At 34.2% G+C, this 72,089-nt stretch overlaps 3 protein-coding genes and 1 long non-coding RNA gene across 7 annotated transcripts; 2 read left to right on the plus strand and 2 right to left on the minus strand.

Annotated features, from left to right (window-relative positions):
- Positions 1-7,010: 7,010 nt before the first annotated feature.
- Positions 7,011-8,153, plus strand: LOC141717124 (mitogen-activated protein kinase kinase kinase 20-like). Its single transcript, XM_074519234.1, has one exon. It carries the CDS (start codon positions 7,030-7,032, stop codon positions 8,032-8,034), a length of 1,005 nt encoding a protein of 334 aa, XP_074375335.1. The 5' UTR covers positions 7,011-7,029; the 3' UTR covers positions 8,035-8,153.
- A 2,793-nt stretch (positions 8,154-10,946) lies between these two features.
- On the plus strand, positions 10,947-11,846 carry LOC141720931 (uncharacterized). Its single transcript, XR_012574607.1, has 2 exons — positions 10,947-11,105; positions 11,320-11,846. It is a non-coding gene; the product is annotated as an uncharacterized LOC141720931 (long non-coding RNA).
- Positions 11,847-11,941: 95 nt separating this feature from the next.
- Positions 11,942-25,951, minus strand: LOC141720930 (uncharacterized). 4 transcript variants are annotated; one of them, XM_074523631.1, is made up of 16 exons: positions 25,865-25,951; positions 23,738-23,888; positions 23,261-23,358; positions 22,430-22,491; positions 22,238-22,329; positions 22,025-22,148; positions 21,111-21,197; positions 20,098-20,191; positions 19,739-19,846; positions 18,919-19,019; positions 17,664-17,693; positions 17,449-17,514; positions 16,294-16,381; positions 15,929-15,989; positions 12,951-13,014; positions 11,942-12,219 (listed from the first exon to the last, which is right to left on the minus strand). In XM_074523631.1, the coding sequence occupies exons 2-16, from the start codon at positions 23,839-23,841 to the stop codon at positions 12,088-12,090; spliced, it is 1,311 nt and encodes a 436-aa protein (XP_074379732.1). In that variant the 5' UTR covers positions 23,842-23,888; positions 25,865-25,951; the 3' UTR covers positions 11,942-12,087. The 4 variants fall into 4 exon arrangements, with proteins under 4 accessions (XP_074379732.1, XP_074379730.1, XP_074379731.1 ...); XM_074523629.1 differs by lacking the exon at positions 25,865-25,951 and adding an exon at positions 25,691-25,858; XM_074523630.1 differs by lacking the exons at positions 17,664-17,693; positions 25,865-25,951 and adding an exon at positions 25,691-25,858.
- Positions 25,952-57,742: 31,791 nt separating this feature from the next.
- On the minus strand, positions 57,743-68,419 carry LOC141720932 (protein MODIFIED TRANSPORT TO THE VACUOLE 1-like). Its single transcript, XM_074523633.1, has 5 exons — positions 68,061-68,419; positions 66,773-67,519; positions 66,406-66,561; positions 58,635-59,561; positions 57,743-58,025 (listed from the first exon to the last, which is right to left on the minus strand). Exons 1-5 carry the CDS (start codon positions 68,265-68,267, stop codon positions 57,984-57,986), a joined length of 2,079 nt encoding a protein of 692 aa, XP_074379734.1. The 5' UTR covers positions 68,268-68,419; the 3' UTR covers positions 57,743-57,983.
- Between the last annotated feature and the right edge of the window lie 3,670 nt (positions 68,420-72,089).

The following is a 72,089-nucleotide window of genomic DNA, read 5'->3' on the forward strand; positions in this document are numbered from 1 at the left end:
TTGTGGATATACCAATTAAATTTGGTGGCTTTTAATGAAATCTAAAGGTCATGCCCATTTTTCCTAAAAAAATTGTGTTGCAGTAGAGGGTAAAATGGTTGCCATAGACTTCATATTTATCAATAAAATATGTTGCAATTAACTCAAAATATGTTGCAATTAACTCGAAATATGTTGCTAAAGTTCATGTAATGCAACACTTGTCATAAAAAAAAGGTTGCAAAACAATGTTGCGATAGGAAGCGTCATGTATTGCAATGCTATTATATACGTTGCTATAAATGTAAGAACGTTGCTATAAACCGAATTTGTAACTTCTTTACTCTGTTGCAATATGGTCCCAAATTCGTTACCATAAGCCCTTATGGCAACGAGACCAAATGTTACGCCTAATTTTTCAAAATACGTTGCCATAAACCCTATTGTAATGGATTTGTGCCATATAGCAACACTTTTTTAGGGTTGCTATAGGCAATCTATGGTATAGTGAAGGTTTTCACTAAATTCCTAAAGATTGGATGTTGCGTAAGAGGCTATCGAGGCTAGTTCAGCTAAATAAGAGGCTAGCGGGGCTAGTCGAATATTAGAGGTCAATATAGCGCCCAGGTACCTTATGACCGGAATAGAGGTGAGTACGGGCTGATCACCCGCATTATCTTTTAAAGATGGATATTCCAATCGAAGATACTAATGTTATTAAAATTGAAAATAAAGGTTTATTCGTGCTCTAATCACTATTTCTATATCGCATCTTGATTTGAAGTATTAAAACAAGTAAGTTTGAAGCTTTCCAAAATTTTAATAAAACCAATTCGCAAAATGGTTGCTCGTTTAAATAATGAACCATTCAGAACCATAACCTTGATCCCTTGAAACCCTGTTACAGAGATATATTTTATTATTGTTAAGTTACTACTACGTTTGATATCTAGAACTATTTTATTAGTTACTTGCTGAGCCCTATAGCTCATATTATTTGTGTTGATCTAACCTTGGCAGTTAAGTAAGAAGATGGCTAGACTTAGATGCACTGCTCGTCAGAGTGTTCCTAGCGGTCTCTTTTGCGCTGTTAGATCCATGTGCCAGATCAGGTAGAAGTTGGTGTAAGGAATCGTCAGTTGACTTTTGGAAATGTAATATTTTGTGATCAAATTTAACTGGGTTATCTGACAATTCCACGTCAAAGTTGTAAATTTTAATATTTTATAAAGGGTTGTATAATATTTATTATTTTAGTTGGTAGATGTAATCTTGTATCATACTTTATCTTGTGTCAGTACTTGTAGCTTTTCAGGGTTTATTTTATTGATAATATTGTACTTGAGTTCTTATAACGGTGTTGTGAGTTCTAATTCCTAACCCCGAGTTTGAGGGTTTCACAGTAACCGTAACCGTTAGTTCAAAACCATAGGGTTAGATGGTTTTCGTTTAAACTATTAGGATAAATATGTGCATATATGTATCAGGTAAAAAATTTAATAAATTAATAAATCATCAATTAAAGAAGTTAATTATGTAATAATTTGGAGTTTTAACTCTAATATTTAACATCCAAGTGTACTTAACATAATATGAATTTAACTACTTATAAATATCAATAATTCATGTAATATATGTATCCTTAAAATATATTATTAAAAAATTTTAGTATATTCAGTTGGTTTAAATATAACGAGTGGTATAAAAGATAAATTCGAACCAAACCGTTATTTTTTGGGTTATGGAAAAACGAAATCATAACCGATCTAAATCATTACAAAATATAAAATTTCGGTTTGGACGGTATGGAACAGTTGGTTTGGGCGGTTATGGAAATTTTTGCTCACCCCTACTCTGATGTGTGGATTCTTGACTCTGGAGCGTTGTGCCATATATGTCCGCACAGGGAGTGGTTCACAAGCTACGAGCAGTAGAAGGTGGAAAATTTTTTATGGCCAACAATTTTGTTTGTGAGACGGTTGGAATAAGCTCGGTTAAACTTCAAACACATTATAGTAATTTCTGCACATTGAATGATGTTAGGCATATCCCACTTATGATGAAGAAGCTGATATCTCTGTGTATGTTAGAAAACAAGGTTTTCTGCTTTAAAGGTGAATGTGGAGTTCTACATGTTTACAAGGGTTCTGATGTGGTTCAGAAAGTTGTTAAATGTGGTACCTTGTATCTTCTTCAAGTATCCACGTTAGCAGGTTTTGTTGTTGTTGCGTCCTAGAAGATTGAAAAGGAAAACATGACAAGGTTGTGGCACATGAGACTCAGTCATAGGAGTGAAAGGGGGATGCAAATCCTGTCAAAAACTAATCTTCTTTATGGTCATAAGGTCTCAGGTCTTGAGTTTTGTGAATATCATATTTGTGGAAAGTTACATCGCAACAAGTTTCCTAAAGCAACACACAGAACAAAATGCACACTTGATTACATCGATTCTGATTGTTGGGGTCCTTCCCGGGTGGGTCTTTAGGGGGTCACATATATTTTGTATCAATGATTGATGTTTTCTCACGAATGAATTGGGTGTTAATCATAAAGCATAAAAGTGAAGACTTTAAGATTTTTAGGCAGTGGAAGATGCTAGTGGAGAATCAAACAGGGAAGAAGATTAAGAGGTTGAGAACAAATAATGGCCTATAATTTTACTCGTCTAAGTTTATTGAATTTTGAAAAAATGGGGGGATTTCTAGGCATCATACAATCACGGATACATCGCAACAAAATGATGTAGCAGAATGTATTGTTAGAAGAAATTGATGATATAAGTATTTAAACTATCATAGTTTATTGATCATCATTTGATATCAGTATTTGACAATAATGATGTCATCAACATTTACCATCAGTATTTTCTGATTAACTTTTGTCATCAGGATTTTTGTATATCAGTATATGTCGAGCTGGAAATCAGGAGATATCAAAGGAGTATATATTTGCAGAATATATGTCGGCGTAGGACTTTATGTTATTCCCTAACAATACGATAAGAATTACAGAAGGGGGGGTTGAATGTAATTCTGGCTTCTTTTCTTGATTTTAAAAATGTTCTAATTTAATACATATAACAGTGTGTGATTTGCTAAAATGCGGAATAGAAAGATAATTGAAATCAAAATACTAAGTAATAAAACACAAGGCTTTAAAACTTTCTGGTGGATTTGAATGTATATATATATATATATATATATATATATATCAGAATGAGAACTCTGTGAAGCTTTGAATAGCTCACAGCTACTTTACAAGTTGAACAAACAAACTACAGAGAAATTCTTGCAGAATACAGCTTGATATGTTTCTCTGAAAATAAATTTGCTTAGTTGTTAATTGTTCAACTTGATACTCTTGGTTTATATATCACCATTTTACATGATAGTAAGACAAGATAATAAAATAAAATATATCTAGCCTAACTCCATGCTAGTTCAGTACTCTATTCCAGCATCCTTGAATATCTTCACATTTGCATGTAAATGGTAATGCTTCTTTGTTCTCAAAATCTTGCTTAACAGGCTGCCATATTCCTTTTGCGAACACACAATACATATGACTGTGTTGTCACTGTCAACAACTATTTTGAATTTGATCATCCGTCGGGACTATGTTGGTCATCCGTCGGGACTATGTTGGTCATCCGTTGAGACTATGTTGGTCATCCGTCGGGAGTCTTGTAGATCATCTGTCAGGAGTCTATCTGCCCCTTGACTCTATTTCACTTATACAGAATTACAAGACATCTCATATTTATAATTAGTCAACCTATTCTGCATATCAATCTAGTAGTCAACATGACTAAGAGAACCCTACACAATCTACCAGACTAAAACATGTTGTTTGCAGAAATGAGCTACAATACTTATTTGTTACATAAGCTACACTCTCGATGGATGTCAAATTGTCATCCGTCGGGACTATAAAGTTCATCCATCGGGACTATATTAGATCATCCGTCGAGAGTTACAAATTTCACTAAGTTAAATCTACTAAGGTGTTTTGTTTAACTTATCATCAAGTTCACAACATATTCCTAACAATCTCCCCCAATTTATGTCTACTGGAATTGTAACCATAAATTAAGAGAAACTGGATGATAACAAAACACCCTAAAATACAGATCAAAATGTAGTATATAAAACTGATAAGTGCTACATATTTATTGAAAATTGAACAAAGCAAAGTGTACAAAGAGTTGTGCTATTAAAAAAAGTGTTGGTGAAAAAAGTATGATTGTTTGATAATATTTTTACTTTGTATATTTTCTGATGTAAAAAATTATAAAATATAATGCTTTTGATGAGGTTTGATGGTAAAATCAGCATATGCTTCGTGTAAAAACTGAAAAACAGTTTTTTCAAAAGCATGGGGCTTTACTTTTCTAACAGCAGCTTTACACCAAAAACACTTTAACAGCTTTTTAATTTTCACCAAACAAATTTTTAGTTGATTATTAACAAAAAGTTGTTATTGCTGAACACATTCGAAGAAATAAGTGTAGAGTATTCGTATATATATCATTATAAGATAAATACTAGTATTTGATTATGATGTAAATTTTAACACTAAAATTTATACTTGAAAGTTGGTCAAGTAAAATATATATGCAAATAAACTTTATGTTTAGTTATTAAACTCATCTTTTCTCAATTCATTTTTTAAGAATTTAAGCTCAATATGATCCAGACAAAACTGGACTCGATTTGTTGGACGTTTGTTGCTCTAGCTCCTCGGAAATCGTAAGATAAGCACACATGACCTATATAATATACACAATATTTTTATGAGCTAAATTATATAATGACATTTACACAACTATTTCTCCTCATAAAAAAAGTGAGAAAAATAAATTTTCTAAAAAAATATTTGTAATTATTTCAATTCCTTGAAATTTATTGTAAAATATCATTTGCAATTAAATAGTATTGTCTTACTGGGATAAATCTATTTTTCCTCATTTAAGAATTTTTAATTATAGCAAAAGAACTATATTATTAAAAAATAAAATAAAAATTCTCAAAAATATTATTATAACATTTTTTACTTATATTATTATTATTATTATGATTATTATTATTATTATTATTATTATTATTATTATTATTATTATCATCATCATCATCATCAAAAGAGCAATTTTTCTGAAAATTTTGTCATATCACTAATATATACAGGTTTGACATCCGTACAGTTGGATCATTCATTAATATTTTTAAAAAAATAGAAACATCGTAATGGGACTAAACATTGGTAAGAATTACTAGTCAAATCACTGGTTGACCATTCAAATAGCAAACAATAAATTTATTTTTTTCATGAAAATTTTGTCATATCACTAATATATGGAGGTCTTGACATCCGAAGAAATAAGTGTAGTCGTATGTATATCATTAAAATAAATACTACTATTTGATTATGATGTAAATTTTAACACTATAATTTATACTTGAAAGTTGGTCAAGTAAAATATATATGCAAATTAACTTTATGTTTAGTTATTAAACTCATCTTTCCTCCATTCATTTTTTAAGAATTTAAGCTCAATATGATCCAAAAGAACTTGACTCGATTTGTTGGCTGTTTGCCGCTATAACTCCTCGTAAATTGTAAGATAAGCACACATGACCTATATAATATACACAATATTTTTATGAGCTAAATTATATAATGACATTTGCACGACTATTTCTGCATATAAAAAAAGTGAGAAAAATATATTTTCTAAAAAAAATATTTGTAGTTATTCCAATTCCTTGAAAATTATTGTAAAATATCATTTGCAATTAAACAGTATTGTCTTACTAGGATAAATCTATTTTTCCTCATTTAAGAATTTTTAATTATAGCAAAAGAACTATATTATTAAAAAATAAAATAAAAATTCTCAAAAATATTATTATAACATTTTTTACTTATATTATTATTATTATTATGATTATTATTATTATTATTATTATTATTATTATTATTATTATTATTATCATCATCATCATCAAAAGAGCAATTTTTCTGAAAATTTTGTCATATCACTAATATATACAGGTTTGACATCCGTACAGTTGGATCATTCATTAATATTTTTAAAAAAATAGAAACATCGTAATGGGACTAAACATTGGTAAGAATTACTAGTCAAATCACTGGTTGACCATTCAAATAGCAAACAATAAATTTATTTTTTTTATGAAAATTTTGTCATATCACTAATATATGGAGGTCTTGACATCCGAAGAAATAAGTGTAGTCGTATGTATATCATTAAAATAAATACTACTATTTGATTATGATGTAAATTTTAACACTATAATTTATACTTGAAAGTTGGTCAAGTAAAATATATATGCAAATTAACTTTATGTTTAGTTATTAAACTCATCTTTCCTCCATTCATTTTTTAAGAATTTAAGCTCAATATGATCCAAAAGAACTTGACTCGATTTGTTGGCTGTTTGCCGCTATAACTCCTCGTAAATTGTAAGATAAGCACACATGACCTATATAATATACACAATATTTTTATGAGCTAAATTATATAATGACATTTGCACGACTATTTCTGCATATAAAAAAAGTGAGAAAAATATATTTTCTAAAAAAAATATTTGTAGTTATTCCAATTCCTTGAAAATTATTGTAAAATATCATTTGCAATTAAACAGTATTGTCTTACTAGGATAAATCTATTTTTCCTCATTTAAGAATTTTTAATTATAGCAAAAGAACTATATTATTAAAAAGTAAAAAATATATTTCTCAAAAATATTATGATAACATTTTTTACTTATATTATTATTATTATTATTATTATTATTATTATTATTATTATTATTGCTATTGTTATTATCAAAAGAGCAACAAACATAGACCTCTCAAAGATTTTTTACTCCTGATGAATGAGGGACTCGGATTCTCGGAACATTCATAAAAACTTGGTGCCAAAGTAATTAACATACCCTATGCCCTATACTATATAAGAAACTCAAAGTTTACCATAAAAAAACTATTCCTCTCTCAACAAACAACATACAGTATCGGATCATTATGGCATCAAAGTGGGTTCGAACTAAGTTCTTGGGACAAGGATCATACGGCTCCGTCTTCCGAGCAGAATGTGCATCACCGTCTCTAGGTTACGCTTATTATTTACCTAAAACTGTGGCTATAAAATCTGCTCCTGAAACTTGTTCGTGGTCTCTGCGGATGGAGAAAGCTATCTTGCATGAACTTAGAGGATGTAAAGAGATCGTTGGTTGTTTTGCGGATGAGGATTTCAAGACTACTAGTGCAGATGGTAATAAGTGTTACAATCTTGTATTGGAGTATGCTGACAGAGGAACCTTGGAACAGCTGATCAAGTCAAAAGGCGGATGGATCCCGGAATACGAAGCTAGTTCGTATGCATTGATGTTGCTGAGGGGACTCTCTTGGGTACATGGACAAGGCTACGTTCACTGTGATATGAAGCCTGCTAACGTTCTTGTTTTTAATGTTCCTTCTGATGAATGTAAGGGGGTTGTTAAGTACAATCTTAAAATAGCGGATTTTGGATTGGCCAAAAAGCGTGGAGAAAAAAGTTCTGGGGCAGGGCAGGAGTACAAGTATCGAGGAACTTTGCCGTATAATTCCCCCGAATCTGTAGTGTTTGGGGTGCATGAAGCACCAATGGACATATGGTCAGTTGGTTGCATTGTGTTGGAGATGCTTTTAGGAGAGGGGGGCTTATGGAAAAATTATCTTGATGAGGATGCACAATCTTTAGCGGAGATGATTGCTAATTACGAAGATGACAGATTAAAATATTTGTTGCCGGAGCTGGACAACTTGTCAGTTTTTGCAAAGGATTTTGTGAAAAGATGTTTAACAAAAAGGGTTGAAGACAGATGGACTGCAGATGAACTTGTGACGCACCCCTTCATTACACACAATCAGAGTCTGCTGAAGAAGTTTGAAGCGCAGTTGGCCTACAAGAAATTGATGCAGTTTCGAGCTAATACTCCTTTCAATCCTTCATTCGGACCATCCCAGGTCTCTTTGGGAGTTTATTAGTTCAGTGTTAGCAGAACTAGTTACTTAATTTACTTTACTTGATATTTGTCTGCACTAATGTTGTTCTTGTTCTAATTTGCAAGTTAATGTTAGAACTTGTGTTATTGTAAACCTTTAAGTTTTCTGCTAATACAATGTACTCATGTTATGGTTATGATTTCAGTTCAAGAATATAATAGTTGAGTTTACGTATTGATACATGGTCAGCATAGTTTACCTATTTTACTCTAAAAATTGAACTATGCGATCTTAAAATGCTTCAAGTCGGCTTTTTTTTCAAAACTTTATCCAGATTGATTCTATGTAATTAATGTCGAGCGAGACAGGCCGTGATTACGAAATAATAAGCATGAAAACTTTGGTTCCAAATACTAAGCACAAAACATTTATGTTATCGGTGTTCAAAAATTGAAAAAATGCTTGATATTATTACAAACATGCCCATGAAACCTGATATGGAGAAGTATCCTTGATGCCTGTTCCAAGAAAAATGGAGGTCTAGAGCTAAGTGAAGAAGTGGCAAGGCAGATATTTCAATCTAAACGTGTTGATTGTAGTTGTGCATATGTGCTTCTTTCAAGTGTCTATGCAGTAGCTAATTGGTGGAATGAGGTTCTTTTGATAAGAAACTGGATGACTGATTAGGGAATCAAGAAAGAGCCTGGTTGTTGCTCAATACAGATGTATGGTGTTTCATACGAGTTCTTTGTTGGAGACACATCTCACATAGGTACTAAAGAAATATACAAATTGCTTGATATCATAGACAAAGGAGCGGAGGCAATAGGGTATGCCCTGATGTTTCACAAGCACCAATGATAGATGAAGAGGAATTGAAGAAGAATTTGTCGATGACAAAATAAGACTAGCCATTGCTTATGGGCTCTTAAAATTGTCACCAAAAGTGCCAATACGTGTGTTTAAGAAGCTTAGAGTCTGCAATGATTGTCACAACATAACCAAGCTAATTTCTAAAAGTTATAACTAATGTGGATATAATTGTCAGAGAGCGTGCTCGATTTCATCATTTTAGAGATGGATCATTCCCATGTACGGACTATTGGTGATGAACTGTAGTTCTATGTTGCAGTTATCAAAACTTGTCGCTTGTAGCTGAATTAGAGGTAAGCCTAAACTAATAATAATTACAAGCAGGAGATTGAGGTCACCAACCAACTAAACAAAGTGACAAGTACTACACTTTTGTTCAAAATGCAACAAGAAACATACAAAGCTATTACCGTTATTTGATCTTTTAGCGTTCGTCATTGGAAGTTATTATCTTGTACATCGAAAAAGATTAGCAGATGAAAGCCTCTGAACATCATCCTCCTTTTTCAGTGGGGAGGAGTAGCCTGCTGTAAATTGTAGAGGACAAGGCTTCCACTCGTCTTAAAACAAGTTATTGGGAGAGATGGTGACTATTAGATGGATGGTAAACAACATTTTTGCCCGGAGTTAGTAGTCAAAGTTCTCTGGAGATATATATAGCTGAAGCCAGTGGTTGATTAGCAACTTAATGTTAGAAGTTGTTCTTGTTATAATTCCAACTTAATTTTAGAACTTGTGTAACTGTAAACCTTTAAGTTTTCTGCTATTGCAATGTACTCATGTTATGGTTATGATTTGTGAGCCAATGAATGTTCATGGTGAGATCTGTTACAATTTTGTCTATGTTTTATTAAGTATGAAAGTTGACATGTCCGAATAGTATGTTTGTTATAACTAATGTGGATATGTGGTTGTTTCAAGAGTCTATGCAGTAGCTAGTGGGTGGAATGAGGTTGGTTTGATAAGAAAATGGATGACTGATAAGGGAGTCAAGAAAGAGCCTGGTTGTTACTCAATAGAGATGTATGATGTTTTACACGAGTTCTTTGCTGGAAACACATCTCACTCAAGTACTAAAGAAATATACAAACTTCTTGATGTCATAGCCAAACGACTGGAGGCAATAGGGTTTTTATAACTGTGATTTGCATCTTTAATTTAATTTTCTTATGTCCCTGATGTTTCACAAGCACCAATGGTAGATGAAGAGGAACTTGTAGATGCCAAAAGACATTCACTTAGGCTGCACAGTAAAAGACTAGCTATTGCTTATAATTTTGACACAAAAATACTAATTCTAGCCTAATGCACCTCTTAGATTAAGAAATCCTCTTAATACTTCAGCTTAGTTTAAGGCACAACATTACACGAAAAAATAATCTCAAGTATTTAATAAAATCTTGATAAGCATGAAAGCTCACAACAAAATTCAGAGTCACATTATCCGTGCAAAAAATTCAGGAACCATGATAACGAGTTTGTAAACTGAGTTATTTGTGATTAAGAATTCGTAAACAACATTTTTGAGTTATTTGAGCCATAGTTCGTGAGTTGTTTGTGAACATTTTCAAGAATAACATTTTTCTTAATGTGTCAATACATGTACAAAAATTTTGACTAGCTAAAAGTTCGAACCGGAGTTCGAGTTCGATATATTTTTAACAAGCTGAAACATGAGCACTTAAGAGTTCAACTCGGTTCGGCTCATTATCTATTTAAACAAGTCCAGATTAGAGTAATTTCTTTGTTTCAAATTAACATTTATCCAAAAGAATTTTACCAAACAAAGACAAGTAATTTAAAATCCAGAAATTTATAATAATATTTTCCCCTGTTGTAATCATTATAGTTATCATTTATTATTAAATTTATGTGATTTTTCTTCTTAATTTTTTTGTCCTGCTAGTTTGTTCAATTTTTAGTAGAGACATAAAAAATAGCATTAGAAAGACAGACAGAAATGATGGGGGGAACAAGTTACCGTTGAAGCTGTGGGTCCACATCATTCCGTTTAGTCGTTTGCTAGCTCTCTTGTCTATACTAATACTACTGTCTTGAATATAAATAGTTAGTTAAATAAACACACATATTTATCAATCTCAGTAAAGAAAAAACAAGGAAGAGGCTCCTTCATCTGTGCAGGAAATGTTGGATTTAGATGGCGAAGCAAACGAGGATGATGTTCTTTATCAGCAGCTGCCGTCTTCTTCTCTTTCTCGCATCCCGCATGTTGATTACAGGTTCATTACACACTCGCAACTATTTATGTCTTGTTAGTTTCAATGTAACTAAATTTAAGTTGGAGTATAGCGGATTTCTCTCTCGTTTTCTTTTCAAAACAAAAATTCTACTTGTTCTTTTTAAACCGAAACTGATCACTCGTATCAAACTTGCTTTCTTGCTTATTTTTAAATTGTACTGAAGAATCACATTATCGCGTTTTTGTATATGCAGCTGTGGTTCTTGTGGATACGAACTAAACCTTAATTCTTGCAATCGCAATGCTTCCATCACTGGATCTCAATACGCAAAGTCAATCAAAAGACGCACCATTTCATTCTATTCAGTTGACGAGAGTAAATTCATACAGATCGATCAGCTTCGTTGCAAGCCTTACTTGACATCCAAGCGTTCATGGGGCTTGTTTCGACGAAGAACCAAACTGCTTTGCGGGAAATGCAGAAAGTTGATTGGAGTTTCGTACAATGAAAATGGTAAGAGTCCTGGAAGCTCATTAAGATCATACGATTCAACACCCTGGGATGGGATGTCTGGTAATACAACATACGACATTAAAATAACTTCCTTGCAACCTTCAAAATTGTTCGAGAAATCTGCCTCAGCTTCTTTTGTTTGACAAATCTCATTAATTTCAAATACATACAAATAAATGAACTATGGTTTGAAACTTGAAAGCATTGTTTTTTTGTAGTCATTGAATCTTTGTAATGAAAGTGTTACGTTCTGAATATTATTCTGTATATTTCTCTAAAAGCTTTACTATAAACTTAGTTGTTTTTTATTATGGAATATATATGGCTTCTGCTGGTTTAATCCTTCTCTCATGGTAGCGTCATTACGCAAGAGTTCATTTTGCATTATTGCAGCAGTAATCAACACTAAAACTTTTAGCAAATTGTTACAAACCCCTAGAATCAAACATACAAGATGATTTGCTAAATTTCTCATCACAATAAGGCATTACTAATAAGTCAACATTATTTACATATGACTACCCCTAGTTGGTCGGCACACATGATTTCTTTTCCGAGCATGATCATCGCTATGGTGCTGTGTCCGACAAGCGTATCCGTACCAGCAATTTTCTCTTTGAGATGCCTCTGGTGGAAGTTGCTACGGTACGCAGAAGCTAGGAATTAGTTGTAAACAAAAGTCTTTTTCTAACAGGAAAAAAAATCATAAAAATGAGTATCTAACCATTACATTCCTAGTTGGACATTAAAAAAAAAGGTGAAGCCTAATAAATAACCAGGGACTGCTGCCACCCAGACTTCAATCAACAATCTAAAGCAAATACATTGTCCTCATTTTCCGTAAAGTATTCGTGAAAGAAAAAAATCAGACATCGAACAGAGACAAATACACCATAATATATAACATGTCCAAGGGACAAGGTCTCGACAAAGTATTTGATGAAAACCATGTAAAACGCTTTATATCTTTCTCAGACGAAGGGTTCCCAAAATACCTCTATTTTTCATTGGTACCAATAAATCAATATTATAAAAAAAGGATGAAATAAAAACCAGCACATTACAAGAGCAGCAGGGTTCTCCCGCATGCTACTTTAGTTTTAAGTACATACATGATAATCAAGTTTGGTGAGCCCACTCATTTTCGGCATTTATTCTTACTCTGGTTTGGTACTTGGACAAAATTACTAAGAAAAGAGCAACAGGTGCCTAGAGCCTGACATTTTCATATAAGCTCATACACATGCTACATTATGAAATATCTACTCCAGCAAAAAGATTAGTGATTAGCATGTAAAAGTAGCAGAACAGTAATCTAACTACACTTATATACATTTCAGTTTAAACAGAAGTTAATGGTGGGGTACGTACATATTTTGGTATCGAGATCCGGAACCAATACAAAAGGAATGAGACTAGCTTGTCATAGCAATCACTGCAGTTAGAGAAAGCGAGGTTCAGGGGTTTCTTCTTCGAGGGAGAAAGACGTAAAGAGAAATGATAAAAGTTAATGGCAAGCATTACTAACAAACAAAAATCAGAATAAACATAAAAATTCTTTCACCAAATAAAGTCTGTACTCTGTATATCAATGGAAAATTATAGAGAAGTTATAACAAGGCACGAACTCATCCCAAGAATCATTTACTTTCATTCACACTTGTTAAGCTTAAAACTACTCCGTTGTCTACTTTTAATGTGATGAGGTTTTGCTTAATAGATTTTCTTTTAGGGAGAACTGGAGAACATGAAGTAAATAGCCAAAAAATTTAGTCCGGGAAGAGAAACCATGCTACTTTATAGCTTTATATTTTAGGATATATAAAAATATAAATTTCTGCTCAAAGTCAAATTAAAAACTTACAAACACTCCTCTATGAGACTACAAACTCTGGAATCTACCACTAATATACTAATATCATACCGGTACATATGAACTCATCTGCAGTGGGCACATGCTGTTGAGACTTTGCTATGAGGAAAGGTCTCCACATCTTTGAAGTCTATTTCAATGTCATTTGTGATATGTTGATTATGACAATTTTAGCACCAAACTCCTAGCTTGATCTTCAAACCATGAGAATCTTAACAGAACTCTTTTCGTGGTAACAGTGTTATGGGGGATCCTTTCCTAGTTTTTTAACTGCGCTAAAATATTTTTCTCTATGAATTAGCATATATCTATAAACTTCGTAACATTCTCATTTCAGATTACTTGTACTTTTTGCCGAGTTAAATGCATTTTGTGTGCCTCAAGTATGCACGATCTGCAATTTATGTATCTCTAGTATCAATTGTGCATTTTGTGTACCTAAACTTTGTAAAAATAATTAATCTGTGTACTCTGACTCTATATCGTGCACTTTATGTACCTGAACTTTATATGAATGTACAAAATTTATATTTTGAATAATTTTTATGAAAGTTATTATTCGATATATAAATATTAATTTTACATTAATATATTAGGTGAGATTAAAAAATAAAACACAAACACTAAAAATATTCTTTATTTACTTTAGTTGTAACTAAATTTAAAACATTATTGATTGTAATTATATAAGGATAATAATAATTTTCATAAATGTTGTATATAAATATTTTGAAAATATTCAAGTCAAAATAGTATTAGTATATAGTATTTTTAAACTATTTATTTGTATTATATAAGTGTTTTTATTAAAAAAATTGTAGTACTTAGTATTTGTTATTTAATACTACATTTAAGACGTATAAAACTAAATATATGAGAAACAAATTCTACATCAATTATTTTAGTAAACTTCAAGTTCATCAATTTTAATAGTTAAGAATTAAGATACACAAAATGCACAATTTGAGTAAACAAACAACGTGAGTACACAACTTATTCGTTTTTGCATACTTCAAGTACAAAAAGTGCACACTTGATAGCTCAAGTACCCAAAGTGTAGAAGTCACATAGTTTCAAAAAACAAAATGCTATTTACTCTACTTTTGACAAAAATCAATTGTTTTCTTTAGCAACTTTATCACAAACACTCTTGTATCCCGTCAAGATTCCAGCACAGACACACTTAGGAGTTTAGAGTCACTCTTATTCAATCATCTTTACATATGTAATATTTGTCTTAAAGGGATACACATTAAGAAACGCTGTCCAGTAACTTCTTCACTGTAGAAGGGAGTGCGGGGAAATAATAGAAGGCACATACATATTTTTTGAATGAAGCTAAATTAAACTTCTAAATTGACATTACTAAAAATATTCCAAATATGGTAGCTTATTATGCTAAGAGCATCTCCAATAGAGGGACCCTTTGGGAGTGCCAAATGCCAATACATTAAAAACAATACTCCCTCCGTCCCTTTCAATTGTTTACATTTTTCAGAGAGTGTCCGGCACGCATGCATTTGAAGGTGTATATAAAGTATAGTTCTGTAATTTTTTTTTATAATTTTTTTTTTCTGAATAAAAATTAAAACATTCAACTTTTATTCAGAAAAAGAAAATTATAAAAATAAGTTACATAACTATACTTTTTATGCACCTTAAAATGCGTGTCGGACACTTGCTCAGAAATGTAAATAATTGGAAGGGACTGAGGGAGTAATAGTTAAATTTTACTTCATGCATATCATATTTGGCACCCTCCTAGCTCCAACAGTAAGCAATTCATACAAGGTGCCACAATGGTCCCCCGTATGAATAATTACTTATGTTTATGTGACAAATAAATAAAGAAAAATTAAAGAAAAAAATAGCAATGTTACTCGGACTCTTCATTTTACCTTTGAGTACCCGTGTCGGACACTTGACACTCGGACATGGACACTCGGACTTGGACACTTATTTTAGGCTATAAACATGCACATTTTTAAAAATTTTGCCGCACCCGATACTTGGACAAGTATTTATGTCCGACACTTCTAGTCGAGTCCGGGTAACATAGCAGAATAGGCATTTGTATATTTTCCAAATTGAGTGGGTGCCGAAAGTTGACAACTTCTCTTGGAACCCTTTGAGCATCCTTGCACTCCAATAGGATGCACCCAAGAACAAGAGTGCCATGCCACATAGATATTGGCACCCATATTGAAGATGCTCTAACCACTTTCCTGGGAGGGACTTTTATGACACTGATCTAACCAACGCTTATCAATAATTCTTGAAGTTAGAGAATGTGTTGGGGACTCGCTTCCTTATTCTTAACCGGATAAAAGCATGAAGGGATCTTTCTATATGAGTAGCTCATAAGATTGCGGTATAGATAACTCTTAAGTGTTTTAATCAAGTAGTTTGACAGAAAATATTAATTAATCAAGTACATATGTAACATTTTACTTAATATATAATAAAATGATCTTACTTGCAAACATGGGTTCCAGCTGTAATCATCTCAGCATGCTTTAATGGCATCCTTGTGCGATCTGCAGCAATAAATGATAAGTTCTTAATAAAGAGTCTGATATAAAGTAACATGATAGTTCTCTGCTTTAAGCAGTTACAAAAGTCAAAATATGTAAATGATACGTTATTAGTAATAAATGTCAAGATGAAAATGTGTTTTTGTGTCATGCGCCGTGTGCTATAGAGGACTTGTCTGCTGATTCTATGACCCTAAATAAGAAATCATTATATAGTCCAGTAACATGTCTAACTTCCACCAAATTCTAACAGCAAGTACAAAAGCTTCAAAGTTAAGGAATATATAAGGGAGTTATATAAAAGCACCTATTTCTCTGTTGTTCAACTTTGTGATATACTCACGAATAACGGACTGCAGTGTGCTCCCCGTCTGCTGGATGCATCTTTCAGTGATCTATAATATGTAAAATACGAGCATTCATGATTAAATCTATCAGAATCCAAGCTTGTGATTCAGAAAGAGTCGATATATAATACAATTACACGAGGAAAAGACTGTTTTGGGCACTAGCAAGGACCTGTTGCAGCCTTCAATATACTCGAGGCATATTTTTGTTCAGTGATCTTTTTTCTTGACAAATTGTTAAGTTGGACTACAATTTTTTTATGGATATTAAGTTGGGTTACATAGACTACATAAGAACAGTGAAACAATAAGGAGCTCCAACACCAAAAAAATGTGGGTGGACTTCCTCTGTAATCTGGTTTCAGAATCCCAACCAAAATGGTCCACTCCTAAAAAAATTGACACAAGGGGTATGCTGTTGCATAATAAGAGTAAAGATAAACCTAGTTTTAGAATATAGTTAAAAGAACTAAAAACCTAAAATAACAGCTACACTGCCAAGCTTCTCTATCTTGTGAAACACTTGAAGTAACCACTGTGGCTACCAACATTTGGCATCTTATTTAGCATAGGAAAGACATGAGTAATTTATTAGATGCGCAATCCTTATTGCTTATGTGACAACAAGAAACAAATCTTGTGAAACACCCGCAGTTAAAGTAGCAACTGAATTTGATATCTTCTTTAACACAGGAAAGGCAGAAGTCAATGATTGATGCAATCCAAATTTTTATTCTACACGTGAAAGGAAAAAAACAATGCAGGTTTGCTATTTAAATTTTAACATATGTACAGACAGTGCTTGCGTATAACTTTTATCAGAAAAAAATTAAAGAATGCAGCAAGACTTATGTAAAATCGTGCTACGCCTAGCAGACTCAGTATGATGTATTTTTACCATCTTAATCACCACCAGCCATTAAACACTTCAACGGATGTAATTTTAATGGTACACTACTTAGTGAAAAATGAGCTCTACTAAATCTGCCATGAATGCCCGTAGCTAAGTTATTGCATGAACACCATTATCCATGTTAAGTTATTGCATGAACAACATTATCCATGTTACAATCTCAAACATCTTAGAAACAAATAAATCGAGAGAAATTGCATACATCTTGTTCATGCCTATTTCTGTCATGAGCTAAAGTTGGGATTCTGGTGACAGTATGTTCAGAAATCTGCAATAATAAAGCCAGATGTTTAGACACAGCATAATAACCATTAAGTTCAAACACAAACTATATAATCATATATGAGAATTGGTGCTTCCTATCACAAGCTAGTAAGAGGTAACTACTTCACTGCTTGGTGAGAGATATTGACTGACTTTGAACAAACCATGATTACAGAGCTGTCCCTGTATAATGTATTTACTTTAATGTATCAGACTAAACGCAGATATGTGATTACAGAGTGATAAAAAGCTAACGTGAATGGTGAAATGAAGATTAATGCATGTGGATCACAAAAGGTGCCAGCGAATAAATCCATGAGTAGATGTGTGATTAATAATACTTAATAAAGGGTGAGAACAAAGTAGTTGATCATTTCGAGATAATTGGTTTGACCTATATCCCCTGTGGCTTTGTATGTGTGCAAGATAGAAGTGGAGGAAACTATAAATTAAAATGATGATAACTGATGCTTAGTATGCGTATTACCACCACGGTCATAGCCATGTGCTAAATTTCCCTGTTTTTAAGCTTTCTCATATGATATAATAGTAGATGTAAAACCAGTCGTTACAGCTAGAGATTAAAGTGGAAGACACAGATAGTATTATATTAACATGAAGATGTTATATCTTCGGGAGATCCTTGGCACACCTGCAGACCTTTTTATATATGCAGACATTTCCTAGCAGAAGTGCAAACCTCAGAATTAACAATAGGTTAATAATGGAGAAAGCCCACTTTTTTGGAAATTTGAACAATCACGTCTTTTAACCACAGTAAAACTGTGGAGAGTGATTTAGATGGATGAGTTGCTAACGAAGAAAACTCACTTCGTTTCAACAGCGAACAGAATTCGCATTCAAGAAAACCAAAGGCATATTACAACTCTAGATGGCCAAAATCAGGTTCCATAATGTGCACTTCGAACTTTACAGCTCTTAATTGTAAAAATTTTATATTTTGCAACTACTAAACATTTAGAGGGTGTTTTGGGTGCGAAGAGGAGAGATAGTCTTTTAAGAATGTGGAGAACTCCGGCTTTCTTTCATTTCACATTGCCGAGTTAAATATATTTGCGTGTGGCAGGCAGCACAAGCTTTCTATGGCAGTCAGGTTATACAATTAGCTTATTTCATTAGTCTATGCAGTACTGTAATTGATGATAATTGCCTCTTTACTATTCCAAATCCTTCAGCTGTTTTTATTAAAATCCTATTTACTATTCCAAATCCTTCAGCTGTTTTTCTTAACATGTATCTAGACAACTTTTGCTCTTTAATGCTTTTAGTGGATACAGGCATGACCATTTACCTGTATATCTAGACCCCGACACCTTCATACATGTATATGTTTTTCAACTTCGATAGAGCAGGACGAACGACAAAAAGAACAAAAGCAACGGCTTACCGGTTTGAGCGTCTCTTGGCCGCATACTGGATGAGAAGCAATTCCATTGACTCCTTGTGAATGCCAATAGGCCCCACAAAAAGCTCGGTCACATCCTATACCTAAAAAAAGGGAAAATGTGATGCTTGCTTGTTGAATCATTTAAAGTTTTATAAGGAATGAGAAATGGGTAATTCTAAAATCATCTCAAAAGAAGGGTCGAGTAGGTGGGGAGGAGGGAGTGAAGGGAGAAATACTAATATAAAGAAGAAACAGAAATTGATGAAAGGCATAATATACTACACAGAGAGAAGAAAAATGAACAATGTAAAACATGAAATATAGTTATGAATCAAAGAGAGTGGATTACTAGCATGCTTCCATGACATTCTAACTAGATAAAAGTTTGAATGACATTGTTCCGCTGCTATCATTTGACAAGGATATTCCTAAAAAGGCTGACATAATAAAACTCACAGAAACAATAGACCCAAAAACTATTCTTCATAAAGAAGCATGCAGACTTTAGTGCAAGGAAAAGGAATTAATGTAAGATATTTAATCCTATGCAGCTTCATTTTTCCAAAAGTAAGATTGATTGACTTACTATATTTGGAAATTTTTAAGTAAATTATCCAATTATTTTTCACAGTACTAAAGTGAGGAAACTCTATTACAGCTATAATTGTTTCTAAGAACAGATTAAACTATACTTCTGTAAACAAGAGTTAGCATAAGAAAGCCAAGCCACCAAAACAGGCACAAGTTACATTTTACCTAACAAACTATTTTAGATTATAATAAGAATAAACTATAAACTAGGGAGTGAGGGAGAATATACAGTGCTGTGGTACACTTGAATTAGGCCTAGAAGGCATCATCCCACCACATGCATGACATTGCAGATGCATTGTGTTCGAGTTGCATTGGAATCCTGAGTATTGAGTGCCTGAGCAACAGGTTGGAGTCAGTTGAATTACATGCAGCATGAATTAATAATAAACCTCGAGAGTTCAGGCCATTTATCACATGAAATCCAGATAGACCGCTAAAACAGCCCAGAAAATTGACAAGAAAATAAGTAAAATTCTGTGAGAGCAAGTCAAAGTTGGAAATGAGAGGCATACAAGGCAAAACATTCTGGATTACACTACATCGATTTAAAAAAGGACAAGGACTTTGCATAGTTAGCATACATACCACATTGCGGGCATGGATGATCGGCGGCATTACTTTCTATACTGGGTAGTGAAAGATCCCTCTTACGTTTGGTCTTTCTTTCGACATTAATAACCTGATTCCATATAAAGCATGATTTGGTTGATATTCCCGAAGTCGGGCAAGTATAGACAGTATAACTTTAAAGATCTTGTTAATAAAGAATTAAAGAAACTATTTTCCCACAACGTCATGTGCATGCGAACAATGGGGAAGGTGAGGCAGGGTTTACTCAGACTAGTGTCCTCCTTTAAAGGTCAGTAGGGCAGAAGAGCAACACATGTTTATAGATTGGAATTAGAATCAGGAGAGGGTTTCCGGTGGTAACATTCCTTCTTTTCATTTCTATTTTACAAAATTCCTTACAGTCACTAGTACAATAGCTTACATGTATGAACATAATTCTATATTTGTGTAATAGTCTAGAACAATTATATAAATATACAAAAATAAAATTATTTAAATTTTACAATTATAAAAAAATATTAAAAACTTGAAAATTTAATAGTGCATACAGATAATCATCAAAACATATGTAATGCCGAATGCGGATACAGGCCGGGGTTAAGGCAGGTAATGTAAATACATTAATCATAATTTTTATGACATCTATTAAAAACATGGTGATTGTGTTCAGGAAATAACTATATTTTGGCCGTAATTTAATCCGCAAACTAGTTAGATATTTATTCTATCATAGGATGGTATGATATTTTAGAAAAAATATTTGTGTATCAAAATATTTTAAGATCAGTGGTATCTCTCATATACTAAAGGTTGAAGGAAAACCTTCACTCAGGTAGCAGCAACAGATCACTTTGATTTAGATATATGATTTCATACTACCTTACAAAATGAATTTTAAATCACATTGCTTCTTACTAAAGCTTGGGCCAGACCCCCATGCCCCATTCTAACAAAACAAGATCCAGTTATTTTACAATTCTTTATATTGCAGCCCTTTTTTATAAACGTATTGCAACCAGTTTACTCACAAGAGGTGACTTTATTACAGCATAGGAATCCAGAATAGCAAGTTCTTCATCAGGACGCTTCAGTGAGGAGTCACTTTGCAGGATATCCTGCAGAAAAAGCATCACACGACAAGATGTGTTCATTTAAATAAGATCAATTTAGAGGATGTTTAAATTTATTTTTTCTTCAAGAAATAAACGAATTGGTAGTAAATCCGAAACATTCAAAGTTTGGTAGACGATTGGTACACACTTGGGCCGGTCTACAGGCCTATTTGCATTTTAAAAAATTAAACTGTTTTAACAAGACTAACTATTTAAAAGAAGCTATTCAAATTAAAAACACATATAACCATTCTAATTCAAACTTATCTCTAGGACCTCCTTATTTGAAAACCTATTTTAGCATACCTTACTAATTTTAAAAACCTATTCTAATTAAAAACACTTATCATTATTCCAATTAAAACACATCTCTAGAGCCTGTGTATTTTTTAAATAATCTTTGTTAACAATATAAAACCAAAACCATCAATTTGATTCCAATAATTCCCCAAAATTTTAGCCTGTGTAGTATACCTATGGACTTAGTCTAATATCTTTATAGACTTCAAACTTAATGTAGACAATTCAATAGTATCATTGATAGCAACAATTTGAAATATCAAAAATTAGTTCCTTAATTGAAATATATAAAAACAAATATTAATAAAAATTAAGATAAAAACTATTAAAGTAACCCCTAAGCAAGTATACATTTAAAGATAAAATATATATTTTTGTGTGTTTGTGAAATCACTTTCACGAACAGATGCAAGTGGTAGTACATTAGTTGTATTACATGTGCATGAGTGATACACATCCAGATGGTTAGAAACAAAAATCATGAAAGCCGCTACAGCCTATAAATTAAATATACATCAGCAATATACTACCTCCTCAATATTGTGGAGAAAATGATTTCTTCCGACAAATTGTACAACTGCTCGACATTGAGGACAAAGAACACTTGAATGTTTCTCCTGGGACCTTCTTAACCATTCGGAGAAGCATCCATTGCTGGAATGAAGAGCCAGGAACTTTGTAAGATAAATTTTTGCAGGATGATAGAAACTAATTGCTATGATTAACAAGTGTTTATGTCGGACCAAAAGTTATGAAGGCACGGAGCACCAGTTACAACGTCATGCCATATATTCAGACAAATACTGCATTTTGCATGCTCAAAATCTAGCATTATCTGTAAATCAAGCACATATTAATAAGACGCATCTTTAAAATCATATTAGCATTTCAATGTATTGTCTGACAAGGTTGACCCTTGGCACTTAATTTAATACCTTCAATTTTTTGGTAGAAAATTGTTCAGTGGCCATCACTCTAAATATGTATCTTAAAGAGCCTGAAAAAATCACAAGAAAGAATGTACAACCCATTCACATCAATTTCATGATATATTGATTGAACGTGACAAAGCTGAAGAATAAAACGAATTTTTGAATTATAGCTACATTGTCGAAAGTTAATTTATTTTCACTTTGTTGTTTCTAATTTTAGTATTAATACGAGAATAAGTGGTGTTGAACTTAATGTGTAGACGGTTTGACTAAGGACCCCTAACAAAGTTCAGTACTATGCTCGCTTTATATGAAGACAGTCTAAGATATCATTGTAGATTAACTACCAAAAACCACCTTAGAAGAAAGTGCAGTGCTTCAGCTACTAGGAGGGGAAGAAAGTACAAATTTGCTGGCTTCAACAGGTATAGTAAACTATTAATTAGACTAGTAAACTACTAATTAGACGAGTATTTAAGGCAAACGGTGCCTTAACTGAGCTATTGATTTCCCACAGACTCTTGTTTTAACTTGCAGAACTGCTTGTACAATCAGTTGTGAAGCCTTTATTTACTACTCATTGAATATCAAATTCCATTCATAATTAGGATATTGTCATTGAGCCACTGAAAGACCTTAACATAACTCTCAAAGATGAAATCAGCAGAATCTATAATGGAGTAGAATTACATACAAAACAACCGAACAAGAAACTAGGATGCTAAGTGAAAAACATTTCAACATATATCACAATAATATGACATTTAGGCAATGAATGATATCATGACATTCTCTAAAAGAGAGAAAAAAAAACTTATGCAAGAGTGCACATACCGTCTTCAACATGCCCGGGTACAATTTCACTTCCACATTTGATAAGGCAAGTATCTTCAGTTTCAACAACAGTCCCATTAACAAGTACGATGTTGGAACTACATATACAAATAGATAATATATGATGTGAACGTCTATGTCGAAAGAATGTAACCAATGAGGATTAAAAAACACAAGGAGCATCAAGCTTAACAAGGAAACCTGTAAATTGACTAAATGGGGCCAGTATCTTATTAAGGTGGATATGAACTGTTCTAGTAATTAAGTACAAAAGGATGAAATTCATCACATGTGAAATGCAATGGACAGAGGCTTCAGAGGTAATGATGCATTATCTACATAAGACTTACTACTGCTTGGTAAGCAATTACTTTCCCTATCACTATCGCTTTTTCCACAAAATTCTTGCATAGAAATATCAAATATTAATTAAAATTATGTTGTTTATAGAATAGCTTATATACACTTCTGTTTTACCTCGTATTTTGCATCATAGCTGAGCATAGGTCTGAATTTCTTGTTATTTTACACCATTCCTGCTTTTCAGATGAAGAACCTATTACCTCTGAGAAGACTACCATCTCATCCAACTTCAAGTCTACATCAGAATATCCCAAATCCAATGGCACTGCAACAATAAAATAACTATTGAGCTGAAACTACTTACTACAGCTGCATTGTATTTGATGTGAAAAGCTTGTTGCCACACGCATAAAGGCAGTCAAATTTTAATTTTGCAACATGGTTACATGTTAATACTCACAATATGATGCTTCAACTAGCACAGGTTACAAATTGATGGTGAGTGTATTAGCATGCAACTAATATTTTGGGAATAACTAGACTAGATCGAAATGATTGATGATTTTAGGTCTCCAAAATATGGCTTACATTATTTTTTTTAAAGACCTTAATCTTGTAATTTCACACATGGCCCAACACAATTGATCATGATTTTACCAAAAAAATGAAAACATATACTATTCCTTAATGAATAGATAAGCTAAAATGCAAGTTGAGGACTAGGATCACAACAGATAAAACCAAAACAATTCAATTATAAATAAAATTTATTCACATAAACTGTGTTTAATTGACAACGCAATGCCCTGTTGGACGTTTCAATTATCTATGTAATGCTTCATTCCTGAATCAAAATATAAGGATTAGGTATGTGCACATGCAATTTTAAGTCTGCTGCCGAGGGTGCCAACAGGACACAGAGTTTAAAGTGAGTCTTTCCATGTCTGGATGACCCAGTAATTTGCATAGTAAATTGTATTTTTGTTAGTCACGACTTTAAGTGTTAGATATATTTTATAAAAAACTTGTATAATATATAAAATGATGTGCTCACTAAAATTCTTAACACAAAAATATGTTTAAGGAGATTACAACCTAGACTCATAATTAAATAAAATAACTACTGTATACGAAAAGTTGGAATAGTGACACTGTAAATTTGCAAATCATTACTCGTTCAAGTAAAGGAATGATAATGATGTAGTTTCTTCGCTAGGACTTTATTATGGGGGAAATCTTCATTTACTTGGGAGCAAGCAACTTGACACTAGAAAAATATATGGTTCTTACATTTGAAACCCCTTTGCAATATATACAGACGTAAGTGACTAGTATATAAATGAAATTGACCGGTGACATTTGGAATCTGAATTTTCAAACTCTACAAAAATTAGTACAATCGAACATTTAAACTGTTGTGCATTGCATTGTAAATGTGAAGTCATTCCTATTTCTTGTAAAGTGTTAAAACTTGTTACATGAGTTGTCCAATACACGAATATTTTGAGCCTTAAGATACAAGGTGATATCTTCACGAGTAGGTTTGAATTCAATGGCTATTATAATTGGCACTTGAATTTAAGTATAAAAGTGAAACAAGACCAACAAAAACAAACACCTAAAATACAATCTTCATGATCTAACATCAAGAAAATTCAACAATTTAACACATCTCCAAACACCAAAACCTCAAAAAAAACACCGAAAGGAGATAACCTTACTTTTGGTAAAGGACAATTACTAAATATTAAAACTTTAGGCACATATGTTTCCGATGACCCTCAGACCTCTCGCATTATCAAGAAGAAAGGAGTATCAACTAGGCTATACAAATCAATCTGATAAAGACTACACATTGAAATGAATATAAAGATTAAAGAATTCAACTTTACAAATCAAGAAACAATAACAAATTTCGACACACAACTAAACTAATAAACCATGCAAATTCATTAAAATGGTCACTACAAAAACCCATTTTACATAATTTAAATTAGAATTACACAAATGCATTATATTACATGCTTGCAAACATAATCAAAAATAAAAAGAACATAAAGTGGTATCAAGAAAACTGAATTTAATTAAAAAGATTGGATTTTTAGAAATCAAGAAAATAGAAAATACCAAGTTTAGCCCAAATTTCATCAAGAGGCTTTGAATTAGAACTCTCTCCTCCATCATTCATCTTCTTGATAATATTAAAGTACTAAACTTTTCGAGCGAATTGATCAAACACAGTTTTAAAAACACGCACACAGTGTGTGTACTTCAAAACATGTATGTAAAATCGGGGTTTACCTTGAGGGATAAAATAAAAGAAAGTAAACAGCTTCCAAAACAAGACTCGTAGCAAAACGGGTCAAAGTGTCGGGTCGGATCTCAGCCCGTTAGAGAATGGGTTTATCTTTTCCCCAGTTATATTTAAAAAATCTTTTTGTGTCGGTTTATCTCGAAAATATGTGATTTGGATTAATTTTTTTAATTAAGAAATAAAATTACTTGTTAGGTAACACACTGTAGAAGGGGTTGAATACAGTGTATACTACAATCAGACCGAATTAAGAACACAAGTATAAAACACAGAATAATCTTATTAGTAAAACAGTATTACAATGGAATCGTTATCTCTCAGTAATGAACAAATATCACGAGAGTTACTAGAGTTACAATTAATAATATTCTCGATTATGATAACACTTATAGTATAAACCCTATGTTGTGTTTATATAGACACACAGTTACAAGATAAACTTCTAATTGATATCGAACATAAGTCTGCATCCTAAAATATATCAACTAGTTATTTTTTCTTCCAAGTATTCTATTCTTCATAGAATTCTTCTCCATGCATATCTCTTCTTGTGTGTGTCTTAATCTTCTTTTCTTCAATCAGTCGTATTCCTTATCTGAATGTCTTCTTAAGTCCTCATATAATCTCCTGATAAATATCTTCTGATATCTTAAGTTCTGATAACTTAAGTTCTGATATCTTAAGTTCTGACTTCAGTATAAGTACTGATTTCCAGTTAAGTCCTGATTTGTCCTGTTAGTTAACATCTGAAAACTAAACACAAATCATTATTAGACATGACATCACAAATATATCTAACAATCCCCCCCAACTTGTAAATTAGCATAATATACAAGTTCAATAGATATTTGATGATGTCAAAAACATTAAGTACAAATGCATATAAGAATTTGACTAAGTAACTACAACTCACAGTCTTTATAGCTTTTACATCCTTAAAGTCTGATATCAGCTTTAAGCTGTATATCCTTCAGATTTTAACAGTTGTAGTCCTTGACTTGGCTTCATTGTGTGATCTCTCTAATGTCAGGAGTTGTTCTGAGATAGTTCTTCAACAGACTTCTCTCAGCATATTCAAGTTCATTCTGCATCCTCCTTTTTGCATCTTTAAGTTCAATTGTATCTTCACCTGTTTGAAAGATAGCAGCCCTGAGATCATTTATTTTTGTTTTCCTTATATCATGATCTAGTCTGATGACATAAGCTTTATAAGACTCTAGATTGAATTCAAGACCTTTAATACCAAGAAATGTAGTGATGATTTTGGCGGTATTAGGCTTCATCTCAACTATATCACCATTGTGAGCTCTGTACTTAGGATAGTAAGGTCTGTCAGACTTTACAGAGTAAAGTTTCTTCTGCCTTTGAATATCAGATTTTAAGTAATTGGCAGCACCATCTGTTGATCTGTTTTTCACTTGAAGTAGAAATAGCACATGTTGCAATTCTTCAAAATACTTCAAACGAATAGCATCCTTTCTAATTTGGAATACCCTCTCATCTGTCATGAAATATAGCATGATATCTTCTTTCAGTACAGAGTGGTAGACCATTTGTACAGACTCCAGTTGATTCAATCTTTCAGGAGTTGTTCCTACTCCTGGTTCACTCAAAGAAGTTGGATCAGAAATAGTATTATTTACTCTCTTTTCTTTAGAACTACCCAATCCTGATTTGTCTCTAGCTTCCTTTCCTCGAATAACTCTTGCTTCAAAACCACATGATGTAGTCTTCAAAAGTTGAGTAGATTGTTGAGCTTTAGTAAACCCAGGTAGTAGAATTTTTGAAGGTTTAACATGAGCAATGTCAGAGGTTTCCTTTTCTTTATCTTCTGATATCAAGCCAACTTGAGCTCTGTCAGAGGTTGCTTGCTTCATTGTAATATCAGAATTTACTAAGTCCTGATGTTGAACAACATGAGCTCTGTCAGAGGTTCATCAATTTTTGCTTCCAGATCCATGATTGGCATATATACCTTTACAGGTTCATCAATTTTTGCTTTACCCTTGGATCTAGAACCAACTTCCACCTGTGATTTGGCTTTGGATTCAGATTTGATTGTCTCAGAGTTTGTCTTCTCTTTAATCACAATGCCATTAGGCTTAGGTGGTTTCTTTGCAATAACCTGAGCTTTAGACTTGGATTTGACATTTTATGCTTTAAGTCTGGCTTCTTCTTTCTTCAGACTTTCAAAGTCCATTCCTGGATTGTCTTTGAGAAATAGTCTTTTAGAAATTTCTTCATCCAGCTTCTGTAACTTGGGGTCTTGATAGTAGACTGATGTTTCCTTCCCCTTAAGCTTCAGTGTCTGCATAAACTTCTGTGATTCTTGACTTTCACCCTGTATCAGAACATCAGGCTTAGTCAGAACTTGCTTATCAGAACTTTTTCTTCTATCAGCATCAGAGTTTGATCTCTGTGTAGAAGTTCCTGCTTTCCTGAAAGAAGAACCTTTGCCTTGACCATGACCTCTATCCCTTTCAGAGTTTCCCTGGTCTTCATTATCATCATCCTTACCCTTCAATGGTTGATCAGTTTTGCATTTGGACTTAATCAATTTCTCCCCCTTTTTGGCATCATCAGGTAATAGGAGAGAGACAAGCAATTCCACAGAGTTTTGGATTTCATTTAGTTGATCTTGTTGAGCAGCTTGATTCTTTAAAATATCAGATATTTGAGCTTGCTGCTTTTCTTGAGTCTTTTCTATATACCCAATGCGGTCAAAGGCTGGCTTAAAAAACCTGTTATTTTCCAATTTGACATTCATGTCTTGCTGAATCAGGGTTTCTTGAATTTTGTTCACCTTGGCTTGAGTTACTGAGTGTTGACCTTGAAGGTGCATTGTACTCAATGCAGTAACTCTGAGCTGTGCTTTGAAATCATCATTCATCAGCATCTCATCAGCTTTAGCCAGGTGCTCAGCAAGAATATTTGCAGTAGGAACAAAATCAACTTTGTTCCACTCCTTGATCCATTCTTGTCCTCTTGGAGTTTCACTCCACGGTACTGGTGCATCCCCTCTCACAAACTTCTTAATCAAATCAGCTTTATTAACTGCTAGTAGAGGTACATGTCCTGAAGGACCAGCTGCATCAGCATTTTCATTTATAGTAGCTTCACCAGTAGTGTCAACATTTGCAGCATCAGAACTTACAGAGCCTGCATAATCAGCTTCCTCTGATAAAATGATAGTGTGTGAGGCTATAGAGGTTTCAAAATCATCCTCTAAGTTCTGATCAACATCCAAATTCTGATGCTCACCTAATATCTGAGCTTCATCATCTAGATTCAGAAGAGGTGTTGTTGGAATATCTGCAGTGAGATTAGCATCTAAAATTGATTTTGTTGGTGGAGTATGTTGAGGAATGGTTGGAGCTTCTAAGTACAGAACTTCAGGCACATTCAAGTTGTGAATGTCTATTTCAGCACTTGTACCTGTAGTTTCAGCATGTACTTGATCAATGATAGGTGACACAGGAGGTGTAGGCACTCTGTCTTGAGCAGTTTCTTCAGCTTAAATTGGTGACATTGGGGGTGTAGATACAGTGGCTTCAGCAAATTCTGGTTGGGTAGATGGAAGGGATTCAATCACAATTGACTCCTTTAGGATCAGAGATTCCTGATCCCCTTCCTTAGTTGCTGCTTCCACATCCTCTGAATCTGACTCAACTGTGTCCTTGTTAGCTCTTTGTTTCTTCCATCTCTTCAAGGGTGGAGAGACGGTGGGAGCTTTGTCATCAGAATTTATCTTTCTAAGCCTTTTGAGTGGCCTAGAACTCCCAGTTTCTTGAACTTTCTGAGAAGAGACCTTCTCAGCTACTTTTGCAACAGGTTCTGATATTTGAACATGTGCCTCGTCTTCTGATTCATCTCTCATAATCATCCTCTTTCCCTTTTGTTGTGTCTGAGGTACAGTCTTTGTCCTCTTTGCTCTAGAAGAAGAAGGTTGCACTATAGGTGATGATGGTTGAGTGGTATGTGTTGATTTTTGTGGAGTGACAGAAGTAGGTGTTGATGGTTGTTGTGTGGTGGTAGGTTGGACATCAGGATATAGCAATGAATATGTAGCAGCATCAGCATTTACAAGAGCTTGTTTTACTGATAAAGGAATTCTAAGGGGTCTCAAAACTCCCTTCTTGTTATCAGCAGTGAAAAGATCAGTAAAAGCCCTTTTTGCTAACCTAAAAGGTTCTATGAGTTTACCTGCTAGTTTTGGTTCATCTTCTGTACAGTAATTGTAAATTAGCTGACAGAATCTAGCAAAGTAAACTACATTCATGTCCTTTTTCATTCTATCTCCTATAAAACATAACACATTCTTTGCATAATCAAAATGAGACTGGTTTAGGAGTGCATACCCAATTTGTTGTGTCAGAATAGGAATGACACCAAAATTTGAGCATTTGTTGGCAAACGTCTTCGTGATGCAATCGAAAAGAATCTCCATTCCTTTCGAATATATGGGCGTTTGAGTTGACCCAACTTAGCCAAACTCCGTTCATACCCAAGATTAGCCATCATTTGTTGTAGCAAGGGCTCCTCCACGGCAGAACTAAATTGACAGGATTCAGGTAGGTGTAGAGCTTTACGAACTGCTCCCGGAGTAACAACATACTCAACCTCATTTGTTGTAAATACGATGCTTGGAGTCTCATGATTACCACCATCATCATAATGTCTAGTACGCCAGAATGTCAGAACTTGAGTTCCAGATATACTGGATGATTGTGTTAATGCGAACATAATTTCACTATGAGATAAGAAATCCTGAATAAAATGAAATTCAGAAGGAGCTTCACTCTTAGTGAGAATGGCAGCATAGTTGTTCGGGACGAATTTTGCTCCATCAAAGATTATATCCTTGGGTGCCATTGAAAATGAGTGAGAATTTAGAATGTCTGAAAGGTGTTTGATAAAATGTCTGTATAGTAAACCGTCAGAGAATATGAGAGAATAAGAAAAAGAGAGAGAGTGAATAGAATAGAAATGTAAATAAAAGTGTTAGGAATATATGTGCATTAGTTTGATGATATGTTTAACAAAACACTTAAGTAGAAATTCAGTGTCTGTAGCCTCAACGGATAAGACCACTTTGGCTATCCGTTGATGGTGTAGCTTTACTTAGAAATAAGTCTAGTGTTGTAGCATATTTCAGTCTCTGTATTTAAGATGTAATTCTTAGAAGTTGAGAGAAACTATGAGTCATGTTGACTACTAGAAGATATGCAGATAGGAAGGCCAATTGTAAATATTTCATGCCTTGTAATTTTGTATAAATGAAGTGGTATCAACGGATGACTTAAAGACCTTCAACGGATGAGAAGCTAAGCTTCAACGGATGTCTCTAAAGCTTCAACGGATAACATCCTTCAACGGATGAGTGCATCAACGGATGAAAGCTTCAACGGATGGTCTGTTGATTAACCGTTGATAAGTGGTAGTTGTACCTACAAACAGAGGCACGTGGGTGAACAGAGATAACTGAAATGTGGCAGCCTAATTTCAGGAACATCATAAAAAGCAGCCGTTCTACTCTAGTATAAAGAGACATTAAGTCAACAAAGTACTGGAGTGAACTGGAGAAGAAACAAGTGGAGATCTTACTTTATTATTTTATATATCCTTATCTTCACTTGTAAACTTGGTAATATATAAACCAAGTAGTAGCTAGTAATTAGATGAGAATTTTTCCAGAGCTGTTTAGAAAAATCTTGAGAGAAAAATTATCTAGTTTGTACTAGGATGCAGCTGTGATCAAATTCTTAGATCACAGAATTTCTGAAATACCATCTCTGGTGGAACAACAAATCCACCAGAAAAGTTTTTAAAGGTTTATTGTGTTCTTTACATTTGTGTTTGAATATATATCTGTCTGTATCAGCTTAAAGCAATTCACACACTTGTTCATCTTGAACACACAGTCTTTATAAACTGCTCAAAACTTGAAAAAGTTTTGAGATTTACATTCAACCCCTCTTCTGTAAATCTCATTGTTAGTTCTCTAGAAATAACAATTGGTATCAGAGCAGGCTCTTGACAAACAAAGAGTTTAAAGATCTTGGAATCTAACAAAGATGAGTAAGAAGGATATTGGAGTAAAAATCCCAGTTCTTGACAGAGACAGTTATCACCACTGGAAGGTGAAAATGCACCTTCATCTACTCTCCCAAGATGAAGGTTATGTAAACTGTATTGAGAATGGTCCTCACATTCCCCACAAAGTAGCCACAGTTGCTACGGCCACAATTGCTGTTGGTCAATCCATTCCAAAACCTAGAGCAGAATGGACAATGGAAGACACAGAAGAAGTCCACAAGGATAAGAAGGCTATGAACATTTTGTTTAATGGTCTTGACAAGGATATGTTTGATAATGTGATAAATTGCTCAACTGCCAAAGAGGTTTGGGACACAGTTCAGCTGCTGTGTGAAGGTACAGAACAAGTAAAAGAGAACAAGATGCAGTTTCTCATTCAACAGTATGAGTATTTTCATTTTGAAGAAAATGAATCTTTAAATGACACATTTAACAGATTCCAAAAGCTGTTGAATGGATTGAAGCTGTATGGTAGAGTTTACCAGGTGAAGGATTCAAATCTTAAATTCTTTAGATCCTTGCCAAAGGAATGGAAACCCATGACTGTCTCCTTAAGAAACTCTCAGGATTATAAGGACTTCACTCTTGAAAGATTATATGGAATTTTGAAGACTTATGAACTAGAGTTGGAACAGGATGAGGTATTGGAGAAGGGGAGAAAGAAAGGAAGTTCAGTTGCATTGGTAGCTGAAAATGAGAGGGAATGCAGACAAGAAACTGTGAGATCTACATCAAACTCCAAAGATGGTACAAGATATCAGGAATCAAGCAAAGGAAAAGAGCAAGTTGCTGAGAATGAAGACAACTCCAGTCAAGATGACTCTGATAGTGTTGATGAGCATCTTGCATTTCTGTCCAGGAGATTTGCAAAGATGAAGTTTAAGAAAAACACTAGAGCCACTAAACCTCATAAGAACATGGTGGACAAATCAAAGTTCAAGTGTTTCAATTGTGGTATAAGTGGACACTTTGCAAGTGAGTGCAGAAAGCCAACTTCTGAAAAGAAGAAATTTGACCAAGTAGATTACAAGAAGAAATATTTTGATCTGCTCAAGCAAAAGGAAAGGGCTTTCATTACTCAAGAAAAAGATTGGGCAGCTGATGGAGAGGAAGAGAATGAAGATGTGGAGTATGTCAACTTAGCTCTCATGGCTGATTCTGAGGAAAATGAAGTTAGTTCATCAAGCAATCAGGTAATAACTCAGGTAATCACTACTGATGTAACACAACTTACTAAAGAAGAGTGCAATGATGCTTTTAATGACATGTCTACTGAATTGTATCATTTGCGTGTGTCTCTTAAATCTCTTGCTAAAGAAAATAGTAGGATTAAAGAGAACAATCTATTTTTAAGTAATAGAAATGCTATGTTAGAAGATAAGTTGATTGACCTAGAGAAAACCAAGCTGCATTGTATATCTGTTGAGAATGAACTAGCTGAATCTATTAAGAAAGTAGAAATACTTTCTAATCAATTAAAGAGAGAGCAAGAGGTGATTAAAGCCTGGAAAACATCTAGGGATGTTAGTGCTCAAATTGCCAAGGTCCAAGGAATTGAATCATTCTGTGAAACTGCCTGGGATAAAAATAAAAAGAAACTGGAATTAATTGATGGGTTGTCAACGGATGTGGAATCAACGGATGATGAAGGTTATCCGTTAAAGGAAGAAAATGAGCATCCGTTGAAGGTTCCTCAATTAAAACAGGCAGATGTTTCTAATAGTGAAAATCTAAAGAAACTCAACAAAAAGTTTGGTTCAACTTCCAAGAACTTTGTTAAAGAAGAAGCAAGCACATCCAAAGATGTCAGTAAGGTGAATATAGGGCACATGACCTTAGAACAGTTAAATAATAGGCTCAAGATGGTTGAGGATAAAAAGGAAACTAAAAGAAAATCTAACAGAAATGGGAAGGTAGGTGTTAACAAACATAACAATTACACACCTGATAGGTATGCTCCTAGAAAAAGCTGTGTGCATTGTAGTAGTGTTAATCATCTATCTGCTAATTACAAATCTATTAAGAAAACCCCCATAACTGTACCCTCTTCCATGCCTAACATGTCTGCATCATCTCTACATGCTATGCCTACTATGTCTCAACAGAATCCTTATGCACATTTTGCAAACATGCCATATTTTAACAATCCTTATCTTGCTGCATTTAGTATGCCTCAAATGCCATACAATATGCCTATGTGGAATAACATGTATGCACAATCCATGCCTTATCATATTCCAAATGTGCTAAATGATTCTGTGACTAACCCTACACCTCAACCAACTACATCCAAGACCAAGGTTGACTCAAAGTTACCTAAGTCTAGAGATGCAGGAGGAATGAAGTCTAGGAGAAAGGCTAACAAGAATGGACCCAAGGAAACTTGGGTACCAAAATCAAATTGATTGATTTTATGGTGTGCAGGGAAATAGAAGAAATCTATGGTACTTGGACAGTGGCTGTTCAAGACACATGACAGGAGATTTCTCCCTGCTCACAGAGTTTAAGGAAAGAGCTGGCCCTAGCATAACCTTTGGAGATGACAGCAAAGGGTTTACTATGGGATATGGCTTGATTTCAACAAGGAATGTCATCATTGATGAAGTTGCATTAGTTGATGGTCTCAAACATAACTTACTGAGCATCAGTCAACTATGTGATAAAGGGAATACAGTTTCCTTCAATTCTGAAGCATGTGTTGTCACTAGTAAGAAAGACAACAAAGTGGTTCTAACTGGAGTTAGAAAAGGAAATGTGTACTTAGCTGACTTCAACTCTGCAAATGCAGAATCTATTACTTGTCTCTTCAGCAAAGCAAGTTCAGTTGAGAGTTGGCTATTGCACAAGAAGCTATCCCATTTGAATTTCAAGACAATGAATGATCTAGTCAAAAAGGACCTAGTAAGAGGAATTCCTCTTGTTGAATTCTCAAGGGATGGTTTGTGTGATGCTTGTCAGAAAGGCAAACAAAGGAAAGCATCATTCAAAAAGAAGCTTGAAACAACAATTGATGAACCATTACAGCTGCTACATATGGATTTGTTTGGACCAGTCAATGTATTGTCAATTGCAAGAAAAAGATATTGCTTAGTGATTGTAGATGATTTCTCAAAGTTTTCATGGGTCTATTTTCTTGGATCAAAGAATGAAGCAAGTGAAATCATTATCAATCACATCAGGCAAGTCAATAATCATCCTGACCTGAAGGTTAGGAATATCAGGAGTGACAATGGAACTGAGTTCAAGAATTTATCAATGAGGCTGTTCTGTGAAGAAAATGGAATCATGCATGAGTTCTCAGCTCCAAGAACACCTCAGCAAAATGGGGTAGTTGAAAGAAAGAACAGATCTTTAATTGAGGCTGCCAGAACAATGCTTGAAGAATCAAAGTTACCAACATATTTCTGGGCTGAAGCTGTTAATTGTGCCTGTTTCACTCAAAATATCTTTTTGATCAATCAAGCTAAAGGCATGACTCCTTATCAGTTGTTCAAGAGAAGAAAACCAACTCTAAACTTTCTTCATGTCTTTGGATGTAAATGCTTTATACTAAGGAATCAATCTGACCATAAAGGGAAGTTTGATGCAAAGGCTGATGAAGGGATATTTATTGGTTATTCAGCTGGAAAATCTTATAGGGTCTACAATCTAAGAACCAACATTGTTATGGAATCTGTGCATGTTGTGTTTGATGATAAAAAGATTGATGGACTAACAGATGAGGGACAATATGAGAGACTCAAATTTGACAACATTGAGATATATTGTGATGATAGTGAATAGGAGACTGATGGAGATAACACTTCAAAAGGGATTCAAAACATGCCCTTGGATAATGCACAAAATACTGCATCCGTTGAAAGTCAGAATTCTGCATCCGTTGATAGAGGCAATGCAGTATCCGTTGAAAGACATGGTGTATCATCCGTTGAAGTACTAAATGAAGCATCCGTTGATCATAGTTTATCAACGGATAATTGATTTACATCATCAGTTGATAGAACTCCAAGTTCCCTGCAAAGGACCAACAACTCAGGGGGAGTTTCAACTAGTCAACACTCTGTCTCACATCATGACAATACTGAGGCCACCTCATCTAGAGCACATCTTCCACTTCAAAGGAAATGGACCAAGAATCATCCCTTTGAACTGATCATTGGTGATGCATCATCTAAAGTGCAAACAAGAAGAGCTACTCAAGATGAATGTCTGTATAGTAGTTTTCTATCTCAGGAGGAACCTAAGAAAGTGGAAGAAGCCTTATTGGATCCAGATTGGATATTAGCTATGCAGGAAGAGCTAAACCAATTTGAGAGAAACCAAGTTTGGAAGCTGGTACCCAAACCAAAGAACAAGAGTCCTATTGACACAAAATGGGTATTCAGAAACAAGATGGATAAAAATGGCATTATCATAAGGAATAAAGCCAGATTGGTTGCTAAAGGCTATTCTCAGCAAGAGGGAATAGATTTTGATGAGACATATGCTCCTGTTGCAAGACTTGAAGCCATCAGAATTTTTCTAGCCTATGCAGCTCATGCCAATTTCAAAGTCTATCAAATGGATGTCAAGAGTGCATTTCTAAATGGGAAATTAGAGGAAGAAGTCTATATAAGTCAACCTCCAGGATTTGAAGATCCAAATTTTCCAGACTATGTATATTATCTGTTGAAAGCACTCTATGGACTGAAGCAAGCACCTAGAGCCTGGTATGAAACCTTATCAAAATTTCTTTTGGAGAATCACTTCACTAGAGGTACTGTTGATAAAACTCTCTTCTTTAGGAATGTTAATGGCTCTAGTATACTTGTTCAAATTTATGTAGACGACATAATATTTGGTTCTAAAGATGATAAACTTTGTAAAAAGTTTGCTAAGCTAATGCAAAGTAATTATGAAATGAGCCTTATGGGAGAACTAACCTATTTTCTTGGTTTACAAATTAAACAAGTTAGTAATGGAATTTTCATTAGTCAAACTAAATATATTCATGATCTTTTAAAGAAGTTTGACTTAATGGAATGTTCATCTGCAAAAACTCCCATGGCCACTGCCACCAAACTTGAATTAAATAAGACTGAAAGGTCTGTGGACATTACAAGTTATAGAGGCATGGTTGGTTCACTTTTATATTTAACTGCTAGCAGACCAGATATAATGTTTGCTACATGTCTGTGTGCTAGATTTCAAGCTGATCCTAGGGAGTCTCACTTAATAGCTATCAAAAGGATTTTCAGATATCTCAAGGGTACACCAAATTTAGGTATTTGGTATCCTAGAGAATCTGGCTTTGATCTAATTGGTTATTCAGATGCAGACTATGCAGGTTGCAAAATAGACAGGAAAAGTACAACAGGCTCCTGCCAATTCCTGGGAAACAAGCTTGTATCATGGTTTAGCAAAAAGCAAAATTCAGTCTCTACTTCTACAGCTGAGGCTGAATACATTGCTGCTGGAAGTTGCTGCTCTCAAGTGTTATGGATGAGAAATTAACTCCTTGACTATGGACTTCATGTTGATAGAATTCCTATCTTTTGTGACAACACAAGTGCCATAGCCATAACAGAGAATCCTGTACAGCACTCAAGAACCAAGCACATTGATATCAAGTACCACTTCATTAGGGAGCATGTCATGAATGGTACAGTGGAACTACATTTTGTTCCAAGTGAACAACAAATTGCAGACATATTTACCAAGCCACTTGATGAATCAACATTCACAAGATTAGTAAGTGAGCTAGGTATGCTTAATTACTCTTAAAATTCATGTCCTTATTGCAATTTGAATTGAAGCCTGAAATATATTAGTTGCTAGAACAAATTTGACTTTTAACAAAGTTTATACCATCAACGGATGTTTCCTATCCGTTGAAAGTCAAAATTGCTCTATCAACGGATATTCATTATCCGTTGAAAGACAAATACATTTCTGGAATTTTTATCCGTCAACTGATAAAACTGAAGTACCTTTCAACGGATGACAATTTGCCTTATCCGTTGAAATGTCACATCAGTCGATTCAGGTGTTTCACAGCCGTTGATTCTATTTTCTTAACCGTTGATACTCATACATACATCTGTATGTATTGGTTTTAAAGGTAGTTGTTAGAATACTTACAGTTTATTCTTAAACGGCTGAAATTCACTAACATATACTTATTGATTAATCTTTTACTAATTTTTTTTTTTGAAAGCATATAAGCCCTTCTGATTTTTCATTTTTACTTTACGTTTTCTTAAAATTTCAAGCATTTACCATTTTCTCTCTGCAAAACCTTCAAGTTATTCTCTACAATTTCTACTCACAACAATGGCACCAGTCGTGAAAATTATGTCTCAATCTGGGTTCATCTATGAGAAGAACAATTTCATAGCTTTGGTAGAAAAGAATGAAGCTCATTCAGACTATCACAAAATGATGGACTTCATCAAAAACTGTAAACTTAGCTATGCAATGCTGGAAGCCCCAACGATTTACTGTGAAGTAGTTGAGGAGATTTGGACAACTGCTGAGTTCAACTCCATAGATATGACTATCTCCTTCACTCTCAAAGGTAAAAATCACTGTATTAACTGTGATGATTTACAAGCATGTTTTAAATTACCTGAGAACAATGCCATGACACCACACACTGATAATGATGTATCCAGCATGTTAGATTCCATAGGTTATTCTCTTAACTCTGCTAGTTTAGGGAGTATTAGAAGAAAAGGCCTTAGGAAAGAATGGAGTTTTCTTGGGGATGCCTTTATAAAGGTTTTCTCTGGGAAAATTAGTAATTTTGATGTCATAACTTCATCTCTTGTTAATATGCTCTATATGCTTGTTTCTGATAGGTATTTTAACCTTAGCAACTATGTGATGCTAGAATTGGGTACTAGATTAGGTAACAAAGCTAATAGACCTAATAACATCTATTATGCTAGATTCTTTATGTTATTGGCTAACCATGTTGCTGAAGGTTTGGTCATAATCAATGAGAATAATAAACTCAAGTGCTGGGCACAAGAGAAAAGAGTTCTTGCAGATTTATTGAGAATGGATCTCAACAGCAGTGTGCCATTGGTATATTTACCAATCATGAATGCACCTCAGGTAGGTGAGGTAATTGCTTCTACAACTCCTACTTCTTCCAACCCCTCTATTTCTTTATCTTCTAGTGTGGCCATGAAATCTGTGATAATGCCCCAACAGATTTCTACCAAGGTCACCAAAACTAAACTTTCAAAATCAAAGACAAAGAAAACCACCTCTGTTGTTTCTCAAAAGACAACAGTTGTAACACCAACCATTAACCCTGAGGGGAGTGAACAGGGTGTGAGTGGTGAGGGGAGGGGTGAACATCAAAGAAACCCCCAGGATAAGGAAGGAGAGTTAAGTGCTTCCCAAGCTAGCCAAGCCACAGTTTCTCAAAAAGCTGTGGTGGTTGAAAAGGTATCTAGCACATCCCTAGTTGCATCCTCCCAAAAGGATATTACTATTGAAAATAGTTCCCAACCAGGAACACAGAACAAACGAGGGAGGGACACTGAAGCCAAACACTCACCAACAAAATCTTTTATTAGAAGAAAGAAGGCTAGAACCCAATCTTCTACACAGGGTGCACACACTGCACAGATACATCCATCTGTATCTATGCCTTCTCAAACTCAGTTTGATGTGGCTCCAATAAATGTGGAGTCACAGCCCCATTCTCTCACAATAATCACACATCAATCACCAAACACTTCATCACCATCTCTGGATGTGGATATGTTATTCCCATCAATTCCTGATTCTCCCTCTTTACAACTCAGGGAGGAGCCCCACTCAAATACAGGTGATCATCATCTCTTAGATAATTTGTTGGATCACCCGCAAATTCTTTCAGATATAATTGAAGGATCTGTGTCACCACATCTCAAATCAATCTACACAGATTCAACAGTTATATCACTTTCAATTTCAACTTCTTTTCCTTCTTCAACGGATATCACTCATCCGTTGACAAGTGGTTGCTCTTCAACGGATAAGCTTAACAGCAGTTATCCGTTGATAACATCAGTTTCACCTTCAACGGATATTCCACATCCGTTGATAGTCTCTCCACACATAACTGAATCAATTCCAAGTGTAGAAGACATGAATACTGTGCAATCACTCTTAGGATTGAGGAAAGGGAGTGAAAATTTGAGTGAGAGGCTGGGTTGCTCCCAGGCAAAAGGAGAGATTGAGAGCTAAAAAATGCATGCTATTTCTTCCAGCATGGCAAAAGTAAGTGAGAGGAGTACCACCTTAGTAGGTGAAGGTGAGGGAGTGAGTTGTGTGAGCCAGGGGGAGCCCCTGATGCAAGAAAATAGAGAAAAAGAGAGAAAGGCAGGTACAGTAGATATAAGGGTGGAACCAGCCATTGCTAGTGAGTCAATGATTGTGGATGATGCTGAAAAGGAAAGACAATTTCAGCAACATTACAAAGCTGTAATTGATAACATTTCCTTGGATGCTGACACTTTTACTCATCTTGTGTCAGCCTATCAAATGTTGGCTGCTCAGGGCAATGAGGAGGCAGAAAAGACACTACATCTAGTACACACAACAGAATCTCTTCAAAGGGATAAAGCTGCTATTAACAAGATGCCTTCTATAGCTGGTGAGCCATCTGAGGAATTTGGAGTAAATTCTGATGATGATGACTCTGTTTCTTTTGATGGAAGCATGAACTTAGGGGGAGATGAAGGCCCTAGTTCAATTCCAAATCTACCTGAATGGGCTTTGACAAAGGAGTATAGATCAGGGGAATTCAATGTCTCCTTATTCAAACAAATCAACACTATTCAACAGGCCATTCAGAACACTTCACAAGCAAGTATCAAGGCTATCCTTCAAGCTCACCTGGACTCACTGCATCTCATGAAGTTGCAGCAAGTAAAGCAGAATCTGAGTATGGATGATCTCAGGAAGGATATTGATGACTTGAAATCCTACAGTTCTGAAAAATTGGATTCAGTCATGCCCTATGGTACATTGCAGGACTTGATTTTGAGATTGAAAAAGGAATCAGTTACTGAGAAAAGGCTGGCCAAGTTGGAAGACAGAGTTCAAGTTATTGAAGATTCTGTGGCCACCATTCTTCACAACCAACAATCTCAAACCAGTCTCCTAATGCAGCTGGCAAAAGCACAAGGCTTGACCCCTCTCCTTGATGATAACAAAAAGGGGGAGAGTAAAAGGGAAGGGGAAGGAGAGCCATCTACAAAAATCAAAATATCTAAAGTGCTAGTTCCTGCCATCACTACTTCTCCAATCATTCAAATCAAAGGAAAGCCTGATGGAATTGATTTGATTCAGCTAGCAGCAGCTGAAATTCAAGTGAAAGAGCAAAGGAGGAGAATTGATGAAAGGTTGCAACTGTTGTTTGGCTCTACACAAGATAAATCAACATTTGTGAAATATAGCACAAAGATTGAACCAATCAACATGGAGCTCAAGCCAGTAGGGAGACATAAGGATGGAGAAGCTTCTTCCAAAGAACTACAAGCTATAATTCTCAAGCCCAATAAAAGATCCAATAAGGACTCTACAAAGAATCCTTTAAAAGAAGTGGACTTTCCTCCTCCAAAAGCTGATGTGAACAAGCTTTTAGGTAGGAGTATTGCTTATCTCAAAGAGACCATGGATGAGGCTGTAAGGAGAAATAGGGCTATTATCTCTAGAGAGGGAAAGAGCATATGTGTGATGCAAGGACATCCCAAATTCTCAATAGCCAAGAAGGAAGAAGTCAAGCAACTAAAGGCTGACAAAAGAGCACAAGCAAAGCTTGAACAACAGCTAAAGTCAAGTCAAGTTGAAGAAGAGAAAGGAATTGAAGTCAGGGGTGAAGACAAGATTGCAAACCTAGATGAGGTTTTTGGGAGTATATTTGGTGAGAGTATGGAAGAAAGAGAGGAATGGCAGAAGGGAAACAGAAGAAAGGCCAAGGCACATAGAAGGAGTGAAGATAATACTGAAGTAACCAAATCTATATCTAAACCACTACCTTCCATACCTGAACCTCTTGTTGCTAATCCCACTATAAACATCCATGGTGAACCAATCATTCCAAAAGAGGAACCTATTGATTGGGACACCATCAAATTGCCTACCTTTCTAACCACTCTTCCACTACCAAAGAAACAGAATAGAAAACCCAAATCTACACCTCCCATAACCTCTAAGAAATTCACTCAAAAACAAAAGCCTAAGCCTAAGCCATCCATTTCTAAAGATGATTATGTTCACATCTGTGACATAAAAGAAATTTCAAACATTGAACTCTATCTGGATGAGCTGGAAGATGTAAGAGGAATAGCTGCTTACAGACAGCTACCAGAGAGATTAGTGTTCAGATACAAAGGAGCTGGGGAAAGAACATGGCCTCTCCACAGGATTCTGAATGAAGGCTACTCTACCTTGATTAGAGTCTTTTCAGCTATACAAAAGGATTCTGGCTTTACCAGAACTGCCAAGACTGGAATTCTCAACAAGATTGCCAATATAAGAAAAACTTGGAGGGAGCCCAATGCTTTACCCAGGACTTTACTCATTCAAGAAAGGGGAATTACAATTCACAAATCACCTCATTGGTTGATGGAATTTAGAGATGATAAAGGAGTCAGAAGATTTTTCAGACTTGAAGACCAACTCAAGATTGCCAGCAATGAAACTCTCAAGGAAATGCAATCTAAGTTGGATATCAGTGTTGAAGATGAAGCTGAATTCTTCAGACAACTCCAACTCCAAATTGAGGAAAATGACAAAGGGCTAGGAAAGAAAACCAGGGAACAAAGAAGAAAAAGATGATTTGCTCAGGCTAAAGGAGTATCCTTGGAAATACTGTAAATCTTCAATTTCCTCCTAGTACATACATTTTTGCAGCATTTTCAAATTTCTACTTAGTTTCAATTCATATATCTGTTAAGTGTTTTGTTATCATCAAGTTAACCCTGAATTTATGCCTACAATTCTTATAGACATAAATAGGGGGAGATTGTTAGGAATATATGTGCATTAGTTTGATGATATGTTTAACAAAACACTTAAGTAGAAATTCAGTGTCTGTAGCCTCAACGGATAAGACCACTTTGGCTATCCGTTGATGGTGTAGCTTTACTTAGAAATAAGTCTAGTGTTGTAGCATATTTCAGTCTCTGTATTTAAGATGTAATTCTTAGAAGTTGAGAGAAACTATGAGTCATGTTGACTACTAGAAGATATGCAGATAGGAAGGCCAATTGTAAATATTTCATGCCTTGTAATTTTGTATAAATGAAGTGGTATCAACGGATGACTTAAAGACCTTCAACGGATGAGAAGCTAAGCTTCAACGGATGTCTCTAAAGCTTCAACGGATAACATCCTTCAACGGATGAGTGCATCAACGGATGAAAGCTTCAACGGATGTTCTGTTGATTAACCGTTGATAAGTGGTAGTTGTACCTACAAACAGAGGCACGTGGGTGAACAGAGATAACTGAAATGTGGCAGCCTAATTTCAGGAACATCTGAAAAAGCAGCCGTTCTACTCTAGTATAAAGAGACATTAAGTCAACAAAGTACTGGAGTGAACTGGAGAAGAAACAAGTGGAGATCTTACTTTATTATTTAATATATCCTTGTCTTCACTTGTAAACTTGGTAATATATAAACCAAGTAGTAGCTAGTAATTAGATGAGAATTTTTCCAGAGCTGTTTAGAAAAATCTTGAGAGAAAAATTATCTAGTTTGTACTAGGATGCAGCTGTGATCAAATTCTTAGATCACAGAATTTCTGAAATACCATCTCTGGTGGAACAACAAATCCATCAGAAAAGTTATTAAAGGTTTATTGTGTTCTTTACATTTGTGTTTGAATATATATCTGTCTGTATCAGCTTAAAGCAATTCACACACTTGTTCATCTTGAACACACAGTCTTTATAAACTGCTCAAAACTTGAAAAAGTTTTGAGATTTACATTCAACCCCCCTTCTGTAAATCTCATTGTTAGTTCTCTAGAAATAACAAAAAGATTTGAAAAACTTTTATCTCTATTACTTAGACACCCCACGTGACAGCAGTTATTGAGAAGTGGAACAGACTTTACACCTGCCAGGCATGCAGCAGTTAAAATAAAAGTTAATGGGCATGGGAAATAAGTAATGATTACAATGTACATGCAGTTTTTCAAAAAAAAATTTGTTCCCACTAAACAAATGATTATAACTGTCTTTATTTCACATAAACCAATATTCTGATAAAATATAAAACGTTCAAATATTGACTTAAAATAAATCAAGTAAATAAATACTGCCACGTAAGCATCAGAACTTGATTATTATCAGAATTTAAAAGTCATCAGAATATGGCTTCTTAACCCAAAAAGTGAATGTTTATTTCTGTAATTCTTCACACAAATACTGATATGGTTTCCTCAGAACTTAATCATCAGAACTTGTCCTCAGAATTTATGCAACTGACACTTAAACTGTTCATCTAAAACAACATTGATCACTACAGTAATTTTCATCATTCATATAGAGTGTAAGTGTGTGCATTAAGCTAAATATCAGATAAAGAGTAAAGTCTGATTCACTTCAGTATATCTTAGAAATAAGGCATAACTAAGAACTTTGCTCAAAATCTATCATTAGTCTGAAGTTCACTACATAATGAGTTCATGCATAAGTCCACCTCAACTGTTTTGTGCTCATTTTATGCATCTTTTGAAATTCATTTTTACAGTGGCTTCTCAGTGTAAGTGAGTCACAACTGCTTATCAGAATTTATGCTGTTATCAGAGTATTTCTCCAGTAATCAGAGAATGTGAAAAGTCACCAAGAAAATTTTATTTTGCTTTTGTAATGCATAATACTTAATACCAGCAATGCACTTGGGTCTTCCCTTCCACATACATTTTTTTCTAGATTTCAAAGGAGTACCTAATATTTATTTCTTTTCTTTTCTTTTTCTTTTGATAAGTGAGGCTTATCAGCACTTAGTACACCCATAAGATTTACAAACATCAGAACTTAACAGATAAGAAGCACCATTCTAGTTTTTGACTTAGTAATAAGATACACAAAGTAAACCTAACCAAGCTCAATATCAGAATTTGCTTGTGTCAAAAGATTTCCACATAAACAATTACTTCAAACATGGGATCTTTAGTATATTAAAGACTACTAGGTCAGCATCTAGCACAGATATCCTCATTGGATTGAATAGTAACAGAAACATTCATATCACTATCAGAGTTTAGAAATTCACATCAGACAACAATCAGTACTTAGGTAAATTTCAATTTAAGCACAGATTACATAAAGAAAGTAATATCTGTAAATACTGATCATAAAGTCTGATGTATCAGAACATAAACTAAACAGATTTAGAGAAAGAACCTGAAACCATTCCAAGTTCATTTACCAATCTTGTAAAAGTAGCTTCACACAGTGGTTTTGTGAAGATATCTGCTAGTTGTTGATCTATTGGAACAAAATGCAATTCCACTGTACCTTCCATCACATGCTTCCTTATGAAGTGGTACCTCATGCTGATGTACTTTGTCATAGAGTGCTGAACTGGATTACCTGTCATAGAAATAACACTTTGATTATCACAGTAAATAGGGATTTTAGAAAATTCTAACCCATAATCCAGTAGCTGATTCTTCATCCAAAGAATCTGTGCACAACAGCTTCCTGCAGTAATGTACTCTGCCTCTGCAGTTGATATGGAAATTGACTTTTGTTTCTTGCTAAACCAAGAAACTAATCTGCCTCCAAAAAATTGGCAGCTTCCACTTGTGCTTTTCCTGTCAATTTTGCACCCTGCAAAATCTGCATCTGAGTAACCTATTATCTTAAAGTCTGATTCCCTAGGATACCACAATCCTAGATCAGTTGTACCCTTAAGGTACTTGAAAATTCTTTTCACAGCTGTTAAGTGAGATTCTCTTGGATCTACTTGAAATCTTGCACAAAGACTGGTAGCATACATGATATCAGGTCTACTTGCAGTTAGATAGAGTTATGAGCCTATCATACCTCTGTAATCAGTAATATCTACTGATATACCAGTATCCTTATCCAATTTTGTTGCAGTGGTCATAGGAGTGGATGCACTTGAACAGTCTTGCATTCCAAATTTCTTCAATAAATTTCTGGTGTACTTAGATTGACAAATAAAAGTTCCTTCTTCATTCTGCTTGACTTGAAGGCCTAGAAAATAGCTAAGTTCTCCCATCATACTCATTTGATATCTTGACTGCATTAGCTTGGCAAACCTTTTACAAAGTCTGTCATTTGTAGAACCAAAAATGATATCATCAACATATATCTGTACTAAAAGTAAGTCATTTCCATGGTTGAGATAGAATAAAGTTTTATCAATAGTCCCTCTATTAAATCCACTTTCCAGAAGAAACTGAGCTAATGTCTCATACCATGCTCTTGGAGCTTGCTTAAGGCCATAAAGTATTTTATCAAGTCTGTAGACATGATGAGGAAATTTTGAATCTACAAAACCTGGAGGTTGTTCAACATATACTTCTTCTTCCAATTCTCCATTAAGAAAAGCACTTTTTACATCCATTTGAAATACTGTAAACTTTTTGTGAGTGGCATACGCCAAAAATATCCTTATGGCTTCCAATCTAGCAACTGGTGCAAATGTTTCATCATAATCATGGTCTTTGCAGAATTCTTCCATAATCATATTCTTGAACTCAGTGTCATTATCACTTCTTATGATTTTCACAGAGTCTTTAACCAATTTATCCAGTTGTTTGACATGATCAATCAAGATAGATGCAGTTTCACTTTTTGTGTGCAAGAAATACACCCATGTGTATCTGGTAAACTCATCTACTATGACCATAGCATATTTCTTCTTTGCAATAGACATGACATTCACTGGACCAAATAGATCAACATGTAGTAGGTGATAAGGCTCAAGAATTGAAGATTCAGTCTTGCTGTTGCCTGAAGATTTTCTTTATTTTGCCTTTTGACATGAATTATAAAGGCCATCAGGAGCAAATACTGATTTTGGCAGTCCTCTCACAAGATCTTTCTTGACTAGTTCATTTATATAGTTGAAATTTAAATGAGAGAGTTTCTTGTGCCAATCCCAGCTTTCTTCAATTGATACTCTACTTAACAGACAAATTGCAGAACCATCAAAACTTGTTGAAAGCTTGGCTTCATAAATGTTACCATGCCTGTATCCCTTTAGAACAACTTTGCCTGTAGATTTGCTTACAAATTTATAGTGTTCTTCAAAGAAATCCACATGATAACCTCTGTCATAGATTTGACTAACACTCAGCAGATCGTGTTTAAGTCCTGAGACTAAAACTACTTTTTCAATAATGATATTCCCAAGATTGATATTGCCATATCCCAGAGTTTTTCCCATGTTGCCATCTCCATAAGAAACTCCTGGGCCAGCTTTCTCCACAAAGTCTGATAGCAGGGCTTTATTTCCAGTCATATGTCCTGAACATCCACTGTCCATAACTAAGATATTTTCCCTGTTGCCCTGCAATCACAAAGACCACTAATGATTAGTTTTAAGGACCCAGACTTCCTTGGATTCTTTGGCCTTATTAAGTTTGTTAACATTTACAGTGGATTTAACATCAGAGTTTATGTTAACATTTTTCTTATCAGAATTTACAGTATCAGACTTTGCATCAGAACTTACATTGGAAGGAATAATGCTAACTTTCTTTAAAGAAGGTTTTATTTGATAATAATCATATTACAAACTATGATATTCCTTACAAGTATAAATAGAATGCCATAAACTACCACAATGAAAATAAGGATTTTGTGGTTTAAACCTAACAGACTGACTCTTAACTCCTGATTTAGGAGATAAAGAGTTGATATTCTTATTCTTCCTGCAAAAAGAAGCCAGATGGTTAGAATTTCCATAGTTATAGCATTTCTTTCTAGGAGCATTAGGAACAGGCATATAATTATTGCTTTTATTCACACCTTCCTTTCCATTCCTATTTTTCCTAGGTGGCTTTACCTTACCTTGTTTACATTCTTAATCTCTTTCAGCTTGTACTTAAGCTGCTTCTTTTTCATTAATCCTATGTTAACTTCAATTATCTTATCCTGTTTCAATTTGTCAGAAGTTGACTCTGCCTTTACTTCTGTCTCAGTATCTTTCATCTTTTCAGAATCAGACTTTACAGATTTAGCTACAAACTTAACATGATTTAACTTTGACTTAGTAGTCTGTTGAACAATAATTGGCTTAATTTGTTCAGTTCCTGTTTCACTTTTATCTTCTCCATAACCTAAGCCATCTTTCCAGTTTCCACTACTTAATAAATTCTGAGTTGTTCTGCCAGAGTTAGTCCAAGTCCTGATAATCTCTCTTTCCTTTTCTAACTCAGTTTTTAGAGATTGATTCAATTTTAACACTTCATCTCTAACATAAAAAATATCATCTCTTTCTTTCTGAGTTTGATGGAACATAACTAACTCTTTTTCTAAATAGTCATTCCTTTTCTTAAAAGCCAGATTTTCAGAAGTTAACATATCACAAGTTAAAGTCTGATCTCTATAACTAATGAATATGGTTTTAAGATAAGATCTCAACTCAGTAATATCATCAGTATGAAAAGCATAAGTTGTTTGAGGTACCTTTAACTCAGCAGCTTCAGAACTGCTATTAGCATTTGCCATCAAGGCATAGTTCACCTCAATCTCAGAATCTAAAGTGTCTGTCCAGCTTTTCTTCTTTGTGACAAGTGCCATGCCTTTATCACATTTTCCTTTCTTGCAATCAGGAGATATGTGGCCTTTCTCACCACAATTGTAGCATTTAACATTTGAGTAATCTCCTCTGTCAGACTTTCCAGCTTTGCCTTCAGATTTTCTGAATCCCTTCTTATCAGAACTTCCACTTTTCCTGGAAAACTTCTTTCCCCTTCTGAATTTCCTGTAGGCTATCTTTGTGATACCCTTCACCATAAGAGCACACAATTTTATCATCTCTTCATCAGCATCCATCTCAGATAGACTTTCAGTTTCTGAATCCTCATCACTATCAGAACTTGATGACTCAGTATCAGACTTTGTGATGAGAGCCTTTCCTTTGCCTTTCTTTGAGACAGCCACTTTGGGGGATTCCTCCTCAGTCTTAAGAGCAACTGTTCTTGACTTTCTCTCATGCCTCTTGTTTCTTTGATCCATCTCAAGTTCATGAGTTTTAAGCATACCATAAATTTCATCAAGAGTAGTTTCATCAAGAGCATAGTTGTTTATTATAGCAGTTGTCTTCAAATCCCAACTTTCAGGAAGAGCTAAAAGGAATTTAAGATTAGTATCTTCAAGATCATATTCTTTATCCACCAATGACAGATCATTCAAGAGTTTGACAAATCTATCATATAAACCAGTTAATGACTCATCAGGTTTTGAGTTGAATCAGTTCCCTGGCATCTTGTCTCCAAGGCATCCCATATCTTCTTTGCAGTCTTGCAGTTAATTACCCTACTTGACATGACATTATTAATGGCACTATACAGCAAATGCCTTACCTTTGTATCCTTGGCAATAGATGAGATATCTTCAGCTGTATACTCACTTTTCTCCTTTGGTACAGTCTGTGCTGGCTGATCTGCAACTACAACAGAGAGCTTGGTTGGCTTATGTGGACCTTCATTAATTCTGTCAAGGTATTCTGGATCTGTAGCTTCCAGAAACATAGTCATCCTCACTTTCCATATGGGATACTCATAAGGTTTCAGTATGGGAACCCTAATAGTCTCATATCGGTTAAGGATTTGAGTCTTTGGAGTTTCTTCAGTTTTGTTGGGCTTGGTTGGAGTTTTCTCTTCTTCAGACATGATTTTTTGGATCTTTACTGTATATGTGTTAACAGATTGCTCTGATACCACTTGTTAGGTCACACACACTGTAGAAGGGGGTTGAATACAGTATATACTACAATCAAACCGAATTAAGAACACAAGTATGAAACACATAATTATCTTATTAATAAAACAGTATTATAATGGAACTGTTCTTTCTCAGTGATGAACAAATATCACGAGAGCTGCTAGGGTTACAATGAATAATATTCTCGATTATGATAACACTTATAGTGTAAACCCTATGCTATGTTTATATAGACACACAGTTATAAGATAAACTTCTAATTGATATCGAACATAAGTCTACATCCTAAAATATATCAACTAGTTATCTTTTCTTCCAAGTATTCTATTCTTCATAGAATTGTTCTCCATGCATATCTCTTCTTGTGTTTGTCTTAATCTTCTTTCCTTCAATCAGTCGCCTTCCTTATCTGAATGTCTTCTTAAGTCTTGATATTATCTCCTGATAAATATCTTCTGATATCTTAAGTTCTGATAACTTAAGTTTTGATATCTTAAGTTCTGACTTCAGTATAAGTACTGATTTCCAGTTAAGTCCTCATTTGTCCTGTTAGTTAATATCTGAAAACTAAACACAAATCATTATTAGACATGACATTACAAATATATCTAACATTACTATTTAAAAAAATGTCTAATTATAAAATAATTTTTTTGAATAAATAAACAACACATGTTTATTGCGGCATAATTATAAATTGTTTATTTTGTAATTATTTGAATTTTAAAACTTTAACATGATTAACAAAAACCAAATAAAGAATTCTTTTGATAAGATAATTGATTAACTTTAATTCTTTAAAAAAAGTTTATACTACAAGCTCGTCTTTGTATTTTAATACAACTAAGAGAATATCTGAAATTATAACATTTTCTCGTATAAATATACAAAGATAAATTTGTAATTTTACGATGAGTTATTAGTATTTATAAAAATATAATTAAAATAATATGGGAGGACTTTATAATCTCGTGGAATTATCTCAGGCCTATTTTTTTCAATTATATTTCATATAGATGAAAGCGTTTTTTTTATAAGAAAAAAATTATGGGCTACAAGAGGTAATTTTTCCTCTTAACTATAATGAATACTCTGAGATAATACGACTTTTGAGTTTTTATCCGAGATAGGACGCAACTAGTTTAGAATAAAGATGCACAAAAGGCCCATCGGGCCGGGTTTTGACCGGGTCTTAAAAAGACCGGGCTTTGACCAAACCGGGTTTTTCGGGCTTTGATTTTGACCGGGTCGGGCCGTGCTTTCCGAAAAATATCAGAGCCCGTTGGGGCCCTCGAGGCGGGCCTAATCGGGCTTTTTTCGGGCCAGATTGAATCTGGCCGGGCTTTTTGCTAATTTAAATCGGATCGAGTATTATTAGAGATTCCGAAAAATACATATGTTAGCAACTAGATCATCGCATAAATGTATTAGTTTACATGAAATATTTTATGAAAACATTACTTCGTTGTAAACATTTAAGTTCGGCAAAAAATAAACATGTTTATAGAATAATGCATTTTATCATTGTTATGATAACAATGATATCCAAATATATAGTGTACTTATTATATCTTCTTTCATTATTTATGCAATGAAGTATATAAATAATATTACTAATCACAAATATGTAAATATATATGTGTTTAAAGTATTATTTATATTTATAGTAAATGTGAATTTATAAATATATAAGAAAATATATTAGAATAATCAGATTATAACCGGGTTTTTTTGGACTTTTAACCGGGCCGGGCCGAAGCCCGGGCTTTTAACCGGGTCGGGCCGAAGCCCGGGTTTTTAACCGGGTCGGGCCGGGTCAGGCTTTGCCTAAAAATATAGGGTCCGTCGAGGCCCAAAGCCTGGGCCGGGACCGGGCCGGACTTGACCGGGTTTTGACCGGATTGGGCCGGGCCATATTTTCGGGCCGGGCTTTTTGTGCATCTCTAGTTTAGAATGGTTTTAAGGACTATGCTTTTAAGTTTTTATACTCCCTGCATCTCAAATTACTTGTCCATTTTAACTTGTACTCGTATTTTAAGGTGCATTAAATGCATAGTTTTGTTAATTATTTTTCAAATTTTCTTTGTTTAAATAAAAATTTGAACCTTAACATTTATCCTCAAAAAGTAAAATTTCAAAAAAAATAATGACTTTATGTGGTTAATATACTTTAAATTACGTAAAAGATCAAATTGGACAAGTAAAATGGGAAGAAGGGAGTATATAATGTCAAATTATATCATTTACAAATTTTAAATCAACAAATTTTATAACTTAATTTTTTTAATTGAAAGTAAATTAAAAATGTTATTTATACTATAATATAATAACCGGAATGGGGTATAATTTGGTTCAACGGTTATCCCCAAATTTTAGTTATTAATCTTAGTTATTAAAAAAATAGATAAAATAGTGCTATATATTTGTTAAACTACTAAATTATTATATTACTACACACATAGTCTACTTATCATAATAAATTACAATCACAACTTATTTTATTATTAAAAAAAATTATATGCTAAATTACTAAATTGAATTACTAGATATAGGCTCTGTTTGAGATTGCTGTTAAAATTTGTTGTGTTGATCTAATAAGTGCGGTTGAAAAAAGTGTTGTAAAAATCAGAGATAACGATAATTTTTTTGATATGTATATGTTTTGATAAAAAAATTAAAAATAATAATGTTTTGTTAAGATTTGATAGTGAAATTAGCATCTGCTTCCGCAAAAGCTGAAAACAGTTTTTTCTAAAAGTATGAGGATTTGTTTTCTCTAACAGCAGTTTTTAGGTAAAAACACTTTCTCTAACAAGTTTTTAGGTCAAAAAGCATTTTTCAAGAAAGCAGTTTTTGAATTTTATCAAACAGTTTTTTAATTTCGCTGAAAAAAGCTTTTAAATTTTATCAAGCAGTTTTTTAACTTAATTGAAAAATTGATGTCAATAACAACAATACCAAATACACACGGCTAGTATATGTAACTATTAAAGTAAGATCCCATGTTATCCTATTATTTTTATTATAAATTTATAATTATTATTTATTTATATAAATATTTTAAAATTATAATATGACGGGATAAATAAAAAATTCAAAAATTAACAAATTTAAGTTAGTAATATTAAAAAATAATTTATACATCAACCGAAGCTAGTACAAGTAAACCTTAATCTAGAGAAATTTAGGTATGATTTATTACTTACAAATTTTAGTAGTCAAATCGTATTCTCTCTGTTTTTATATCTTTTTAGACTTTCAATTATTCTACACGGCACTCTTTCCTCAGAATTAGTTCCATTACCTATTTCTGTGAAGTAAAGTCCTTTATGTATTCCGTTTATAGGAAAACATTTTGAGACTATGAACATGTAATCTCTCATTATGCCATTGTTTAAGCATGAGAAAAACATGTGGTTGCTATATTTTATTACACTCGTAAAAATGATCCTCCCCTTTTCTCTCTTGATGTCCATTTCTCCTTGTTTGTTCTCCCTGCAAAGACAGAGATAAAGAGAAACCTTAGGAATCCTGGATACAAAGAAGAGAAAAAGGAGACCAAACATCTCTTTTCCTCTTCTACACATTAATTCACACGCAACATATTTTGTAATCTTGACGATTCACACATTTGATGACGGCCACAAAACCACCTGCATTACCAAAATTTGGAGAATGGGACGTGAAAGATCCAGGGCAAGCACAGTTCTCTGTCATTTTTGAAAAGGCCAGGGATGCTAAACGAGAAGGTCATCCTCATAACTTTAATCCAAACTCTCCCTTGTTGAAGAAAGAACCTCAACCTGAAACTACCACCAACAACCGAAATGCTCAGGACCGTCGTAGTAGATTTGGTTGTCGAAGATGGTTTTGTTGTTGTGCTGCGCCTACACGCTATGCTGAATCTTAGCCACCCAAGAAAAATTTAGTAGTTTTGTTTCTATGTAATTTTCTTTTTATCAAAGTTCAGATGATGAGGCTGGTGGGGGCATTGTTATTGCAATTTTGTACGCCTAATCTTGGAGTTGTATATAGTAACTTGATGACCTATATCAACCAACATTTTCTAACCCGAATGCTTGTTCTTCGATTACCCTGACATTTGAATTGCAATGGAGTTAACTCATTATACATTGACAAAAAATACAAGGATCACTATATTAAGAAATAGACTCAAAAACCAAAATAGAAGCTTAGTACATTTGATATCACATGTTTATGGCCATAATTAAGAGTAAGGGGTCCGTCCAGGACAACAAACCATATTGTAATCTGACGATTGTTATACCCGAAATTTGGCATTGAGTTGATTCGGGTCAAATGTGGCTTACATACGGTCAAACCCGGTACTGCGTTGTGGACGCGTCCTGTCACATAGGACGCGCCTATACTTGATTTGATGCTTTATGCTCTGGTAATAACGAAGTTTGGATATGGACGCGCTCACTTATGGTAGACGCGTCAATGTTGGGAAAATTACTTGGTAAATGTGATCTTGTGGCAGCGAAAGTTGGAGGACGCGCTTGTCTCCACTAGAACGCGTCATGTAGCTTTGGCACGCTATAAGGAACAGTTGATGAGGAAACAGGGTTGGATTTATGAAGGAGAGGACGCGCCCAATGGATTAGGACGCGTCCTGTGATTGGTTTATGTGCTCTCAATGGTGACTTCAAGGAAAAGCTTGTATGGAGAGGAGCAATGGAGGTTATTTTTACTAACGTATTTGTTGCAGGTATTCTTTGAAGAATTCCCTCCTTGAGACGGTCAAGGAGGGGGATGTCCGTGAAGAGCTTGAAGGCCTCCAGGGGTATGCCTGATGATTGAAGGCCTCCTCCTATATTAAACGGGTGTCCTCGTTGGGGATGTGGGGTTAACTTTGGTGTGTGCTTTGGGAACTCTGTTCCTGCATTCAACGGGTGTCCTCGTTGGAGAACTTTGGAGTCATCCTGCACTTTGCACCCAAGAGCTTGGGATCACCTGTTCTGCTATCTGGTGGGTTATCCTCATTCGGGGGACAGGGACGCGTCTGGCACTTGGGGTGAACCGTGGCTATACCTACGTCTGTATATCAAGGGAGATAGCTGTAGCGGAGTGTTATCCTTACGCAGGGAGATGCACTATCCGTGAAGTCCTACGATTACGGACGAGCCTTGGGCCTCATAGTTGGACATTCCTAAAGCTAGCGGAAGACGGACTTTGGATGGACTTATACTGAACCTAGGAATAAGAAGTCTAAACCCATTAGATTTCTTATTCTACGAGAACTACGTCAGGCTTGATCCCTATATAAAGGGTACGTAGGTACATTGAGAGGGTAAGAAGTTGAGAGCTGATAAGAAAGCCACCACTTACTCTGATCAATCTCAGCCTAAAACAATCACAAACAACCATACACCCCTCGACTTTCCGGCAAAGAACCACCGTCACAGATCTTAGTTCCGGCGAGAAATCTCAATCTTTGTTGTTCCCACATTCCTCCGTCAACAGCGATGATGCTACTGCATTAGGAGAAGTATTGAAATGCGATACAGAAAGATAATAAAATTTGTGCCTAATTCATCTATATGCAGGCTTGCAGAAGAAACCAGTTAACACACTTTAAGGCAATCTGTGTATGCATGAACTTTAGTAAACGCGAACCTGAGGCAAAGGAGAAGGTCTAGTACGAGACCAATTGCTTCAGCCAGGAGAGTTTCCATTACAAAGGCGACCAGTTTTCATGACTTATCCTCTTTAATACCTGCAGTCACGTTCAAAATAACCATTAGAGGAAGTGAAGAGACCAGTTAGTTACCATGTTATCGTCAAGAAGCCTAATATTGTGCATTAGTTTGTTTCTCTACAGGCCCTTCTTAAACTCTATACGCCCTCCTGTGCTTTGTTTAAAAGTTGGGCCCTAATTTATTTTTTTAGTTTTTTCTACCCAAGTTATATAACAAGAATTTGGGATATAACAAAAACTACTATTTGATCCAAATAATAAGAATAAGGTGGTGACACTAAGATGCATAAAAAGTCTGGACCCGAAGCAAGAGCTGTTTGAGGACAGAGAATAATATTGATGTTGATAAATCCAGCCGATTCTTCAAACATCTCGTTCGAAATGAAGCAGAAGCAACTTAATATGTTTGTCTTTTCCTTCCTAAACTAAAATCATACTAGTTTCAGTTTGGCATTGTATGATTTAAATTCTTTCCATTCAGTTCTTGCGGAATGCGTTTACAGTGATTTTGATTGACTGATTCATTGTCGACATTCTCTTTGAACATCCAACTTCATCCTCCATGGATTTATGTCTCTTCTGATTTGTTGCAAATGTGCAGGGAGAATGAAATTTGTATGTTGTTATAGCATCTCCAACATTTTAGCCAGTCCCGTTAAGATGCTCTTAGAAAGGAAAACCGTAAACAAATCTCAAATGTACATGTCTTATAATAATGATACAGTAAAGCATTATATATTTTTTTAAAAAAGATTAAAGATACACTCAAATTTTTGGACTGATGCTTGAACTAAAAACTACAATAATAAATACTAGTACTGTAGACTAAATGGAGTGTGCATGATTCACACAATGACCTAAATACTTGGTATTAAACTCACACCCATTTTGCTACCATTTTTCTGATCTCTTCTTCTGTTTTGATTTTCCTTTCAGGTTCATTGTCAAACATTCCATCATCAAATTCATTAGTGGTCATCCTAATAAGCTCGGCAATCTGGAGGTTAGCAGCAACCTGAAGTGAAAAATGTATAATCATTTGACTGAATTAAAACTTACAAATAAACAAGTTTACTTACATCCATGAGTCTGATCAGTTTGTTATCTTTAATGAATTGAAGCAAGTTATCTTCAGACTCATTATCCAGCTTCATCTCGCAGAATGCCATAGTATTAAAAGGGACTTCTATATCAGTTATTCCCCTTTCGATAGACTGTTTGATCACAGAAGATTCAGACGCAACATCTGTTTTAACTCGTATTTCACCATCTAAACACCTAAGAGTAATATTTTCCATGAAGAATTCAAATTTACACTTTCTATATTTTTCTTATCTAACTTACTGTCTAGTTAAAATAACAATGCTATACTTGAGTTCAACTTTTATATAACTATGACATGCAACTTGCATAATTGCATTGCCATGCATGTAACATGAAACAAAATTGTTAGTTTTGAAAATCTCAAAATTGTGAGAGAAAACAACACAGCCTTACCTCAAAAGAGAGGGAAGTTAGTTTTGAAAATCTCTTTTCCGGTTGTAAAAGTTGTAGAGATAGAATCCTTTGCACAGCATAACATGACTACTGGGTACATGTTTCATTTCTTTGTCAAATTCACTTATGTTTATCTTTTCTTTCTCCTTTCAGTTGCCATGACAATTGAAAGGATAAATGAAATTAAGAAGCTACATTCAGAAGTGGAAATCAATCATCTTCCTGTCATCATTAATGAAATTTTAAATTTGGATTTTGGTTTTTTGCCAGCTTTGTGCATATGGCTTTGTACTTGTTTCATCTTTTTAATAAATAGCATCTACTGCTTTCTTCCCCCCAAAATAAACACATTATTAATTTTCACCATCATGCCTCTGGCATTTGGACTTTACTCGGGCATTGGCCGAAACAAGAGAAAAAGAAACGGAATTACATCTCTAACCTTAGGCAAAACAACCCCCTTCTTAAGAATCTAGATCAAGAAGGGGAATTTTTTTGGCTGTTTTCCAAAACGTATTAGTGACAAAATTGGTAAAAGAAATTCAGTCTCTACGAGAAAAGAAACACAGGATATGTTTAGTCTGGACTTGGAGAAGAAATTTAGTAAAAACCGTCTAGAAGAACAAAAAAAATAGAATAAAATAATTAAATCATCATATACCGTCAGAAGAATCCACCGTGGGTCAAGTGCAAAACCACATTCTCTTCTCAGTAGTATGAGAATCCATTCCGTAATAATCAAAATCAAACACAATGCATTTACATTATCTAACAATTGCATTAAACTAGTGCAACAGAACATTTGACCTTTGCATATTAACCTTTTTCACCATGATAAAAAATGCTCCAGAAAAATTATCACCGGGCGAAAATTTAAATCACCCTCTTCGGATCACGAACTGCTGCCAGATGATCCTGTGGGATAACCAGAAGATGCACAATCAGAGATGTTTGATTGCATGTCACTTGGTAACAAAAATAAAGAAAGCCGACCAAAGAAACAGGGTAATTATGCAATCTCAACAATAGTGCTCTTTAGCAGCTGTAAGCAAGAAAGCCGGACATAATATAGTACAGCTACTAATAACTATGAACTGATAGTATGGTCAAATTTTATGTACAAGAAAAACAGAGATGCAGTGCCTGGTGTTGCTCATGTAAAAACATACAGTTACGTCGACATTTTACAAAAAAAATAATTAATTTTGAGACAACTTCCCCTCCCTGAATTGGAACTTTGTTCCGTTGGTAAAGGGTCATAAAATTTACTATATCATTTCAAAGTAAAAGTGTGGTGCATTAACTTTCACCCCTTACCAACATAATTGTAACTTATATCTCTAATTGACCATCTTGTGTTTTTTTTTACATTAATTGCTCAATATTATGTTATTTCATTATTATTCTACTACTTATCAAACTGGACCCATTTCCTTTGTTCTTGTTCTATAATGAGATGTAATGTAACCATTTTATGATTTCAAAAAAGTTAGAAGTTAATGAAAACACTAGAGTCAAACTCACCGATATAAAATCAAAAGCTCTGGTCTCTTCTTTCTTGGGACCGCTCATTACTGAAGTGGGATTCTGGGTTGGAAGGCCAGAATTAAATACATCTGGAAGGGCTGAAGAATAAACCCCTCCTTGAGTCTCCGCAGCCTGATTAAAACCAAAATTTTGAGGGTGCAGGTTCCCCAGTTGCTGATAGTTGGACATTGTTGCTAGAAATTGCTGTTGGGCAAGTAGATTTTGCATGGCTGCATAATTAATTGGTTGAGAAGGATATGCTGGATTATACATCACACCAGGGGGCAAATTATATGGAACGGTGCCAACAGGGAACATGTGATTTGCATTGATACCAGCTGTTTGAGCTCCATATATTTTACTGATGGTATCATTTGTACCTTGTGTATTCAAATTTGCACTAGAAGCTGACAAGATGTTTGGAGAGAATGCTTTGGAAGAAGTCTCTTGCTGATTCACTTCTTTTTCTCCCGTTATAGATAGACCCGACATTAAGTCATTTACATCTTTATTTACTTGCATCCCTGGGGGGCCGGAGTTGGGACCAAATATATCGAATATTTCGGCTCCATTCTGGTTTGATGTCAAATGAGCTTCCACAGCTCCAGTTTTATCAGTAATCATCCCTGAAAATATGTCATCTACATGTTCTTTGTCATTATTGGTGTGAAATGAGACATCTGCAAAGGGGTCATCGTCATGTTCAGTGGTGCTGAAACCAGTGCTTTGACTATCTCCAAACAGATCATCAATTATGGGAGTAGCAGGCGTTGTAAGCACTTCAGGGCTTTGATGCGTTAGATCATCTGAATCACCTGTGTCTATTAAATCTGGCATCTGAATGGCAGTTGTCTCAGCCTTCACTTGATTTTCTTGAACACCGACTACATTACCAGGTTGCTTTCCTTCCAGAAGTCCTAAGACCTATGCAAAAACAAGTATCTACCTAACTTAGAACAGAAACTATTGTAAAAAGAGAAGCCACATTGACCTATGATTATGAAGAGGCCTAGTTATCTCTTTAATTAAACATTAATCAATCGAATTAACATAAAAAGAAAGATTTTCTAACACATATTCCCCGTTTGTTGAGAAGTTTTTCCTAAAATGGATCACAATAAGAAATATATTTGAGATAATCCTTTATGAATTTCTAAACTTCTTGCGGAAAGAAGTTGAAAAGGGCAAATGGGTGCGATTACAATTTTACAAATTTTCTGTGCAATCCAGAACATAAGAATACATCACTTGTCCAACAAACAAAAACTAAGGAAAATTCTAGGTTATAGTATCTTTGCAATTGCAAGCGAAATTAATAGCTAATAAGTTTCCCTTTACAAAATTTACAGATGGAGTAAACTATGTACAGGAGATTAATTTCAAAATGACTCTAGATAATTATTATTACTTTTTATTTGCTTGTCACTTAATTGATTTCCGAGTAAGTTTGAAATAAAAATATCAACTATATAAAGGCCAATGCTTCACAATGTCAACTCAGACTTATACATTAGCTGACTTTAGCTGAGTGAGATAAATAAGCTGTTAGATATTTTAGTGTAATTGGATTGACTAGATCAATATAATCATAATATTAAATTGCACAAGTCGGGAGAGTGCGGAGTGCACGCTTTGTTCGAGTTTATTGTGATTTTGGTATTATTGTTTATGAGACATGTCCATTGGCAGCAGCCACACCTGTTGAAATAAGATGTGTCTGTTAGTTTTAGCCATGACTGTTAGACTGAGATGTGTCTATTCGCAAAAGACTGAGATGTGTCTGTTGGCAAAAGACTGAGACGTGTCTGTTGGCAAAAGACACCTGCTGACATCCATATATAGGTGTTGCATTGATCAATTTTAGGGGTTGGTTCATTTTTCTTGAAATTCACAACAAAAACACATTCTCTCTTCTTGCAGAATTTCTGACTTTATCCGATTGATTTATTTGGGTGAACCACAAATAACTTCAATCTGAAAGTGTTCACACGACTTCAGAAAAATCCAAGTTACTACCATTTTTCCCAAACATAGATTGAAGTTATTTTTTTTTCTGAAGATGACGAACGGAGAATCTGCAAAAGATATGACAAGCAAGTTTGCAAAACTGGACAAGTTTGAGGGTCCGGATTTTAGAAGATGGCAGAAGAAGATGCATTTTCTGTTGACCACGCTGAAGGTTGTGTATGTTGTGAGTACCCCCATGCCAGAAGTGATTGAGAATGAAACTATTGAACAAACAAGGAAGCGCTGCAAATGGGAAAACGATGATTACATCTGCCGCGGTCACATCTTGAACGGTATGTCTGATTCCCTTTCGATGTATACCAAAATGTTGATTCAGCGAAAGAATTGTGGAATTCTCTTGAATCCAAGTACATGGCAGAAGATGCTTCTAGTAAGAAGTTTCTCGTCAGTAATTTTATGAACTATAAAATGGTCGATTCTAGACCGGTGATAGAACAATATAATGAATTGTTAAGGATTCTGGGACAGTTTGTTCAACACAATTTGAAGATGGATGAATCTATCTCTGTTTATGGTGTTATAGACAAACTACCACCATCATGGAAGGATTTTAAACACACCTTGAAACATAATAAAGATGATATGACACTGGTTGAACTTGGAAGTCACTTCAGAATTGAAGAGGCTTTGAGAACTCAAGAAATTGAGAATAATTCTAAGGGCAAGAACCAAGTTGGTGATTCTTCTGTAAATATGGTTGAAGATGGTGGACCTTCTAAGAATTCTAGGGATGGCAAGGGTAATAAACGGAAGTTTAAAGGAAACTACAACTCTTCCAACAAAAAGCCTAAGATGGCATGTTGGAAGTGTGGCAAACCTGGACATTTCAAGAAGGATTGTCGGGTTGGTAAAGGCAAGCAGGAAAAGCAAAATGCTGGTCCAAGTGGATCCAAGGATCCAGAAAAGCAACAAGGTCAAATTTTAATACATAATTATAATTCTTGTCAGAATTATGTATCACTAATATCTGAGGCATTTTATGTGCAGGATGATAATGTTGCTTGGTGGATTGATTCAGGAGCAACGAGTCATGTTTGTAAAGATCTTCGTTGGTTCATAGACTTTCAACCAATCGAAGATGGATCTATCTTAAAGATGGGAAATGTTGCAACTGAACCGATCAAAGGACTAGGAAATGTCAAGCTAGTTTTTACTTCTGGAAAATGTATATTATTAAATAATGTGTTGTATGTTCCGGGGATTCGAAAGAATCTCTTGTCTGGTGTTGTATTAAATAATCATGGATATAAACAAGTTTATGAAAGTGACAAGTATATCTTGTCAAAACATGGTAATTTTGTTGGCTTTGGCTATTTATGTAATGGTATGTTTATATTGAATGTAAATACTCCATTTAATAAAGAATCTGCTTGTATGGCTTCTACTAGTACTAGCAATAGTTTGAATAAAACAGAATTATGGCATGCTAGACTAGGACATGTACATTATAAAAGAATAAAGGATATGTCTAAAATGAGTCTCATACCTGCTATTGATTTAAACAATGAAAAATGTAAAACATGCATGTTGACAAAGATAACTAGAATGCCCTTCAAAGATGCTAATAGGGTGTCTGATGTATTAGAACTAATACATAGTGATTTATGTGATTTTCATTCTACATCATCACTAGGAAATAAAAAGTATGTAGAGCAGTTGTAAGACTCACTGAACAAAAAATAAGAAACTTGGGTGAATGAGGTATAGGTTGTATTTTTGTTGGTTATGCTGAGCATTCCATCGCATATAGATTTTATGTGTTAGAATCAAATGACTATGTGTCTGTGAACTCGATTATTGAGTCAAGAGATGCTTTCTTTGATGAAAGCAGATTTACGTTTATGCCTAGGCCAAGGGACATGCTTCAGAATTCTTATAGTAAGAACTCAGTTTCTACTGAAGATGTTCATGGACCGTCTGAACCAAGGAGAAGCACTAAAGCTAGAAAAGTGAAGTCTTTTGGTGATGACTTTTATCTTTATCTAGTTGAAGCTTCTAGAGATGAAATTGAATATCAATACCAATATTGTTTTATTATTGAGGATGATCCGAAAACTTTTAGTGAAGCTCTGACATCAAGGGATGTTGCATTCTGGAAAGAAGCTATCCAGGATGAGAAGGATTTTATCATGAATAATAATACATGGGAATTGAGTGATCTGCCCCCTGGTTGTAAAGCATTGGGAAAGATGGATCTTCAAAAGGAAAATGAAGGTGGACGGTACAATAGATAAGTTTAAAGCTAGATTGGTTATCCAAGGATTTAGACAAAAGGAAGGGATTGATTATTTTGATACTTATGCTCCTGTTGCTAGGACTTCCACTATTAGGTTGTTAATAGCACTTGCTGCTATACACAACCTTGTCATTCATCAAATGGATGTGAAAACTGCATTCTTGAATGGTGAGTTAGATGAAGAGATTTATATGAAACAACCCGAAGGGTTTGTTATGCCTGGTTATGAGAACAAGGTGTGTAAGTTGAAGAAATCACTTTATGGTCTAAAACAAGCACCGAAGGATTGGCATGTTAAATTTGATAATGTGGTCTTGTCTAATGGTTATTTTCTTAACCAAGCAGACAAGTGTGTATATAGCAAATTTGATGCTTCTGGTAAAGGAGTTATAATTTGTTTATATGTGGATGACATGTTGATTTTTGGTACTGGCCAAAATCAAGTGAATAAAACAAAAAGTTTCTTGTCATCTAATTTTGATATGAAAGACATGGGGGAGGCTGAGGTGATTCTTGGTATAAAGATCAAGCGTGAGAACAATGGTATTTCAATTTTTCAATCTCATTATATTGAGAAGATTTTGAAAAGATTTAACTTTAAGGATTGTTCTCCTGTTAGCACTCCTCTTGATCCTAATATTAAACTCCTACCTAATAAGGGTGTGGCAGTATCTCAACTTGAATACTCAAGGGCTATTGGTAGTCTTATGTATGCCATGATAAGCACTAGGCCGGATATTGCCTATGTTGTTGGAAAGCTTAGTAGGTATACAAGCAAACCAAGTTCACATCATTGGCAAGCCTTAAGTCGAGTGTTCAAGTACTTGAAAGGAAGCATGGATTATGGTTTGATATATACCGAATTTCCTTCAGTTATTGAAGGTCATTCAGATGCAAGTTGGATTTCCAATACGGAAGATCATTCTTCCACAAGTGGTTGGGTATTCCTTCTTGGAGGAGGTGCTATCTCTTGGACATCAAAGAAACAGAGTTGTATTATTGATTCAACGATGGAATCTGAATTTGTGGCATTATCAGCGGTTGGTAAAGAAGCTGAATGGCTAAGAAATCTGATATATGAGATTCCATTGTGGCCTAAACCGATATCACTCATATCTATCAGATGTGATAGTGAGTCTGCCTTGGCTAATGCTTATAGACAAGTGTTCAAAGGCAAGTCTAGACACTTAGGTGTTAGACACAGCATGATTCGTGAGCTTATCACGCATGGTGTTATATCATTGGAGTTTATAAGAACTCAACATAATTTAGCCGATCATCTAACCAAAGGGTTGAGTAGAGATCTTGTGCACAAGTCGGCTGTGGGGATGGGATTGAAGTCCATCTAAAAGTCTCTCATGTTGAGAAACCCAATTCTCACCTAATATTACATTAGGTGTTGAATTCAATGTGGAAAGCTTAACATCTAGAGATTGGAACACATTAAAAGTATCATCCTAAGGTATGTGTTCAGACCTGCAAGTTGAGGAGGTTGAAGCTTATCTTCTTTATAGTTCTTTTGAAAAATTGCATATGCAGGTGCGAGAGTAAAAGAACTACATATTTGAGCATGAAGTTTAGCCGCTTCAAGAAGCTAGGACTTGGCTTTTATATGCTTATGAAGGATTAGGACACAAGGCTAGTAAAAGATAGTGTCAAGTAAGAACAATTTGAGAATGTAAATTTATGTGTATATTATCTTCGTGTATTCTCTATGAATAGAGAGGTTCAATCCATAGTGATACCTTGATATTCGAATATATGGAATGTGTAATATACTAATATGAAATTCAATCGTCATGATATTTCATTTATGCATGAGTTTGTTGTTTGTTGTGAATTTATTTTAGTTAATCATGGAATTAGCTAAAATGGGGGAGGATTGTTGGATATTTTAGTGTAATTGGATTGACTAGTTGATCAATATAATCATAATATTAAATTGAACAAGTCGGGAGAGTGCGGAGTGCACGCTTTGTTCGAGTTTATTCTGATTTTGGTATTATTGTTTATGAGACATGTCCATTGGCAGCAGCCACACCTGTTGAAATAAGATGTGTCTGTTAGTTTTAGCCATGACTGTTAGACTGAGATGTGTCTATTGGCAAAAGACTGAGACGTGTCTGTTGGCAAAAGACTGAGATGTGTCTGTTGGCAAAAGACACATCTGCTGACATCCATATATAGGTGTTGCATTGATCAATTTTAGGGGTTCGTTCATTTTTCTTGAAATTCACAACAAAAACACATTCTCTCTTCTTGCAGAATTTGTGACTTTATCCGATTGATTGATTTGGGTGAACCACAAATAACTTCAATCTGAAAGTGTTCACACGACTTCAGAAAAATCCAAGTTACTACCAATTTTTCCAACATAAGCTCTACATAATATTCAAAATCTAATTGTAGTTGTGCTTTACATGAATAAAAAAAATGACACAAGTTGTGATACGTATTAGTTCTTTTGTGTCAGCCAAGCCAAATGGCAAGTGAAATTACTAAGCCAACAACAAAAGGTCTGATCAAGCTCAATTTAATATTTAAATGAACAGTCATCTTCCCCCCTAGGTAACAACCAGAGCTCATACAGAAACAGCTCTATTTACCTGTGATCTACTCCCTACGTCCCTTTCTAGTAGTCCATTTACTGGGGGATGTCCCTATTCACTTGTCCATATATTCATTCAACACAAATTTCCAACATTAACCCTTTCTTTTGTGAGTTCTAATATTGATTTTTTCCACATGCATATGAATAATGCAATAATTAAGGTTAAATGGAAGAGAATTATAAAGTTCTAATTTTGTTAATATGCGTGAAATTTTCAAAATATGTAAGAAGAGACGGAAGGAGCATTAATCAACAAGGGTTTCGTTTTTTTACAAGAAACTAGTAAGTGATACTTCCAGCATAATATCTATGTCAAGGTCAATGAAGACAGATTAGAGAAGTAAATTGAGCAACATAGTCAACCTCAACCTATCACATTTAACCCTCTTTACCTTTATGAAAGTCAAATATAATTTGATGTAGATGTGTAGATATACACACTTTCCAACAAATTCGGAGAAGGTAAACACAGAGCCACTTAGTAAAGCTGTAATGTAATATGATAATGACAAACAATTACCAAATATTTGGGAGAACAAGAGTTGTCCAGTTTGGACTAAAAGAGGTGTTCTATAAGAAGGTCCCTCATAGCGACAGGTTATTTTTATGCTTTGCATAAGAATATCAGCAAACTCATTTAAATTGGTAACATGTATCTGGTAATAATTTAACATCTTCTGGTTACAGACTGATAACTTAACTTCTTCTGGTTACACTAAATAGTTTATTTTCAACTACAAACATTAGCTAAGCGCATCATTATGTTTACCGATAAGATAAATATTGCTTTATACTTTATTTCAACTTGCCAACATTTTTCACTAAACTGTCACTTAAATTAAAAAGAGGTACAGCTAATAGGGAGAGTGAGAAAGAATAAAGCCCAAACTTACCCTATTTGCTTTTTCCCTCAAAGAAGCCTGGGGTGATTCACAGCATTTCACCACCACGTCCTTATTGTCACTAAAATATAATGCAACAACAGAAAAATGTTCATCGTCTTTTTTTCTTAATATAGCATCAAGGACACATACAGCTCTCACACGAACCTGTAAGAAAATCACAATTCCAATAAAAGAGCAAGTAAAAAAGAGTTCTTTATAACGGCCAAGCTATCTACAAGCCATCAGATTTTATACTAAAAACAAACCAAACAAATTATAAATATTCAAGCACTAAATAATCTGTCATAATGTGTTTATCAAGTCATATTGCCTGTAATTTGTAAACCATTTTCTAGCATAAAATTAGATTGCATGCCTGCCATGAATGTGACTGGAGCTTTGATTCAAGAGCGTAACATAGAGCCAATACATCCAGTTTTGAGGCCTCTACAATAAAAAGATGAAGGGCATCTCTTGTGGGCTGTAAACGGACACCGCCAGTGGTTACAATGGTATCCAATAACCTATCCTCACGAGTCTTGTTATCAGAATAACTTGAGCTAGAGCCGACGTTGGATGTGTAGGTAGTTGTTTTCAGATCTTGGGTCCATGCTCCATCAGAAACGTTGCTGGAGATTCGGGAAGCAGGCTGAGTCTCAGTCTGATGTTCGACACCCTCATAGTGGTCTGAGTAATCAACGTCTGTAGTCAATGACCTACGCAGATTTGGACCACGGTAGCTACCTGTTTCCTTTCTTTTCTCTGCTGGAGCTTGTGATAAGCTATTCAAGCCTTGTTTTATGGTTGCACTTCCAAAACCAACCACATCACTTAAGAAGGACTTCTTATCTTCCGAAGGCATTTCGTAGTTGGTACTACCAAACCCTTGTATTCGCTGTGTGAGATCGTCACTTGGTGCTGGTTTGTTGTCATCGGTTGAGAACAGAACCGATAAAGCTTCCTGGGCTGTGACACGAACAGACTTATTTAATGCATCCCCCTTCAGAGGATCTGGATGGCCTTTATAGTGAATCAACTGGCGTATGGCCACTGAGTTTCTTTGCAGTTCCCTCCTAAACTCCACGCCAGACTTTCCCACGGAATACTTGATCAGTCTCAAAGCCTACAGAAAAATATTTAAAAAATCATCATTTACCTTATTATCCTTAAGTTACTTTGTATCCAGAATTCACAACAATTTATTTACCACTTACACAACTTAAATTTAGATGTTTAGTACTTTACAACCCAAAAATCGAGCAACAACTACATTGAGAACACAAAACTTATACGGTCCAATGCAAATCAAAAAAGTTATCCACAGATATAACTACAACATAATCCAACCCAAAAAGAACCCAACTAATAACCAATCAGTTCAAATTAAGATTGTCAATGTTTAAGACCATCCCCACCGAATGCTACTAAATCCCGAAAATAACACCACACTACTCAACCAGATATGACCCAAAAGGACTATCTTGTTAAAAGTTCATTACTTTAAGCTTATACATTCATTTTTATCAAATTCCAAAATTGGCACCTCTAAGCTCAATCAAAACCCACAGCTAAAATCAAACAATCAAAGCTCGTCAATATACAAAAAACAAAACCCATGAAGAAAAAACTGGATCTTGGTAAAAATAAAATTCAAGCCATTATACCTTTTGTTTGACAATGGGGCTTTTATGATCAAGTCTGTTGAACAGAAACTGAGAAAGTTCTTTAACAATACTAACATGAGAAGATCGAAGAAGCTCACAAATTTCATCTAATTTATAGACAGGGGCAACTTTATCTTCATCAGAAGTGACCCCATCAATCAATCTTGATCTCCAGTATGATTCCACTGCTCTCCTGCTTTGATCCATGCCCCCCACCCCTGATTTCAAATGGGGTGTCAGTTTTCTGTGCAATTACAATTTTTATTCAAAACAACAACTTTAGATGATTGTAGGAGAAATGACAGCCTTGGAGTTGGAAGCCTGTTATTCATGTGTTTTTTTTTCTTATGCGCAGACATGATAAATTTTTATTTTATTCTTGAGTTGACCATTTTTGTGCATAATATTGATTTTATTTTACTTTTTATATTGATTGTATATTCAGAAATGACCCTGATTCTAAAAATCCCCCGATACAAATATACAATCCGCATTTTATACAAAACATATATTATTCTTATTTAATTATATATCTCCTACTATATATTTTCCATTTTAATAGCTGTCCAGTATACACTTATTTATGCAATAATTACAAAAAAAAACCACTTTTAATTTTAAAAATATTAGTTGGTGTTGGAATCGAACTTAACATCTTTAAGTCAAAAGTGAGGCCCTCAACCATGCTAGGCTTTTATTTTGAACAAACATAAAATTCATTATCAATATTCGCAAGCACCCTACATTTTATTAAATTCCCTTTTTCTCTTATAATTTACTCCCTCCGTCCCAGCCACTTTGTATACAAATGGTTTGGGCACGGAGGACAAGAAACATAATAAAATAATGTTAGTTATGTTAATATAGTGTGATGAGAGAGAAAGAAAAAGTGTAATTTAATGAAAAAAATTATAAAGTTGGTTAAAGTGGTGGGACCATTCAATATTTAATGAATAAAGTGAGTGTAATGGGAGAAAGTAGTGGGTGTGGTTGATTTTTATATTATAAAATTTTTACTATTTTTGGTAAGTTTAAAATGTATAGAATTGAATGGGACATCTAAAAAAGGAAAGTGTATAGAAATGAATGGGACAGAGGGAGTATTTGATAAGACATAAAGTATACCTTTATTTATTCGATAATTACAAAAAGAACCAGTAGAAGTTTAATTTAGAAAAATATTAGTTAGTGTTGGGAATCAAACTCAACTCCCCGAAGTCAAAAGTGAGACTCTCGACCATTTATGTTAGACATTTATATTAAACAAAATAAATTTTATTATTAATATTCGTAAGTACCCTACATTCTATTATTCCAGTTTACTCTTATAATTTATTTAATAAGGCATAAAATTTGTTTATATAAGTACCTAAAAATCATATTTGTAGAGTTTTTTTTTCAAATTTAACCATAATGGAAAACAGATCCTCGAAAAAAAAAGATACACAAAACACTGTAAAATGGCTTATATCAATATCTTTTATAATACATATATATTTAATTACATTAAGTATGTAATGATGCAAATATTATATTTTACTAAATAACAAATCTCATCATCTATCATATTTAACAGGGATATACAAGTTCTTTTTAAAAAGAAAGCATTATGAATTAAAGTTGTTTGGGTTAAAAATATTTTATACTCAGATTAACTGATATCAATTTGAGTTTTTGACTACATATTAATTATGAATTAAATAATTAGATAAATTCATAGGCATAATCAAATTAATATATATATATATATATGTAGTTAAGTTAAAACTGTGATAATATATATAAAAAAATTGGATCAAAACGTATAGTTCATTTAACATATATTTCCATTAATAAGACAATACACACTTATACAATACAATTAAAATGTATAGTGTACCATGAAGAAATTTTGTATCATAATAATGGAACCTTGGTTAGGGATCGATTATTAGGTTACATGCTCGATCTAATTTAAAATCATTCATTTACAAAATCATTTCAAATAGGAAAACACTAGGGGTACAAAATTACACGTGTCAGATTTTTATTGGTTAAATGTAAATGGACCCCATGCATTGACACTAATAGAACCAATTTACTGCCACATCACCCCTGCCACGTCAATTTGTAACAATTTTTACAACTTTTTTTTGTACATCTAGCATTACTATTTCAAATATATGAAACAAATATAGAAATGTTAAAGTCATTTCTAATTTTGAGTAAATAAATCAAACAATTTTACTATTAATTAAGATATATAATTTTAATATTGGTTTAGTTAAAATGATATATAATTTATTATAAAAGGCTAATAAACGAATTTGTAACAAAAAAATTAAACTAAAAATTTAAACACAATTAATAATATAACAAGAAATAAATTTAAATTTAAGGACAAAGAAAATCAATAATATGGCTACGAAGTTACCTTTTAACCCTTGTAGTATCAAATTTTTTAACTTTTTCGGATTGAATTATGATGGGTTGTTAGGTCGAGTATGCATTCAATGGTGGGTTTATATGTTATAAAGGGTATAGAGTTACACCCGACCGGAAGTGCAGAGGCACTGTCCGAGTTTCCTATGTGTATTTATGGGCTCAGCAAGGACGTCAACCTAATAAGACAGGGTATTACTTGTAACGTCCCAAATCAATAAGAATAGAAACATTCAGAGTCTTTATGGATACACATCAACAACTAATATATACCAAATTGCTATCTTTTTTGGACTATACTATGATGAATTGTTGGGTCTGATTTATGCATTTGGTTGTAGGTATTGATGTTCTATTTCATATCTTTTTTTCTATGCAAAATGAGATGAATTTGTTTTAGCTAAGTATCGAACCATTGACCTCTTTTTTAGAATTTCATGTCACAACTATTCTGGTAAATTAAGTTATAAGTTTATTTTAAAAATCTTATTAGTTAAATCATATTTTTCCTTTAATCCAATTTTTTATTTTAATTTTGAAGTAAATAAAATATTAGTTTATATTACTTATGTGACTCATTTTTTTCAGGTTTCAAAATTTTATGTATTACTATGTATTTAGTTACAATCTCGGTCGGACGAACCAACCTGACCCTCTTTTGGTAGATTAATTGGCTTTAAAAATTAAATATGTGGTTAGATTAAAAAAATGAATTAAAAGGATTGGTTTGGCTTTCTACATTTTAAATTTTGTTCGATTATTTAGTATGTATGTATATGTTATATCTAGCTATGCACTGCACATTATATTATACTTTTATTTGTAGTTTTATAATTACATTATACGTACACATATTACTTATAATATAATCTACATTACTGAAATTATATTTTTACTCAAAATTAAATATTAGAAATAATATTATAAATTAAAAAGTCTTTTATTTTTTATGCGTACATTGATATTTAAATTTTGTAAGCTTATTCAACTTAGTCAAGCTGACCCAACCTAGCACAAACTGAAACACGACGAGTATGGTTGGGTTATTAGTTTATTTTTCATTGGTTGGTTTGAAAATTTTCAAATTATTTCAATTAGGCCTGATTTAAAAAAGTGAAAACACTTTCAATTCGACCAACCCGATCTGTGGACACATAATATATATTTAAATAATTATAAATTAATCAATCACACGCTAAATTTACAAAACACTTATAATTTTAACTTAAAAATTTTATTATACGTGATATCGCAGAAAGCGGGAATCAGAGTTAATCAGTGCAAACACCGTTAATCAGATTATTGGAGATTGAATGAAATAATTAATCGGATATATACTAACCAAAATCAATCGTTAGTATATATTTTATAATTTTATTAAGTTGGTTATATTTATCATGTGGCATAACATATTTATAAGTAGTATTTAGTTTTAAGTTATTTTTGCTCATGCGGGATACTGATCTAGATCTTATTTATCAATTTATACATATTTCAAAATTAACTCACATATGTAGGGTAGCACTCCATGGAGAACCCTCATATATAGAGAACTGTGGAGAATTATTACTTAAAAAATATATAAATTATAATTTATTTCAATTTTCA

This window comes from Apium graveolens, chromosome 4 (assembly GCF_009905375.1).
Source record: "Apium graveolens cultivar Ventura chromosome 4, ASM990537v1, whole genome shotgun sequence".
NCBI lineage: Eukaryota > Viridiplantae > Streptophyta > Magnoliopsida > Apiales > Apiaceae > Apium > Apium graveolens.

Coding starts and splice junctions, on each gene's coding strand:
- LOC141720930 (XM_074523629.1), bottom strand. CDS start 25,751: ATGAATGATGGAGGAGAGAGTTCTAATTCAAAGCCTCTTGATGAAATT. Junction 22,149..22,237: donor CCGTGCCTTCATAACTTTTG/GTCCGACATAAA, acceptor TCTTCATTCCAG/CAATGGATGCTTCTCCGAAT. Junction 17,515..17,663: donor GTAATCATGGTTTGTTCAAA/GTCAGTCAATAT, acceptor TTATTATTGCAG/ATTTCTGAACATACTGTCAC.
- LOC141720932 (XM_074523633.1), bottom strand. CDS start 68,267: ATGGATCAAAGCAGGAGAGCAGTGGAATCATACTGGAGATCAAGATTG. Junction 59,562..66,405: donor TGAGGGAAAAAGCAAATAGG/GTAAGTTTGGGC, acceptor GTTTTTGCATAG/GTCTTAGGACTTCTGGAAGG. Junction 58,026..58,634: donor GAGCTTTTGATTTTATATCG/GTGAGTTTGACT, acceptor GTTATCCCACAG/GATCATCTGGCAGCAGTTCG.
- LOC141717124 (XM_074519234.1), top strand. CDS start 7,030: ATGGCATCAAAGTGGGTTCGAACTAAGTTCTTGGGACAAGGATCATAC.